General features: G+C 38.1%; 1 protein-coding gene across 1 annotated transcript; it reads right to left on the bottom strand.

Moving 5' to 3' along the window:
* Positions 1-15,389: 15,389 nt before the first annotated feature.
* IPO5 (importin 5) lies at positions 15,390-54,503 on the bottom strand. The gene is made up of 26 exons (XM_058548402.1): positions 54,355-54,503; positions 48,711-48,791; positions 45,988-46,180; positions 43,607-43,709; positions 42,410-42,506; positions 42,090-42,194; positions 39,619-39,741; positions 39,413-39,533; positions 37,535-37,622; positions 35,573-35,679; positions 32,048-32,172; positions 31,869-31,958; positions 31,609-31,782; positions 28,980-29,198; positions 27,810-27,893; positions 25,736-25,868; positions 25,525-25,646; positions 23,778-23,874; positions 22,410-22,582; positions 21,285-21,396; positions 21,142-21,197; positions 19,943-20,065; positions 18,825-19,044; positions 17,976-18,204; positions 16,160-16,301; positions 15,390-15,535 (listed from the first exon to the last, which is right to left on the bottom strand). The coding sequence occupies exons 1-26, from the start codon at positions 54,442-54,444 to the stop codon at positions 15,449-15,451; spliced, it is 3,294 nt and encodes a 1,097-aa protein (XP_058404385.1). The 5' UTR covers positions 54,445-54,503; the 3' UTR covers positions 15,390-15,448.
* Positions 54,504-72,089: the final 17,586 nt, after the last annotated feature.

Raw genomic sequence — 72,089 nt, 5'->3', positions numbered from 1 at the left:
AATTCTTTTGGGTACTTGGGAGTAGAATTCCTGAGTCATATGATAATTCTATGTTTATCTTTTGAGGAACAATCAAACTCTTTTCCACAGTGAGTGAATCTTTTTGCATTCCCAGCAGCAATATATGAGGATTCCAATAGGATTTTTTTAATTAAAAAAAAAAAAAAAAGACAGGCACTAGAGAGGTCATATATTCTTAGACATCATTAAGGGCAGTGTTTACAGGGCATACAGGAGTCAGTGGGAGGAAAATAACCTTTGGCCATGGGCCAATTCCTTATTTTCATGGAGCTTTGCTCTCTTCATGGGTGAAACACAGAAACTATGACATCACAGAACCCTTGAGTATTATATGAAAAAACATGAGAAAGCATACTCACTGGCACAATGTAGACAATCAACAATAGTTAGCTGAATCTCAATATTCTTTACTAACAGGGGCATTCAATGTAGTTGAAAATGTAGTGGAAACCATAATAGACGTACAGATGATGAATCCCCCTAGAGGAAAAAGGACCTCTAGGAAGTATAATTTCAACAAGATGAGGGCACCCATGCTGGAGGCAGTATGTCACATGGTGGTAAAAAGCACAGCCTTTGAAACCAGATAGTCCTGGGTCCACAAACTAGCTTTGCCCCAAAGTAGTCAGAATTTCTTCCACTGCAAGTGACAGGAAACCAACCCAAATAGCCTGTACAAAAAAAGTGTACTTGCTGGCTATGGCAGAGCTTCCCAAACACGTACAGTGCATAGGTTACAGGTGTGCTGGAATATTCCTCCCCTCAGTCCTGGGGAAGGGAGGGGTCAGCCGAGCTGGCACCTTGCTGTATGAACATGCAAGGCAGATCACTCTGCTTTCCTTGGCATGCTGGCTTCCTTTTTTTCCATTGCACACCTGCTGTCTCATATGGCAACTGACCCTCTCGGGCTCCTATCCTCACATCCCATGGTTAGAGAAGAAAGGGGGCTCACTTCCCCAGGCCATAAGTAGAAAAATCCCAGGGGTATCTGATTGGCCTGGCTTGTGTCAGGTGTTCTTGCTTCCCACCAATTCCCATGACCAGGAGACCAGGTATTTCAATTGGCCCAGGTTGGGTCTGATGTCCCATCTCTCGTGGCCACAGAGATGGGATCATTTAAGAAAATAGCAGGTCCCATACCTAGAAAGGGAGGGAGAAAGAATGGTTCTTCAAAAGAAGATGGACACAAAAATTTTGATGAGATCCAGTTTATTAAATTTTTCTTCTATGGTTTGTGCTTTTGGTGTCATGTCTAAGAGCTCTTTGCCTAGCCCTAGATCCTGAAGACTTTTTACTGTTTTCTTCTAAAAGTATTATAGTTTTACATTTAAATCCATGATCCATATCTGAAGTTTAGGTTGAAGTTCATTTTTGGTCTATGGATGTCCAATTTTCCAGCATCATTTGTTGAAAAGACTCTTTCTGCCATTGAATTGATTTGCACCTCCCCCAAAATTAATTGGATGTATTGCATTAATCTATTTCTGGGTTCTCTTTTCTCTTCCATTGATCTATGTGTCTAGTCGTCTTTCAGTACCATGCTGTCTTGATTATTGTAGCTATGTAGTAAGTTTTAACATCAGGCAGAATATTTCCTCCCACTTAATTCTTCTTTTTCAAAATTGTTTTGGCTATTCTAGTTCCTTTGCCACTCTACATAAATTTTAGAATCAGATTGTCTATACCTACAAAAAAAATCTTGCTGAGATTTTGATAGGAACTATGTTGAATCTATACATCAATTTGGGGAAAACCAACATCTTACTATTGAGCCTTCCAGTCCGTGAGTACAGAACCTCTCTCCATTTATTTAGATCTTCTTTGATTTATTTCATCAACATGTTGTGATTTTCAGCATGTAGACCCTGTCCTGTTTTATGCTGCAAAAGACTCTGTTAAAAGGATGAAAAGATAAGCTACCAATTGGGAAAAAATATTAGCAAATCACGTAACTGACAAAGATCTTGTATCTATAGTATATAAAGGATTCTCAAAACTTGACAGTAAAAAACCCAAACAGACTAACAATGCAACTGTAAAACAGGCAAAAGATATAAATGGATATTTCACCAAACAGGAGATATGGGTGGCAAATAAGCACATCAAAAGATGTCCAACATCTTTAGCCATGTCCTATTTTAGTACATACAAGGTTTGGTCATACACAGAAATTAATCAATTGTGTGTTCATGTTGACTGCTTAGTGTGGGAGAATGTACTCATATTGGCCACTAATGACAAAAGACATAATTTAACAAGTCCAATGTTATGTCAAAATTATGTGTTTTTATCATATATGAAGGCTATTGTTTTCTCCATAGGCATATGCCAAATTTATAACAATGTAAAAAGAGTTCACCATATGGTGCACATATTCCTTTTCAGAAAACAACACATTTCTGTTACATAGAGCTACACAGAGCTAGCTTAACCTGTATTTTAGGGTAACGTGTTATTTTTCATATTTTCTAATATTTATCCTCAATGATTCCCTTAATCCTACTACGTTATTAGTTTGATCATAAAACTCTCATGGTGTCTCCAAATTCTTCTTATTCATTTGCTTAACCATATTGTACCAGGCCATAATTCTGATGGGAATATGTAGATCCTGGGATCTAAACATTGCTTTAAAAAATAACTCTAGATATCAAATAGCAACAAATTCTTTGCCATACATTTATTGAACGTCAAATAATTAGTTGGCATTTATCAGGACTGAATGTACAGAAAGAGTTTTTTAAAAATCCTCAATTTGGAAAATTATCAAAATAATATTACATAAATAATAGCTCAGGCCTCAAGCCTTACCAAGTTTCGGTTGTTAATTGGGTTATTTGTCCCAACAATGCAGGAGGATCAGAAAAGATAATACAAATATACTAATAACTAACCCAGGAGAGCACCACCTGAGAATCATTTACTATCTTTTTTTGCCCCAAGGGCTCTAATGATTCATGATAACCTGCATTCTTGCCTATTTATGCTCTGCAAGTTGACCACGGAAGAATGGGATCCTGACCAGCAACAGGAGATGAGGCCACATTACACACCTGACGACTGAAGAGAAGGCCCCCGCGGTGAGGTATTTCTAATATAACTGGTATATTCTTTAGAAACAGCTTCAAAATAGGTTAGCATTTTTCCCCCAAAATGATGAAACTCAGTCATTGTTCTCTAACTTTTAAAGCCGTGACGCTCCTCTGCTGCCCCCTCAAGGTTCTCGCATTTTTCTCCAGAGAGACAAATTTTTAAATAACCGAAAATACCACCCAAAATAGAATATAAAAACCATACATAAGCTGCTCATAATGCAAACTATTGATCGTCTCAATTATTAAAAAACAGTGCTATTATCTTCCACATATGTATTTCATAGGGTGGCTATTTACTTTCCATTAACATAATTCAGGGATGATGAAGCTTTAAAATGTATAATTAAAAAATATATTTTGCATACATTTTAAGGTAAAAGAGCAAAATGGTTTTTTGGATATCTAATGTTCTTAGGTTTTAAGATAATCGTGGTATAAATATGTCACAATAAATTGCATTTTGATTATTATTTTAGTGTCCAACATCAACGTATCAACTAAATTTTTGTTCTGAAATGAAAGAATTTACTTTGATTTATTTTTACTTTACAAAAGAATTGACATTGTAAAATGTCAATTTTCAGGTATTATAAACTATAAATAGTATTGTAAACAGGCCCACTCTAGTTACGTACAGCTTGAAGATTGTCTGGGGGAGGGATGGAGAGACAGCCAACCTTGCTGCACGTCTCTTGTTGCCAGGAACTTCCGCATTCCTGGCCTCACTTAACTTTCACAGCAACCCTGCAAAGTAGGTATTTTCCCATTTCAGTGAGCAAACTGAACTAGAAAGGTTATGATGCCAAGGACATTTTCCAAATCCACACAATTAATGAAGAGTATAGGGGCAATTCAAACCCAGGTTGTTCTGAGGTCCAAGTTCATGCTTTTTCCAACACAGCCTGCTACCTTCCATACGATAAAACATGCATTCATTTATCCTTTCATTTAGTCTTCTGTTTCCCATTCATCCTTCCACACTGGCAATTCATGGAGAACCTGCTCCATGTGGGCCTGAAGGCAGAGTTAAAAACCTTCTAGTGTGGAAGGCAGATCTAACTCAAGCACCCCCAAGGCTTAGGTGGGGCCTGCAGCGGCCCACTTGAGGGGAAATTCATGTGCAGGTGACATGAAGCAGTGCTCCCAGGAGACACTGGAAGGGAGAGGGGGGACCAAGACAGGGACCAGAAAAAAGCCCAGCAAGGGTGGAATTCCCTCAGTGGATGGCACAATCTGACCCCGAGGGAGGCTCCGGAGAATAACTCACACCTCTGTGCTGTCCTGCCCTGGGGAAGCTGAACTTTCATTCTCTTGAGCCCTCAGTCGGGGCTACGCACCAGCAGGAGGGGCAGAGTACACACTCCCAAGTACTCAGGGCTCTCTGCTCTTTCGGGCAAAGTGGCTTCAGCAGCCCAAGAGCAGGGCTCTGACGAAGAGGTCCAGGCTCAGGCCCTCAGAAGCAAAGGCAAACTGAAACCGAGGGAGGAGGCACAGAAATGGTTTGGAAAAACAAACATGCACCCATGTTCACGCAGCAACATTCACAGTAGTCAAAAGGTGGAAACAATGCAGGTGTCCATTGACGGATGATGGATAAAGAAAACGCAGTATGTGCATACAATGGAATATCATCCAGCCTTAAAAAGGAAGGAAATTCTTACACATGGTACAACATGGATGAACCTTGAGGACTTAATGATAAGGGAAATAAGCCAGTCACAAAAGGACAAACATTGTATGATTCCACTTACTTGAGGTTCCTAGAGCAGTCAATTCATAGAGATAGAAAGACACTGGCAGTGGCCGGGGTGGAGGGGGGTGCGGGGAATGGGGAGTCATTGTTTAATGGGTAGAGTTTCAGTTTTGCAAGATGAAAAAGTTCTGGAGTTCGGTTGGACAACAATGTAAATGAACTTAACACTACTGAACTCCACACTTAAAAATGGTTAAGATGGCAGTTTTTATGTTGTGTGTATTTTACCATAATTTAAAAAATTCAATAAAAAAATGGGAATCAGAGCAAAAAAATATGGTTATATAGGTACTGGAAGGCTGAATGTGTAAAAAAAGGGATACTTAAATATTGGTAAATTCATGAAACAGCTATCATGCCTAGGGCTAAAGTAACTGAGATACTATTACTCTGGGAAGTGACTACCACCCTAGGGCTGTGGGGACAGAAAGAAGGAGCTGGGATGGCCAAAAGCAGAGCTCAGAGGAGGGGCCCCTGTATGGCTGGAAATTGGCGGGGGGTGCATCATGTGGCTAATGCTGGAAAGACCTAACGAAACAGGAGTTTGAAGTGGACCTTCCCTCTGCTACTAGTGACATGGTCGAAACCCTGTTTACCCTCTTTACACCTTGTTTTACAATTTCCAATTCTTTCCATGAGACTTCATTCAGTCTCGCATTAATCAATCGTCTCTGGCTAGGAGCAAAGAAATGTACCTTCAGGAGGTAATCAATGACTTTACTCTCCTGCCTATGTGTTCCTTGAGGCAAACTTTACCTTGGAATGCAAGGACACATCTCATTCATCCGCCCCCATGCCCTAATCTTTGAGGCTAACCAGACCACCTAATACTTTTTCCTTTGACATTTCTATAGAATACTAAAAATAGCTAAACTGGTATATAATGGCCCCACACAGGCACTTCCATGCAGCCGCTCTCTACTGCCCATGGGTCCCGTCCCCGTGCTGACACACTCCATGCAGCAGCTCTCTACTGCCCATGGGTCCCGTCCCCACGCTGAAACACTCCATGCAGCAGCTCTCTACTGCCCATGGGTCCCGTCCCCACGCTGAAACACTCCATGCAGCCGCTCTCTACTGCCATGGCTTCTGTCCCCATGTTGAACACAAAATAAATGTGCAGAAACAAACGAGCGGCTCGTGTCTGAAAATTCTTTTTCGACCTACAACTCAGTGTCCCCACATCACTAGAAGGGTGCTACCAGGATCTGGAAACAGAAGGACGTCCCTTCTCTTCTCCCCTTCACATCTCCCACCAATGCCTCCCATCGGTAGGATCCAAACAGACCGACTGGCAAGGGAGTCCTGAAAATGCACTTAGCAAAGTCCCAACCCGTGTCACTGAGCAGAGCAGAGAAAGGTAAGCCTGGCGCTGACAGATGATAAGTATAGCCAGCACAATTGGTGACGTTTCCATATGGACATTATATTAGGTAATGGTGTAGTGGTGTTAAATTTCCTGATAGCGATCATACTGTGGATATGTAAGGAAATGTCTTTATTCTTAGGAGATATATCCTGAAGTATTAAGGAATGAAAGGTTATGATTCTGCAACTTACTCCTGTTAAAGAAAAGATTATCCATGACACTTGCTATAGACAGTAAGGCAGAGAGATGGGCTCACCTCTGACTCCAACAAGGACAAGTGGGAATTTATAGCCAATGAGCAGGTTGGGGATCAGTGGATAGGAAATTACTAAGAGGAAACATTAGGAGTGAGTGCTGTTCTGGCTGAATTGCCCTAATAGGACTCTTGCTGAAGGCAGGCCAGGGTGCTCAGACCTCCCCTGGCGGATGGTGGGGAATGAGGAACCTGATCAGACATCCTGCTAAACTGACTTAGCAGGACTCTTGCTAAAATTGGACAGTGCAGAGACAAGCATGGAAGTCTGAAAGTTGAGGCCTGGGTGAGAAAGAGCTCAAGGGGCCTGGGTAGAGCTTGGTCAGGGAGAGAATCTTTGCCACTCTCAAGGGTTTCAGAAGGTAGAGTAAACGTTGCAATATGTTAAAGCTGATGAATCTCGATAAAGGATATATGGGAGTTCTTTGTATTATTTTTTATACTTTCCTATAAATTGGAAATTACTTTAAAATGAAAAGTAAAAAAACCCAAAGTTGTCGGGGCTGGCCTGGTGGTGCAATGGTTAAGTTCACGCACTCAGCTTTGCTGCCCGGGGTTTGCAGGTTCAGATCCCAGGCGCAGACTGACGCACCACTTATCAAGCCATGCTGTAGCAGCGTACCATATAAAGTGGAGGAAGATGGGCACAGATGTTAGTCCAGGGCCAGTCTTCCTCAGCAAAAAAAGAGGAGGGTTGGTATCAGATGTTAGCTCAGGGCTGATCTTCCTCACAAAAAAAGACAAACCCAAACTGGTGCAGAACTGGCTCATGCCTCCAAGTGTCTCGTTGGCTGAGCCATATTCTTGCTGCCTGAGTTTTGTTCATCTAACCTGATAGAATACTCATTGCATTGTATTTCTTGTAACTAAGTAGAACAAAACTTCGAACCTATGTGATCACATTGCAAACCTCGGCCAAGAGAAAGTATTTCCTAGCTTCAATCATGAGTACCATCTGCATGATTTTTGCTACACCTTCAAAGCAACTGTGCCTCTGCTTACATTATATTTTAAAAAATCAACTCACTGATTTTTATTTTTTTCTTTCTTTCTTTTTTGGTGAGGAAGATTCGCCCTGAGCTAACATCCGTTGCCAATCCTCCTCTTTTTTGTTGAGGAAGATTGGCTCTGGGCTAACATCTGTGCCCATCTTCCTCTACTTTATATGTGGGACGCCTGCTACCACATGGCTTGACAAGTGGTGTGTAGGTCTGTGCCTGGGATCCGAACCTGCAAACCTGGGGCCGCCAAAGCAGAGCATTCGAATTTAACCATTATGCCACCAGGCCGGCCCCGTGACTTTTATGTTTTTTTAAAGTGCTTTAAAAGAAAATTTTAAATCATTACAACAAATGAAAAACTGGTATCATTTGCTATAAATAGCAGGCAACCACAAAAATAAATACATCAATGGGGCTGGCCCAGTGGCACAAGCGGTTCGGTGCTCGTGCTCTGCTGCGGTGGCCCAGGGTTCGCCGGTTTGGATCCCGGCGCACACCAACACACTGCTTGGCAAGCCATGCTGTGGCGGCGTCCCATATAAAGTGGAGGAAGATGGGCACGGGTGTTAGCCAAGGGCCAGTCTTCCTCAGCAAAAAAAGAGGAGGATTGGCAGATGTTAGCACAGGGCTGATCTCCTCACCACCACCACCAACAACAAAAAAATCAAAACCGGAACAATGTTATAAAATTTTTAAAAATAAAATAAAATAAATGCTATTAAAGATATTTATTTTACGAAAATGCATACTTGAAAAATGTTCCCTAATGAGTGAAACTTTTTTTGCTGATTTAGTAATAAAAGGATACTTCACCGGATGCCACTTAGTCTAAGATGAAATGAGGTTCTAAATCAATAGGATGATCTAGTTTTAACATTTTGATGATAACCAGCACTGAGCATATCAATTTATATATTGTCATTTAAAGGGCAAAACATGTTTAACCTCCATCTTTAACAGAGTTAGATATTGAGAATTAATTCCTAGCCAAAATAATGTAACTTTTATTCCAAAAAACCATTTGAATATTTATAGCCCTGGAAGGATACATAAGAATAGATAATCTTTTCTTCTTGGGAGGATGTTTGAAAAAATCCATTTCAGACAATTTAGTTATGTTGGAATTTTATTATAAATTTACTGCAAGGCCAGAGACCTCAAAGCAGGCCAATTTCAAAGATTTCTTTCATAGCAGGGGCATTTAGAGGCAAAAAAAATTAAGGTAGATAATTATTGTTGACGTATTAAAAAAAAAAAAAAAGAATAACCCAAATGTCTGGTTAAAGAATTCAGGCTGGATTAACTAGGTAGGTGGGTAGTTTCTCAGAATAGTTTTTAACTCAACTTATATCCATCAGAAAGATACGCATGCATTTCATCAAGAATGCTAATTTCCTTCCAAAAGGACGTTATGAATTACATTGAGCAAAAGGGTTCTGTTGGGACCAAGTCCTGAATTTTTCTTTCACAAGGGGAGCTGGGTGGGGGTGCCTGAGGGACAAGAGCGGGAAGAAGCTTTTCACTGAATAATGTTTTATAAATCTTAAATTTTGAACCAGGTACAGGTGGCCCTTTATGAAAAAGTAAGATAAAAAAAAAATAAAGACTCTACAGAATTTGGGCCTCTTCTCAAAATACTCGCATATTTTGTAATGTATGAAAACTAAAGGAAGAGAGAATTTCTTATTTATCCACTTGCCCTTGCCATCTGATTTGAGAAAATATGTCAAGGATCTTTTCATAAATAATTAAAATATTTCCAGCAAAATGCTCACATGAGTTCAGAAGCAGGAAGCTCGGATTATCAGTAGGTTCTCAATCTCGGTTGGTGTTTGGAACGTTTGAATGATTGGGGGCTGGTCTCTGGGGCCTGGGTGTAGCTGTCACACTAATAGCCATTACCCATGTCCACCTGAGCACTTTGGTGACATTATTCCATTGAATTCTCACCAGCAGTCTCCACCACACACAAATTAGAGGAAGCCTTTGCAGCATCCAAAAGAAACTTGGAAATAGTGTAATCTATTCTAGATAGCTCAGACAAAGGCGAAGAGGGACATTTGCAGTGAAAACAGGTCCAGGCAAGAAGTGAATGCTCTCCTAGGACAATAAAGCGGAAGTGGGCATAAAGGGACAACATCCCTTCCCTGCAGGTCGAGGCAGCAGTTTTCAAAACAGAAAGCAGCCTGTGGGTCCAGGACTCCCTTATCGGGAGGGAAGGGAGTTGGGGCTGTTGGGACTTCGGGAGGCAAGGGTGTAAGGGACGGTGGCTGGAGTGGGATGCTGGGATGGAATCAGGCCGGCTGGCCGTCCCTCCAGCTCTGCGCGCCTTGAGGAATGACGGCTTGGAGCTGGCTGGGCTGCAGGGGAAGCAAGTAGCTTCAGGGCGAGTGGGATCCCTGAAGGCCAGCTTGGGCCCCTCACTCACCATCTCTGGTGACAGAGCGACCTCGAGGTCTCTATCTCAGCAATTGGGGGGACCAATTGTGAATCAGAAAGGCGCATTAATATCCTCAAATGCAACCTTCGTTCTGCCTCAGAATCCTTCGCTATTTTTATCCAGGACAGTCATTGCTGGATTATCATCAAAGAAATGATTACAGTTATTTTAATACATTATGTGTCCACATCTGTGTTGCTATTTTATATGTTGACTCTCTTCTTGAAACACCACCTATAAAGTGGGCTTCTGTCTTGTGGACTATTGATCATTTACGTTAGTGGTGGCCTGTTCCCATTAGACCCAAGTCAAGAACACTAAAAATATTGACGGGTTGTATTTTTCTTAAAATAGAACTATCTTTTCTGACCTTTTAATAATAAACTTTAAATTTTTTAAATCATAAAATGCATAGGGTCATCACCCTATAAATATTCTTTCACTATTTCCCGGTCACAGGGGGCCCTATTTTCATGGCTAAATGTTTAAAACTACACGGACGCCAAGAGAAGCGGGGTCTGAGGAAACCCAGGAACGTGAAAGTAAGTGCTAAGCAGCAGCCACACACAGCTGGGACACAACCAGAAACCACAAAAAGGCCACCTACCCCACGAGGTTTCCAGACATGGTGACAAGAGTGTAACTGCATTTGGGGGCTGGGGCCAAGTTTCTAAATGGGCTACAAGTAATTTCGTACATTCTTCCTCCACTGTCAGCTTGTGACTTAAAAGCAATACTCCCCCCAGGCAGGAGCAGGGGTCTGATGTGGGGAAAGGGCGTGGAGACCCAACCTTCCTGGCCCCCTGCCCGTCTGGCTCCTTCACCCTCCATGGCAGCACACAGCATGCGCTGGTCCCACGTGTGACACACCCTAGGACAATCCCAACTGTGCTGGCCAGGCTGGATGGAAAGCCTCATCCCACGGCGGGGTTTTCAATGCCCATCAGTGGGCATCCCTTTAGTCTCTGGTGCAGTTTGCTAGAATGCCTAAATTGAGGCCACTGGAGGCCCATCTTATTTACACTATTTACTACATGTTATTCCCCTAATTTCTTCCTATTAGACGCTCTGTGCACCCTCTACTTTTCCTCGCTATGTAATTACATGTGTCCCTACCTGAAGGAGACTGTGTGTTTTGCTGAGCACTTGCACTCAGGCCACCAGTTGTCACATGGCTTATTAATACAATTCTTGACTGGATTCTTCTTGGTTAAGTACTGCTCCCATTTTCCACGGAGTAAATATTATATGACATAGTTAACTAGTTGTAAAAACAGATGCTATCCAAATTCTCTCCTTTCAAACATGTGTACTCATAATAGCAAACCTGCACTGCTAGGCATTGTTCTAGGTGCTTATACATATATATAACCTCTCTATCTATATATAACCTCAAGCCTCACCACCACCCTGTGCGGTAGATACCATTGCGGAACTTACAAGAGTACAGAGGCACGGAGAGGTTAGGGAGCTCACCAAGGACCCAGACTAGCAGCAGGGGCTATAATGTGTGTACTATTATTATTTCCCTTTTACAGAGAAGGCAACGAAGGCACAGAGGTTAATTTGTCCAAGGTCTCAGTTCATGTAGAGTGACATTTTTGAACCCAGCAGTCAATGGTTTTAACCAGGCGTCAGCAACCCATGCCAGCCTGTTTTTGTAGTTGAATGGGACACAGCCACAGCCATTTTAGTATTGCCCGGCTGTTTTGCACTAGAATGGCAGCTAAGTAGTTGTGACAGAGAACCCAGAGCTGAAAAGCTGAAAATATTTACTATTTGGTCCTTTAGAGAAAAAGTTTGCTGAGCCCTGGTCTTACCCATTCAACACCACGATCTTTCCAGGTATACCTTCAGACCACAGGACGTTGTCAGGCTGCAAGTGAAGACTTACATTTTCTACCCATCTGTTACAAAACTTCCCAGAAAGTAGGGGAACTAATGTCTAATCCATAGTGAATGGTACTAGTTTTGATTTCTATTACAATCTGAATGCTAGTCAAGAGGACAGAAATGTATAGACCAATCAGGAGGAAACATACAATGAAAGATCCAGAATTAGCAGGGAACACATTGCAGAATTATACTCTGCTGCCTTAACAATTTGTGGTGTTTGACAAAAAAACCATATTGCACTGTTTTTGGATTCATTTTTTAGAAATGAACAATTGTGCTATAATTTATCTTCAAAGCGTTGTTGGTATTTGTACATTCAAATACATGACAATATAAATAATATGTAGAAATAATAAGCCCAAATATTGTCTAGCAAATGAGTGTTAGGATTACAGCTGAGATAAAAAGGGGGTCAGTCCAGGGTGGTTTCAGAGTTAATGAGCCACCCACACACCCCCTTCTGTTCAAAAGTCTAAGTGTTAGAAATAAAAAAACCAAGCCTACTGCTTGAAGGTAATTCACGTTCTTCTAAAACAGTGGTACTCACACTTTTAGGGCTGAGAAAATGACAGATGGTAGGTTTTGGCTATGACTCCTTTGAGGCAAAGAGGGATAAGAGTAGCAAAGTGATTTCTATGGAACGAGAGCCAGAAAATTGATGCCACAGTCGTAGGCAGGACGAAGCAGTACTCAGTACAACATTTAGCTAGCTCCTTAAACTTTCAAATTGCTTGTAACTCCAAACAGATCATTCAAGATTACCATAAAAATATAATGCTTACAGCACTGTAAGTATGTACCCTCCTTTATTTATTATGAGACCAGGTGCATCAAGAATGTTTATTTGCTTACGAACCTACCGATGGTTCTGTTAGTAAACTACCACTCCAGAGTTACGATCAAGCTGCCTCCCATTACAGAAGTGTCAAGTTAGCTTTAAAACAATCTTACTTTCAATTTACGGCATTAAAAAAGTACTTCAAATGAGTTATGCTAAAAATTTCTAACACTTGTGCATGTAATTTAATCCTTTGTTACAAAATACCCACGCACGTTTTCTTCCTCCAGAAATAGCTTGAATTCATAAATACATTATTACTGGCTGACATGCAAGGCCCTAGGCCGCTAAATTTGGTACAAAAGGGAAAAAAAGTGAATTTTCATCTCGTGTAGAAAAAATGTATTAAAAATGTTTCCCCAGATAATTCCAAAGAATTGTTAGTTCATGGAACATAATACAATTAGTTAGAAGTTCTGGATTTCAGGATCGTGTCACATTAACAGCCTTTAATACCAACCTTCTTTGATTAGCTTGATGCCACTCCAATTACTTGTTTTTCTACCTCTACGAGAAAGATGTAGTCAGTCCTCAATTGATTTGTGTCCATTTGCATATTTCTTTCAGGGATCTTAGACCCTTTTTACTGGACATCTTCTGCCCTTCCCGTTAGCGTTTAAACTGGAAGCTCGGAAGTTCTTGCCCACAAGCGCTTTGCAAAGACTAGATTCTCCAAAAAACATGTAGCCATCTTCTGACCATACTTCCTCCTCAACTTAGGCAGGTGTGCCACATTTTTAACATGTTTTCTTTAAGTGTTTTTTGTTAGTGCTATCGAGTCGATCCTCCTAGTGACCCTGTGTACAGCAGAGCAAAACCATGCCCGATCTTTTTATGCCATCCTCTCACTTTCCAACACTGTACCAGACAGTGCTCTGCTATTCATATGGTTTTCACGGCCAATTTTTTTGGAAGTGGGTGGTCAGGTCCTTCTTCCTAGTCTTACTCTGGAAGCTCCACTGAACCTGTCCACCATGGGTGACCCTGCTGGTAGCCGAAACACCAGTGGCATAGCTTTCAGCATTACAGCAACACACAGCCGCCACAGTATGACAACCGACAGACAGGTGGTGTGATTCCCTGACCAGGAAACTAACACAGGCCGCAGCGGTGAGCGCGCAGACTCTTAACCACTAAACGACCATGGCTGGCTTTAAGTGTAGTAATGATTTAAATTAAAAACAAAACCTAAATTGTTCCAGTTGATTGGCATCTGTACATGAATTGACTTTTCAAACTCAACTCTATGTGAGAAAACAGAAAGGGGTTATCTTGGCACGTTTTTACTCCAACAGGAATATAGGGTATAAAGCAGCTCCAAATATTACCCCACACACATTATAAAAGAGTCAAGTAGGTACCCACTGAAAGCAACGATTGTGCTGGTGGAGTCATTCCGGGCTAATGCTGTCGTGCTGAGAACTCAAAATATATTTGAAAGGTATTTGCTACCAAATGAACCATCTTAATATAATCCATTTTACTTTCTATTCCATTTCATACTTAGTTTTAATAAAGTAATGCAAATCATTTAAAGAAAAAACCTTTAATTTTAAATTCTGATCTATGCATAAAATTCATTTTTTATATCACGGTTAAATTTAGTACAAACTACAAAAATGTTAACACTGTTTCAACAGAAATCTATTAAGATCCCTTAGAAAAATTATTTAAAGAAACAACAGCAAGTCATTTACTGCTATGAGGTTAATACATAAAGAAAAAAAACATTCACACATTTTACTGAATTTATCAGTAGATAATTTTAGCCATAATATTTATCATAAAACTAAGTTTGCAAGTTGTGTGTGGCTCTATAGCAATTACAATTTGCAATGAAAACACTAAACCAAATCTTTTTGATCTAACCAGAACAATCCTAGTGTAAAAAACTATTGGTTGGACACCAATTGTGAACGGAGTAGGTGTATCATTACTTAGCTTAAACTAAAGTGGAAGACGGTAAAAACTATATGCTTTTAAGTTTGAATTGCACAAGGAAAATATTAGGGAAAAAACATTCAGAGCCAGAGTTATTACTTTAAAAAAATATTAGCTTATTCTTATATTAAAAACATTAAATGAATTAAAGCCAGACAGTACTGAATTTTTACACAAACGTCTTTTGTATTTCAATGTTGTTTATTGAGGAGTGAATGAGAGACTACTGCCAGACATGCCAACGACACTTCACATTCAAGGGCTGGAAGCTGAAAAGCTTTCCAAACTGAGTCACTGCGTAAGCCTTTGGGAAAAAACTGAACGTGACATCAAATATGACATCTTCATGCTTGTTGTTTTTGTCTTCAGCTTTTTTTCAATTTTTGGATCTACCAGTTTGCTGGGTAGAAGGCTTCTTTCTACCCTACAAAAAGACTCACACTCCAATTAATAGAATTAACACTAGGTGTATAGCAATTTGTTTTAACACACATCTGTGCTAACTGATCTTAAAGCTGTTTTGTCTTAAATTTCCTTATGTCTAATGAGAAAAATTAATTTTATTTCCCTTTCACCTTCAATGGGTGGGCTATACCAATAGAAAAATACTCTTCAGTGCTACTGTAGGGCTTACAGGGAACTTCTTCAGTGGTATAACAGAAATCCATTTAAACACCATTGTGAACCCCAGTGCTTCTCTTCCTGCTGTTGTGGCTTTGCAGAAGAATGGCCTACACACAACTCTACCATTCTCTTTTGCTCAAAAACAAAACAAGGAAACCTAAACAAAAGGGTAAACCTTTATTTGGAGTTAGTTTTCTGGTGGTGATATTAAGGCCCTTCAAGCAGAGTTCAGGAGCTCCTGTATGGCTGCCTGCTGCTCGGGACTGAGCTGTGCTATGCATTCAGTCCACAATCCTCCAGAAGTCTAGGGAAAAAACATTTTCACAGATTTAGATTTGGTGAAATGGTCCTTTTGAAGTATTTCAATAATTATCATTAGGTAGACTATAATAATTCCAAAATACTTTCTTTCCAGGTAGATCAATTTGATGAGCATCATTGTAAAAGCAAGAAGTCTGTTCATTTCTTTAAAGTTCACTTCACTTACAATAAGTTTTCTTCATTTATTTTTGCACTGATAAAGCTACACTAGGTAGATGACACATTCAAGTAACCAAAACACAGGAATTTAAGGACTAAAAATCATTTAAAAAACTTTAGTAGCTAACAGTTCATTTACTATTCAAATCTCATCTTTTTTTCTTTAGAGATATGCAGAAAAACTTTTACATGAGTATGTGCTAAGCACCAACTGGAGGGTTCAAAACGTCTCATATTTAAGACAAATGTTTTAGTTTTAATAAATAATGAGAACATATGGCTAGATTATATATTAACCATTTGAGGTTTGGAGACAACAGAATACAAAAATGAAATTTCCTTAGCTTATTGGATTTCTATTTCCTTCTTCTAATATGAAAGACTATGGGGGGGGGAACCCCCCAAAACATTTTATTTCCCCTTCCCCAGGTTAACCAAATCAGCTTACCTGTACTTGGCGAACTACATTAGCCAGACGTTTGGCACAAGGATCATCATGTTTAATTGCCTCATGCATTTCTCCTTCTGCAATTATACCAAATATTTTGGGCAGATTGGCATTGTTTGGGCCAAGAACTATTGGGTGATTACTGACAAAAGAAAGAGAAGAAAACCAGTATAAATGAAAATTATAAGGAGAAATCATGCAAGCACTCACATTTTCCCTCAACCCCTCCCCCAACACTGAATTTTGTCATAAGATCTTTATAAAATGATTATGCATTCACTAAAATCAACTGCCTTTTAAATTCAGTAGGAAGAAAATCTGCTAATTTTACTTATTAGCTCTTCAGTTTCTTCACACGTAAATTAGGAAAAATACTTGGCTCATCTCTCAGGGTTGTTTTAAGGGCCAAACAAAAGAATGCTCTAAGTGCTTTATACATAATTTATAACTTATTAAAAAAAAAGTAAGATATAACTAAGAATAACAGTTTCTCAACACAAATTTTATTTAGATACTATAAAATGGTTTCTAAAATAAATTCGAAGTTCAAAAAGATATATGGGCTTTTCGAGAAAAAGCTGGGACATAAACTCCAGGCAAGTTTAATGGAAAGAAACGCTAAGAGTGAATTTAATTAGAATTCCAGTCTTTGTTATTAAGAGAATTTCAGAGTAGTCATTTCCAAGAGAGATGATCAAACAGCACGATGGAGAACTGGTCACTTCAGAGGCAGGAGCAGGTAAGGAGAGTGTAGTCTCCACGATGGCCATCACATTCCTTAATGATGTTCTCAGTGGGAAGACTCACACACAGTATTCGTGTGAACTTAAACAGGCATGAAGGTAATATGCCCACTGGCCTATTTCTACAACTTCCAGGAGATAAGTGGTTGTAGCCCTTGGATTTATTCATCAATTTGGATTTATTCATAAAGTAGTAATTAATAGTGACAGAGCTCAGATCTAATATTTAGGGGAACTTGGACTTAGAAAAACAGGCACCAAAGAACATGCCTTTGATTTGATAGCTTCTATACCCTCCAGGTTGTTGCAATTCTTAGATACACTCATGGGCACAAAATAGCATTACTAACACCAGAGCCCAGGGCCAGATCTTGATTACCCGTCTGGTATACTTTCCTTACACCACTGATTCTTTTTTTTTTAATTTTTTTAAAATTTTATTTATTTATTTATTTTCCCCCCAAAGCCCCAGTAGATAGTTGTATGTCATAGCTGCACATCCTTCTAGTTGCTGTGTGTGGTACGCCGCCTCAGCATGACCGGAGAAGCGGTGCGTTGGTGCGCACCCGGGATCCGAACCCGGGCCGCCAGCATCGGAGTGCGAGCACTTAACCGCTAAGCCACAGGGCCGGCCCACACCACTGATTCTTGAGTCCAAAAGAATAAAAAAAACACACACACACCAGAATTTAGGAGGGTAAAAATATGGTACTAACAGTGTACTTCAATCTCATTCTACTAATAAACGATATATGTCAATTATACCTCAGTAAAGTTGAAAAAATAAAATAAAACTAAAGCCAAACAAATAAATAAATGGGGTGGGCGACAACATTAAAAGGGAATCTTCTTAAAACATCATGTTCTATGATGCCTCATCTGTTGAATTTAATTCCATAAAGAATAACTCAAAATTAAATCTGATTGTAAGGCCATCTTAACTGTGATATGGTTTCCTAGTACAATTTACAAAGACTGTATTACTATAAACCTATACGTCAGAGAGCTGTGCACAGCAAGCACTGGTTTATGTGAAGGGGAAGGAAATAAGGTCTATCTGTCCTCTTTCTTACCTTTCAATCAGGTCGCACAGATAACTGAAAGTCTGAACGGCTTCTTCTTTGTCTTCATGTAGCGGAAGCCAAGACAACCAGTGTGGGAGGACTTCTTCAACGTTCACACAGTCGGGCTTGAACTTCATAATTTTCCCTACTGCTGAGATACAGTTCTCTGTAGCATTGACATTTTCTTTGGTCTTAGAATCAGCAGACTGAATAACTCTTACCAGCAGTGGAAGTGCTTCTAAAATAAGCATTTAAAAAAAGGTCAGTTAAAATCTCACATTTTCATGCAAATGAACATAAATATTTCCTCCTTTCATCTTTGGACCAGTTATCGATTACAGTGAACAAATGTTCAAGTGTAAGGAACGTTTTGTCTTCTTGGCTATAGAATCACAGACACAGTCAGGAAAGGGAGACAGGCCCAGTACAGCCTGGAGCCCCAGCACTCTACTCACTTAGAGACCCCAAGAGGTCAGGAGCCTCCAGATTGACACTCCTGATCACCTCTGGGTACTCAAGCTTTTAAAAGCCACCTAGCTATATTCTCATGCTAAACTTAAAAAGACCCCAGTCTATTTTAAAAGTCCTATGTTAGGGCTGTGGTATACCCCCCAACCCCAAAATGAACTGTACTCTGGAGGATCGAGGTGGGGAGGCTCTGATTCCACTCAGATTTCATTTCTATTTCTATGAGAATAGAGGCTAAATTCATAAATGCTATAGATGAGGTGTTTGCAAAAGGGAAAGAGAATAAAGCAGAAGAAAGAATATAATGTTTGGGGGTGTGGAAAAGAGAACAAGGTAGGGATAAAAGGGATGTCTGGAATGAAATGCATGGAACCAAATAAACAAAAGTACCTGTACAAAAAGGACGATAGTTATCTCCGCCATACTGTGCCATGACTCCTAGGCCATACGCAGCTGCCTGCCTGACTTCTGGGCTGTTGTCACATACATATTGGAGCATTGGCCTTAAGAAATATTCTGCATATTTAAATGAGGCTGGACTACAGTGTTCTATGACATCATCGAAGATGCACAATCCCCACTGTCTGTCTGGCCATGGTCTATGTGGACACTATAGAGAGAGGTTTTTAAGCTTTGACTATTGGAGTACATAAAGAATGTAAAGAAATAAATATTCACGTACAGACTAACAGCTCACATGGATACTCCTGGTACAGGCAATGAAAAACTACACAGTAACAATCACTTGTTGTGAATAACAATCCTCAAACTACTACACAGATTTAATAAAGCATAGGTTTAAAAGACTTGCGTGATTTGTTACAGAATTCCACAACCTGACATTACCATATACCAGGAAGAACTTACATTACAGTAGCAGCAATGTATACACATTTACTTTATAGAAAAGATAATGTTAATGCTGTATTTAAAAAACAACAATAAAAACTGCAAGAATCTTAACTTTATAGTATTCATTCAACAGGCTAAGTCATACGTGCCTAAATCTTTTGAAAAATGTACTGCACTGCTAAATGTAATAAAACACAGAACTGAAAGCCAAAAAAGGGACAAACATCTGATGACTGGTTTTAATTTATAATATATTTTAAAAAATTGAACATATAAGGCCATCATCCAGCATCTATGATTGCTGGTTGTACATTCACTGAATTCTCTAGGGTGCAATAAAAAAAAGTAATCATTCTGTCTCCATTTATTAATTTAGCAGGGCATAGATAATCTGAAATAAAGAAAAATCACTTGTATCTTTAAAATGCATTATAATTTCATTGAACTATGGAAAACCTAATTAGCAAACTTCAAGCATATACTCAGTGAGAAAATATCCAGGGCAATGCAATAAACTTGATAAAATTAAAGGTGTATAGTAGAAACTCATGATTTCAAAGATCCATTTTAACCTGCAAGTGTTAAGTTTTCAAATGTTACAATAAAAGAATTCCAGGTCAACTATCTAAAATAACTGTCAGAGAGGTAACACTTACAATTAGGTTGACAATTAGTGGAAGCAGCTGTTCAAACCATGGTAACACCTTTTCCTTGTAGCTACTGAATATTGAGTGTAAAATGTCTGACACTTTGGTCAGAATATAAACATCATTATCATCCTAAAAAAAATAAAATAAGAAAAACACACCCATATGCATTAAAAAGTATCTCCACTATTATTAACGGAACATCTATTAAAAAATTCTAAGAAATGCAGCAAATTAATTTCTCATCACTGTCTTAAGAGCACAGCTAGAGACTGAGGTTACCTCAACGATTGTGCATCATGTCTCTTACCTGCCTACGGAAAGATAAAGCTGTGTGGCAAGTACTGCACTTACTGCACTTTTCTTGGAACATACTTAAAAAATATATGGTTGAAAAATTATCCCAAATTTCAAAGTTCTAAAACAGAAGTGTTTTTAACTTTAGTATTATTATTTTTTGTTTTCTGCAAGAATGTTTCTAATTTTGGAGTAGGATGGTGGGGAGATGTGGGGTCAGTTACTTAAAACATCCAACTCATCCCTGAGAGCAATTTGTGTATGTCAGCACGTGAGAACCCTGCAGAGAACTGAGATGACCTGCACATGTTAGCAGTGGTCTACCAGACGGCCACATGCCACATATCCTGGACCCTAAATACACAGTGGAAATACGTTTGATGGCATCAAGTGGTTTGATGAGGAGAGAATAGAGTAACAAGGTGAAGAATAATTCTATCAACCTCTGCATGTGTATTATTTATAAGGAAATTTGCATTATTCTGTGTCCAGTAGAAAGACAGCTCATGGTACAGAAAGATCTGGCCTTAAGCCCTAGACTGTCAACAGTGTGTGGCTTTAGGCAGTCACTTAACATCGGAGTTTGAGTTCACGCATCTTTAAAATGGTGAAAGCATCACCAAATACAAAGGGTTGTTTCGAGGAGTTATGCAAAAGAAAATACTGGGTGAACTCCAAAGTGCTTTTATGAGGGATTACAACAAAATGCACACACAGCATCCAAACACATCAGCTAATTTCAAATTACTTATTCTCTAAATTTATCAACGAAATACACACATCTGATTCTTCTGTACACATTATGGATAATCACATCAGAATGACAAGTCAGATGAATCAGAAACTTAAGCATTTACTAATCTTCCAGATGCAGATGCTCATGTAGATTAAATTCTGAAGGGACAGTTTACCTCATCTTGTAGTGACTCTTCCACCTGTTCATCATAGTCTTCATCTTGTCTTTTAACTAAAACACACCCAAATAAAGGTCTTTTTAAATGGTCGCCAAAATGGTCAAGGATTACATTCAGAAATAAAAGCGTGGAAAACTTACCTTGCCGCAATTCTTGATTTTTAAAATGTTCTTCGAGTTTAGCTTTCAATATACCTCCCAATTCTTCAAAGTGTTCATTATTAAGGCATCCATCTCCCATTACTTCAATGCACTAAAATGAGGTTGAGGAAAGAAAGCAACCTGTAAGATCTAAGGGTTTTCAGAGTCAAATGTTAAATTCCATTAAGAATCACAAGGAAGCATGAGAAAAATTAACATAACTCAGTACCCTGGAAGATTAATGATTAAATGAGTAGATATACTTGGTTTGTATTTGTTACCATGCCAGTAATTTAGAAGAATTTTTAAAATATTTTTCTTTTAAACATGTCCTGAGCATATCTTAAGTGCCAGGCATTATGCTAAGTGCTGAGGATTCAAAGATGAAACAGACCGACCAGCTTCTAAGGAGCTCAATTACTACAATACACACTCTGCACCAAGACAGCACTGGAGAAAGGGTATAAGTCTGCCCTGGAAGGGCATTACAGGTGCAGGGAATCATACAGGCAAAAGTATGGAAGCATGTGTTCTTTGGAAAAAAAGAAGAAATTCTGAACTACGGGAGTGTAAATGAGGACAAATAAAGATGCTGAAGAACTGTTAAAACAAACTCTGGAGCAAGCTATGGAGCTCTGAGCAATGGAGGTGAGCAGGAATATGGGAAGGGGAGTGACTCAAATAAAGAGAAAGTTAATGCTTGAGAAAAGGAGAATGAACTGGTAGGAAAAGAGCGCGAGATCTCCGGAGTAGACCAAGTGAGGCTATTGCAACAGCACAAAGAGGAGACAAGGCAATGGGGAAAAAAACAGCAATTTTGGAGAGAGAATAGGACAGAAACTAGACAAAAGTTGGAGATGATACCCAAGCTTCTGTAGTTGGATTATTAGGTAAATGACGGTGGAAACTAATCAAGACTGGAATACAAGAGTAGCTACTCTTAAAAAAAGAAAAACAAACAAAAAGAATGACAACACCAAAATATTAAAATAGAAAAGAACTGCACATTTTTGGTAAAAAAAATCATTTGTTATAGCACACACACAAAAAAAACCCCCAATTTATTTAGCAAGACTAACAAATAAACATACAACCTACATATTTTTAAGAGAAAAAAATATTTACCTTTGCAAAAGAATGCATTATTTCTGAGAGGACATCTGAATCTGGTTCTGTGCCAATGGCCTTGATCAGAGCATCACACATGAAATGCCACATCTGTGTGAGATACTCAGGACCACGAACTCTCGCACATTCCAGGAGAAGAGGCATGGATTCTGCTGCTGCCACTCGAACACGTTTTATTGTTAAGAAAATATAATCAACTGTTCTATCACTTTGCTTACTTAAACGTTCAAGTGCTCACTGAATTAAGTGAAGTGCCAGGTAAGTTCTGTTTATCTAAGACTGCTACCCAAGAGCCTGTGTTAAATATAACATGTGTATAAAAATAGATGTCTCCCTGCCCATAAGACATACCTCCTGTCTCTCCTATCACCGACAATATAGCAGGAATAAGCACTCAAATGTAACCCCAAAACATAAACGACTGTGGAAGGACCTGGGGCCCTTACAGCAGGTCTCAGGATGTACTCACCTCAAAACTTTCAGTAAAACATGCTTCTAACAAATGCAACTGAAGCTATGACTTGACTGAGAAAGCTATTGAGGGTCTCTTCCTGCACTAGCCTCTTCAGTTTTCAATAAAGTTTAATTGCCCCTCCCTATCTAATATCATTTGTAAAATAAGGTCTTGAGACTTCCTCTTAAAAACAATTCTGCTACGTCCTCTGGCATCATGGGAAGTCTCTGCTGGGCAAAAGCCGTCTTCTGTAAAGGATGCCACTACAGAACACTGCATGAGGAACTACAACAAAGAGGCTCTGGAGGCAGGCAGATCTGGCTTTGGGTCTGGGCTCTACCATTCCATTGGGCTGACTTTTTTTTTTACCCATCTATGAAACTGTGTGTGTATGTATAAAGGCATAACAATGTAGCTACACATATTAATCACTACTATCATTATGTTGAGGAGGAACACATTTAACATGTAGATTTACCAAGAGATGTTTCTCCCCAAAGGTGCTATCCACATTTGAAATGTAAGATTCTGTGCCACAGAAAGTTAAGTATCAGTGGGTCTCTCACCTATAAGAAAGGTCTCACTTTCTTAACATTACCAAAAGATATTGGGGAAAAGCAGCAATTATATACAATTGTAAACATCTGTTAATAAAATGCCAATGTTTAAAATCCTTCAGTGGTCCACAGAAAACTGTCAACTAGAGGCTAGGTAACAGTTTCTTTTTCATGTTTTTGGCACAGTGAAACAAAGGCACATGCAAAGAACCAAGTTTACAGTCTGAAACTATAGTCAGGGCAAACACAAACAATAATGGTGTTACACACTTCAGTTAATACAAAGGTAATATTTGAACAAGCTACAATTTAACTAAACCTAGACAAGTTTTGTGTTCAAAAATTGTAGGATATCATCGTGGAAATAAAATTTCAGTAAAGGGACCATCAGTTTGACAACCTGTTCAGTGTATTCCACAAAGCCTTCCTTTAACTCCTTAGCATAGCAAACCTGAAACCGAAGTATTGAAAAAGAAATCAAGATCCATGTTAGTTTATAAGTATTAATATTTATTAACAAAGAGCAAAATCATAAGGACCACAGAATGTTGTATCCTGACTAGAATTACATTTAGAGCAGCATGCAGGACTGTCAAATTAGTCCTCTAATTCTAAAAAGAATTGTAAAACGGGAAAGGGCTATGAAATGACTCTAGTATGTATTGTCATTCAAACCTGAAATACTCCATATTTTTATTTTTTGTGTGTGAGAATTTATCAAAAGTTTCAGCACTCCAAAAACACTTCAAACAAAATATACCACTTAATTAAGAAAAAATAATTTTAAAAGATATAAAAGAGGCCGGCCCTGTGGCTTAGCGGTTAAGTGCATGCACTCCACTACTGGCAGCCCGGGTTCGGATCCCGGGCGTGCACCGATGCGCCGCTTGTCCGGCCATGCTGAGGCGGCATCCCACATACAGCAACTAGAAGGATGTGCAACTAAGACATACAACTATCTACTGGGGCCTTGGGGAGAAAAAGGGAAAAAAAGGAGGAGGATTGGCATTGATGTTAGCTCAGAGCTGATCTTCCTCACCAAAAAAGATATAACAAACCTGAAAACTTAATTGTGGCATATCATTTACTTTGTCAATTTGCAGCAAACAGGCTTATGTTATTTTGTATTTTTAAAAAAATCATTTTCAATACTGAAACCGAAAAACACAGTGCTGTTTTTTTAAAATAATTGTTTCTTTATTCTTTCCCACTACATTAAAAGATTTGATAATTTTGTTTACAGATGTTACATTTGTATTTGCTCTCCAGCTGAGAGAGAAAGTCACCACAAAAATCCAAAATATTTATAAAATTATAGGCACTAAGTATTGATAAGAGTAAGTTCAAGAAATATACAGTTAATGAATTAGAGAACACAATAATGCTTTATTAATACAAAATAAAATTTGAGCCATTAACTTTTATTTAGGCTTAACTGCTAAATTTGTTAATATTCCATAATCTCTTAATTTTATCTTTTAAAAAATATATTATCCTTCACTGTCTATAAAACACGCTCATAAAGGGGGGAAAAAAAAGAAGACCTCAAAGAAAGAGAACTTAAACACAGACCCCATAAGACTATAAGAGATAATCATTGTAAACATTTTGATTTTCCTACCATGTTTATTTTTTTACACAACTGAAATCATACAGTTTTGTTTTTAACATTACGACACACTTTTGTTCATTTGTTCAAAATAATATTCCTTGGCCATCTATTATTCACTAAGCACGAAACAGACAAAAATCCTTGTCCTCATGTAGCTTTGTAACGGCTGCATAATACTCCAGGGTACAGTAATTATTCATCATCTTCCTAATAACAGGCAATCGGGCTTTTTCATTTTTTTTTTTTTTTTTTATTACAAAGAGCACTGATAATGAAAGGTTTTTATCCACATGATTTCTTGAGGATGGAAATCCAGGAACGGAAATGTTGGGTCAAAAGGTTTCTAGAACATTTTATTTTTTAAAGAATATATTACTAGCTCTTCAAAATAATTTCTTTAGCATCTATGAAAAACACTCCTGTGAAATGTATATAAATATATTATGAGAAGTTGTAAAACAAAGTTTAGTAAACATTATAATCACTTACCAGCATCTGACAAGCAGTTGACTTTTCTTCTAGTCCTGCAGTTTTAATACCAAAACTTTGCTGATCTCCAAGGTTCACAAATTCCCAACCATCATCATCACTCATATTCTCCATGTCTTGGGCTATTAACAGGGAAGAAAACAAATTCACATTAAAAATAACAACAAAGAGAGAAGTTTTACAATTGCTATGTCCTCATGAAGACACCTACTATCTAAAAGGGCTACTTCAGGCTTAATTGAAGCTGTCTTCATTAAAGGCCCCATAACCACTGGAAGGTATTGCTGGAATTCTTTTCCAAGGATTTTGCACATTCTGGCCCATGCTGAGATCATGTAAGAGATCTGGGGGGAAAAATTACAATTAAATTAAAATTGATTTAAAAACAAGGGGTAAATAAGACATCATAAAGCCATTTCCCTATTTCATAGAAACAATTTTTTATTTTACATTCACGGCTCTTTAAGCAACAAGTGCATTTTCTAAGGTCATATACTTAAAATGTTCAGAAACAATAACAAAATCACTGTGAACCTCTCCATTGGGATACAGACAGTGGGTGAGGAAAAGACAGAGAGCAGGACTGTGTCTATTGTCTTCCTCCTCTCAAGTAATATATAGTTTCCTCTAATAGCATCTGAATCATGTAAATAAAACCACTTAAACATGTTAACTCCTAGGCACTAATATTCTTGAAAGTAGGAACATATTTTACTTGACTTTGTATCCCTACTGCCTAGCATTCCATTCATTAAACATTTACTAACACCCAAGAAACAAAATATCCCTTTCTTTTAGCTGTTTTAATTTTCTGCATAAGCGGCTGGGTATATTTAAGACACCTCTTCTACTACTGTGCTTACATGGACTTAATAATCTGCAAATTACCTACAGAGAATCTGGTTCTAATTCATCATCTCTGTAACCCACAAAGTGATTTTTTACTCCCCAATATCTATTAATCTTGTGTGTGTGCACACACACATATACTACCCACTCCTAATTTAAAAAATAAAACCAAACAAACCAATTTTAAGTGTAAAAATGAAGTCCATTCATTCCACACATATGCCATGTTTTTTCCAGATGGCAGGCATTCTACTACATGCTGATACAAAGGTGAACAAGACAGCACGGTCCTTACAGGTCCCCTCCCAGCTCACAGTCCCTCGGGCTTCCTCCCAATAGCAGTTTGGTAAGTATCCTTCTAGCTATTTATTCATATACATACAAAGATACATGTACACTTGGGTACTATTTTGTATACTATTAAAACACATAAACACATACTCTTTATATTATACTCTATCCTGCTTATTTTCTTTTCCTATTTAACCTATGGGAAGTAATTAGTGTGGCTGGGTAAAATCAAAATTTAATTCAACAACTATTTATTGATGCCTATTATATGTTAGGCATTGTGAATACTATTAAGATTATGACAGACATCTAAGGTGTTATTACAACACCGTGTCATAAGTACCCACCATCAAGACTTATACAGGACGTGAAACATGAGCAGGAGTTAGCCAAGTTGAGCGAGGGAGGATTCTTTCTAAGCTAAAGGAATGTTTATTTGTTCACAGGCAGAGAGAGGAGAGCACAGCATGTTCTAAGATTGTTGGGCTTCTGTACAAAGTCGTCTTCTTTTGAGACGGGAAGGAAGTCATGTGGCATTCAAAGGGCCAGGAGACTTCTAAATGTAGATGTCTAGTAAGTGGTTAGATAAATGAATCTTGAATTCAGAGAAAGATCTGGAAGTCACAAGCATATAGAGGAAAACTTAAGCCATGATAATGGATGATATTGCTCAAGGGGAGTGAGGGGATACGAGAGCCTAGGACAGTAGAACTCTCAACAGCACCAAAAACTTGAGTCAGAGGAGAGGAGAAGCCTACAACAAACAGAAAATAACGGCATGAGAAGTATAAGGAAAACCAGTGAAGAATGTCTCTGAAACTAGGAGTTAAAACTATCTCAAGAAACCTATCACTCAATTTCCTTTTTTTTTTTTTTGTGCTGAGGAAGATTCGCCCTGAGCTGACATCTGTGCCAACCTTCCTCTATTTTTTTGTATGTGGGATACCACCACAGCATGGCTGGTGAGTGGAGTAGGTCTGCAACCAGGATCCGAACTTGCAAACTCGGGCCGCTGAAATGGAGCACACGGAACTTTAACCACTCGGCCACAGGGGCGGGGGCCCTCAATTTCTTTCAGTACATTTAACCTTGCGCTATCCGCAACTCCTAAATGGACCAACATGAATGTGTGGAGGCTGCTTTACCTGAGGATCATCATCTTCCATATCACTAAAGTCTGTCTGGGTCTTCAACAATAGCTGCATCACATCTGATGCATCTTGCATGAACTGGAAGAAAATATTTGAGAAAATCAACATCAATTTTGCTCAGATATATCAAATCGACGAGGCACTCATTGCTACCCAATTTTGTTTCTTGTGTAATAACAAAACTTTCCAAAAAAACCAGTTACATTTCCCACATGGATCATAACCCATCACATAAAAATATAACATGGAAAACTTTTCACCTATATTGCAATGGACTTAGAGCTCTTTCTAGGGAAATACATTTTCCAGTGAAGGTCAAAGGGAATTGCTGTATAAAGATACTTCTAATGGCATCAAGTTTCAGTCTATGGCTTATGTATTTCTAACAGCAAAAAGATAACCCAAATCTAGAAAGAAAATTTTGGATTGCTCCAGAGAATTATATGATTTTCATTTAACTCTCGGTGTAGTTCTGGCAATCTCCATTGTATAAACAGGCAGTGTTTCAAAGATAGGTGGAAAGCCAGATATATAGACTGTGGAACATAAAAAAGTTTTATTGGTTAGGTTCTCAGTGTCCCATAGAAAAAAATTTATAATATAATACTGATGCTGATTTTGGAGGAGACCAGAGAGGTTCTATGTTGACAGTTCTGAGAATCACAACATGAGGGGCTGAGACAGAGGAATTTCTTTTGGATTAGTTTTGAAAACTCTGACATGTTGGCTGGGAAGAAAAACACACAGGCAATGGTCCTTGCTAATTATTTTCTGAAGGGCTATATGTATATATATTTCTCTCTTAAGTCACTTGATGATTTTTGGATTAACAGGAAAGCAACTGGAATGTTTCAAAGCACATGTTTAAATGGGTGAAACTAAACATATGGATCTTGAACTCCACATGCCTCCCAAGAGGTAGACTGTACATGCAGTAGGGAAAGGGGGAGGTTTCAAGAGCATAACTGAGTTAAGAAGAAACCTTAATATTAACAATGAAAAAACGAAGGCAACAATTTATTTATATATAAAATAGGAGTACTGTAAGATGATAGAAAAAGACAAGCATCCAAAAAACCATTTATCAGAAGGAAAAAACTCTTAATGCCTCCCATCCATAGCCAAATTACACACAGTAAATTCAACGTACTACAAATCACTTACTTTTTCCTTCCCAACAGCCAGACCAATGAGGCTGATGCATTCAATAGTTTTTCCTCTGAGAAGTCTGAGTTCCTTTTGAACTGCATTCTCAACAATGTGCTTTAGTGATGGCATAAATAAGTCATAGTAGGGGACAAATTTTTCCTCTGCAGTATCTGCAACTGATGCGATAGATGTCACAACTTGTTCCAAAACTAACTTGGTGCCTTTTTGAATCAACTAGGAGAAGGAAGATGCACACAATAAATTATGTAAATGAAGAAATAGTGGAAAAATACTGCCTTCAAGTCCCTAAATGCTTTCCTGAAATAGCAGGTTAAGACCACCCGCCAGCAGTCAGAGTGGAGACTGTAGGTTTTGGAGTAAATTTAAGAAACCCTGTGGAACTATTTAGGTGGTATCTTCTCTCTCTTCTGTTAACACAGTGCTCCTTACTCATTTTCGCTTTATCTCAAAGCACAGCTAGTTCTCAAGCACAAATTCGACTCCTCTTAAAATTTTTGTATCCATCAAGCTTAATGCCTATCTTTCTCACTCATTTTTCCTCAGTTATTCTCACTACTTACTATATATTTTGTGCTGTCCTACTACGTTGTGGACAAAATTCCCTTTTTGGTCCATTCCTTTACCTTCTCATCCAAGTGTCCCCAGAAGATATCACTAATGATACCACCGGTACCCTCTCTTGTGCCCATTTCTCCAGCTTGGTGAAAGAGATGAGATCACCCTTTCTCCTGTACCAAAGATCTATAGTATTCTCTGACCTGGCTAGTAATACCCAGGTGGTATTTGCAGCTGGGCTCATGCTGTCCTCTGGCAATATTATTTTATAATTCCCTGTGGATTCATATGAATACTTGACCCAGTAACTACTCAAGATTTTCTTCATTCTGCTCATCAACTACAACCACACTCTCAGCAGAGCTCTTCACTTTGTATTACGAGTTCCACCACACCTTTAAAAGGTTAACTTACTCCTTTCTTCCTCTGTATCTCAGGATCTGCTTCATGTTTAATGTCTTGACCTGCCTCTGATCTCAAAGGAATGTCCTTCTTCCTCAGCTACCCTCTCTTCATACAACTCTTGCTCACATACTTTATCCTCCTCCCATCCCATCTCAGCAACTCCTTCCTTCAGTCTTTAAGCATCTCACACACTGGCCTTAGGGGAGAAGGGGCGGGCGATAACAGAGACTCTCCTTGCACTTTAGCCCTCTACCCAAACTTACTTGTCAAGTCAGATCTGATCCATCTACTCCTGATTTAACCAACTGACCTGCCTTAAAGAGGTCTACCTCTTTCTGTCTTCAGATACACGTATGTTCCTTTACCATATTCTTAGTCTGCTGTCATCTGACACTGAACACTCATCCTTTGTTCCAAATCCCTTTCTTTGCCTTCTGAGACACACTATCTCTTGTCTTCCTCCTTGTTCTCCTTTAGACCAGTGCCACGCAAAGTGTGGCTGATGAACTGTTAACAGTTAATAATGAGTTAAAAGTACAGGAACTGAGTGTTAGAAACTTCTATAACAATTTGACGGTTACTTTATGTCTGATGAATATAATAGTAAAAAAGGCTTTTATTTTGTATGTCCTTTCTATTCATATTATTTTTGTAGCAGTAATTCATTTTCACTGTTCATGACAACAAACTGGACCTCAATCTTTGCCTTTCTTACCTGCATCTTCTCTCTCACACACTGCTGTACTAACATCATTCAATTGTTTTTAGGGTGCCTCTCTTACTTAAGCTATAACTAGAAACCGTCTATTTGGATGGCCATGCCTTATTTTAAAAATTCAACATATTTAAAGCAAAAAAGGATATTCTTTTTCACATCTTCTCTCTTTCCGTCATCCAGTTTAGAAGATTGGTCAACAATTTTTACTTCCTTCTCTTTGATCTTTTTAAATTCAAACTGGCAGAAAGAACTGCTAATGCTTCCTTAGAAACATCTTTTAGAATCACCTTTTCCCCTTCATTTCCACTATTACCATCTACGCTCCCTGAACAATGATCATATGACGGTCTTGCCTTAAATCTTCTCCCTTTTTTGTTTATGCCTTACAATGCTACCATGCTAATTTCCTACAATCACATTACTATGATTTCTTGCAGCAGTTAAAAACATAAAATGGTTCTACCAAATTTATATAAATCAGAGTTCAAAAATAACTGCCTTGTTTTCAAGGCAATTCATATATAGTCACGCGCTGCTTAACGAGCGGGATATGTTCTGAGGAATGTGTTGTTAGGCGATGTCACTGTTGTGCAAGCATTATAGAGGGTACTCAGACAAACTGAGATGGTACAGCTTACCTAGGCTATACGGTACCCACCTTATGGGCCCACTGTTGCATATGTGGTCTGTCATTGATCGAAATGTCATATGCTGCCTGACAGTACTGACTTTACCTAACTTTTAGGCTATATCTTTCCCAATTCCAATGCTGGCCCATTCTCTGGTCAAGCCTGAATTACTATACTTACAACAGCCTGGATTGTGCTCCTCCTAACTTACCATTCTTTATGGCCATGCTGAAAAGTCCCTCTCTCTCCAGGTCCCACCCATCAAATTAACCTAAATTAATTACTAAATAGGGGGATTAAAGATCTTGAAACTTACTTCTTGAAGTTTAAGTACCATGATGGAATGCAGATGTTTCACTAAATTATCTAAATATGGAATAAGTAGCGATTTGGGACAGTCCTCAGTGAAGTTGATGAGAGCAGCAGCGGCATGGGCCTGCACTCGTTGATTGCCTTGGTCTTCCATGGTCTGCAGCAGAGCTGCGATAACCTGTAAAATGAAATCATATAAGCATACATTTTGAAATGCCACCCTTCTTACAGTTTGATTTGAGTGTTTGAGGACCTGTTACTTACCTTCTCATGGAATTTCTTTTGGAAACCAGGTGCAAAATCTGTAGCCATCTGTCCCACGGCATTACAGGCTGCGTACCTTACTCTTGGATGCTAGAATATGTTTCTTTGTATTAGTAAAGGCAATGGGTTCCCATGTGAAACTGGTAATAATTATGAATCAAATATTTACTGGTACTTACAGGATCCTGAAGAAAAAGCAAAACAAAATTTACTATCTCATTTAGAATCCCCTCCATTTGCTGGTGGCATCCTTCACCAATGGCGGATAAGGCCATTAAGCCTGCATGCCGGTATTTCCAGTCAGCTGCAGAAAGGATTACACACGAAAGAACAGCAATCAGACAGCACAAACATGCCATTCCTGTAGTCAGAACTATAAAAAGACCCTCCTCATTTGGAAAACAACAACAAAACATTTTTATACATTTATTAATTATAAAAAGGGACACAAAAAGTGCCTGACAGGATTATTTCATTGTAATATTGGTTATATCACCCATGTATTTCTATTCCAAAAGTTAAAAGGCAATACAAAAGCAAAGAGCTTATCAATACTTATATCAACTACTTAAAATAAGAGACATCCCCCCTAAAATTTACTATAAGCAATAAATATCTGGATTTCCTGTATCACACACTGCTGTTTATTGAATATAGATTCACTGTTTCCATGGTCACATTTCTTTAAAAAGAAAAAAGGTCAAGGAGAAAAGATGCTGCTTTTAAAGAATTTCTATATAATAATATGGTAAATGAATATGGATGAACCTTATTTGCATTCTAATAATAATAATGGCTATTTGCTTTTTGGTTAATAGAATATTAGCTAAGCAATTGTTTATTTTACTAGACTTCATATCCTGTTCTAACCTATAATTTCCCTCTCATTTCTAAATATTTATATTTACTATATTATTGCTCCCTTTAGGCTGCTTCAAATTCCTTGTGGAACAAAGCAAGACATACATAAATATATAAAGGTAGGATCTGTGTACAGCAATGCTTCTCAAAGTGGGACCCGAGAGCCCTGGAATTCCCTGAGATTCTTTCAGGGGGTCCACAAAGTCAAAATTATTCTCCTAATAATATTTTTCTTTCACTTTCATTTTGAGGGTACAGTCAAGTATTTCAGGGATTACAACATGTGTGAAATCCCAAGAGACTGAATGTAGAAACAAATATAAGAATTTAGGTATCTAAGATATTTGACAAAAATGCAAAATAAGACATTCCTCTAATATTTTTTTTGTTTTGGAAAAGAGTGACTCTTTATAAAAAATGTTATTTCTGTTAATGTGTAATGAGTTTATTATTATTTTAAATGAACATTTTAAATATCTGCTTTAATTTCTAATACAGTGAACACTGATAGAACCCACATAAACAAAAATGTTCTGGGATCCTCAGTAATTTTTAAGAGTGTAAAGGGGACTGAGAAGAGAAAGTTTGAGAACTTCTGGTATAAGGCTTAACCAAGTTATAGAAAAATCCTAAATTGTATCAGACTTAATTTTTCACTTTGGAGAGCCCAAAACCCATGTAAAGATTAACTCTGTTGTAACTAATTCTATGGTAAAAAATTTCTGAAAAATTGCTAATGTTACTGTTAAGTATTAAAACTTTATTATTTACAATAACATTATTATATACGTCTTACTTGTGTTTCAATTACTCAATATACCATTAAGCCAAAATTTCTCCACTGAGGAATAATAATCCTAGGAAACCAATATATCAATATCTTGTAGCAATCTTTGCATACTGGAGTTATTAAAGAAGAAATGCAATAAATACTTATTGATACAGAAAGAGGTCCATATTTGGTTCAGAGAAATAAAAAAAGATATATTCGCCTCATATATTCCCAATGTGCAGAGTTCCCAGGAGTGTGTTCAGCAAAATGTGACAGTATGTATGGAGATTTAGAAATGGTTTTCTTCCTCTGAATTTTAAGGTTTAAAAAATTTTTTATGTTTATTATTTAAAGCAAAAACAGTAAAACTATTTTTTAAAATAAAGTGAGGCATATGTTAAGTTACTAGGAAATATGTATCTTTTACCACTGTTGAAGCACTTTTTACATATATTACAAACATCTTTGGACCCTAACCCCAATCCTGGGTGTAGGGCAAGTATCATTTTCCTGTTTTACAGACAGGAAAACAAAGGTGCAGAAGACTTGCTCAAAATCATACATTTAGCAATAACCAATTTTTATTAAGAGTTCATTGCCATACCTGTAAAGCCTTCTGCATCCAGCTAGTAAGGAACTTAAAGTCAAATTCTTTAACTACAAATCACAACCACATCCACAACAAGCCTATTTGAAGAGTAATGTGAATCAAGGGAGGAACACTTAACAGCTAGTTGACCTTGTACAATCTTTTAATGTCTCTGGGCTTTACTTTCTTCACCTTAAAAATGGAAAAGCTAGATTCTTTCTAGCAGGCTCTTACAGGTTCAGCAATCCGTGATGCTGTCTCTATCCCTTTGGAAAAGAATCCTCAAAAATTTTACAGGGTAATAAAAGGGGAAAACTATTACTCAAGACCCAGATATAAAATCACATCATTAAAAAGTGATACTGGTTTTGGACCATGCCATTTCGGATAAATAAGAATTTTATAGGATAAGAAGTAGCTAGGTAAACAGTAAAATGGCTAGAGTTGCAAATAATTCACTTTCATTTGAAGCTGGTATTCTGTTACTTCGTTTTACTACTTTAAGATCCTGAATCAAGGGCTTGACCAAGTCTGTCTCTTGTAATGTACCCTATAGATATAAATATTACGAGTAAGCCAGGATTTTGGTAGAAGAGTGTATGCAGTAGCATTATTTGTAATCAACACAAATTATTAATATTTAATGAAGACTTGTCAAATGTTATGTGGCTATTAAACAAATGAGGGAGGCTATTATGTGGTGATATGATATACTGTGGAGCAAAAGCTTAAGTCAGTATGGCGTGTCTATATAGTGTATTCACATACAAAAAACTCTGCATATATGCATAAATAAAGTCAGAGAAAAGTCCAGAGAACTGTTAACAGTCGCCACCTTGGAATTTAAGTCAAGAAACTATTAGTTTATATATTTCTATACTTCATTTTTTAAAAAGAAAATCAAGCCCATTAACTTTATAATTAAAAAGACAAAAATAAAACACATATATAACAACAATTTTTGGTATGGATATAAATTACAGGTACAAAGGCTAACAAACGACCAAATATTTGTTAGGAAAATAACAGAAATATGGAAGTAGCTTCTCTTGTGATTATACTGGACATTTTTTGAAATAAAAGATATTGGATGAAGGAAGATTATATGAATCAAATATGCTAATATTTCATAAACATCCAAATAATGATGTCTTATTTAAATTCAAATACAGGTATTTCTCGCTAGGGAGAAAATCTAAACTTTCCTTAGAACTTATAATTTTTTCCTATACACTGAAGCCAATTCTGGGAAGGATTGAATAATATTGGCAGTAGTAAGGAAAAACATTCTTTAGTTTTAGGATTGAATGGTTCCAAAGATGACCAAATAGAATCTTATCAGTATCATATAAAAATCAGGTTAAGCACAGAATCTAAAAAGGCAAAGATTTATTTTTAGACACAGTCTAAGCATTTGTTAGAATTTAAGACTTTAGAAAGCCATATTCCACTATTCTAGCATTTAAAAGAGATATAGCTTACGATTTTGAAGCATTTGCATTATGTGTTCCTTGATCATCGGCAGAACAAGCTTTCCGCCAAGTCCACAAGCCATTCGGTCCAAAGCACTCTCACCAGCAACCGCATTGCTACAAACAAACAAAAGAATGTATCCAACACATTCAAAATACACAAGAATAGTACACTGGACAGACATATTTCTAAACATGTCATTAAACTAGGATTGAAAAAGAATAATTCAAGCAGTCTTTCAAATGTACGTAGTGAAGTTGTGAGTCGAAAACCCTAGAGTTAAAAGGATGGGGTACAAATAAAATCTTTTCATGATTCACCATAGTTTAACTAGTTCTATGTCTGAATCTTATTTTTCAAGACTTTTCCCTCTTTCTCTCTCTCTCTCTCTTCCCCCACACATACTCCTCACTGGCTAAAACTTAGCTTCTGATACTTTCAAGACTCAGAGGTCTGAGCAGAGTGTTTAGGAGCCTTCGGTATCTCACTGCCTGGACACATATCCTTCAAACTTATCAATGGACAAAACTCAGACGACTGAAAGCGGTGCTGAGACTGTATGTGATTTTCCCCTCACTGTGAGCTTCTTTATCTAGAAAGTAGAACAAACTGCTGCCGAAAATTACACAGAGGTGAAACTCAATGCTAGTGTTTTCACTGAATACTGAAGAAATTTGGGCATAAAAGCCATTGTGCTGTCTTAGAACTGCAAGATTAGCAGTGAGTTTGTCATGTGCATAATCTTTAATTGTTCTATAAGACTATAAAGATGAAGCTATAAATGATCTTTAGAACAGGTTAAGACAAACTTACCTTGAAAATATATTTATGGCTTATTTACTTACAGATAAGAAAATCTTATTCATCTAGTCCAGAAAAAACAGCTTCATAAACCATATAAATTTAAGTGCTGTTTACAGGGCAAATTAAAGGCCCAGCAGCAGCATATTACAGTAACTGAACCAGGGAAAGGAAACCCGATCTGAGCCCTGACTTCTCTTCAGCCCTATTAGGTGATTTCCAGTAAAGGATTACTTTCCTATATTCCAAAACAGTAGTAAAGCCAAAAGTCAGTTAGTTTTAATAACAGAATTAAGCCTCAAAAATGCACCATATATTCTGTAAGTCAAATGTCTTTATTTTTAATCTAATATCTGTTACAATAGCTTATACTGACTACCACTCTTTCAGGGGATTAATTTCAGTTCTGGGAGGTAGTACAATGCACTGGGAAGAAGAACAGAAATGCTATTAAACCCCAGTCTACTAACTGGCTATGTAACCTTGGACAAATCGCTCAACTTTCCCTCTCCATTTCTCCACCTGTAATATGATAATATACCCTTAGGACTACTGAAAGACTCAAAATAACAGAGCTCTAAAGTGCTATGTTTCATATACATGTAAGGGGCCATCATCACTACTGGACAGCAAACATAGATTTTGGTTGACTTTTCCATAGGAATCTGCATTCATGGGGGCCTCCTAAGTCAAAACGAGTACAACAGTAATGCCAGGGTTTGTCCAAATCTTGCCACCACTGTTTCCTCTCTAGCCTAATGTTAAATTACATTATATTGGGAAAATATGGTTATTTCATAGGGAACTGTGCTGAAACAACTATTCTAAGTGAGGTCTATTCACATAAAGGCATTTAGCACAACAAAACTTCTTTATAAATTAAAAGATAATTTTTTTCAAACTAAAAAAATCCTCAAGAAAATTTAGAGTAATATGGGGTAGAAAAGATAGCTACTTTAATAAAAATAAATAAAATATAATTTATAAAATTTGATATAGAAATGCATACAACAGAAAGCCTAAGTGTCCCATATTTGAAACTTAAAAGTTAAGTTTCAGATTACAGAATGCAGCAGGGAAGAGATGGGCCTTATAACCCTCAAGTTCTTGCCACCTGACTTTATTCTATTCTGTCAAGAAACCTCACAGAAATTTGGTGTCTGCGGTTACCTATCAAAATCATCATCTTCTAGTTCATCCGCATTTGCCCAATCTTCATCCTCTTCAAGATCAACCATCATTGCCAACATCTGAGGAACTAAAGTAAATAATTATTTCATACGTGAAGACTGTGGCTTTTTTATGTTGTCGATATCACCATTTACAAACAAGAATTTTTAAGTAAAAAGTAAAAAACGAAGGATTTACTTTGCCCCCGAGAGAAAGACAAAAAAATTATTTGCCTGTGCTCCCAACATCTAGTTTATTAAATTTTAACCTTTCGGCCTCATTTGATTTAGATCTTGCTCTTTTTAAGAAGTAACATTAAGGATAAAAGTCAAACTTCCCAAATCCTACTACATTCTCTCCCTCCCTCACTAGACATGAGCCCCATAACAAAATCAGTATTTCTCATTTCCAATCTGTTTTTACACTTGAAGTACAGATCTTTGTATCTATAAACAAAATATAGTACTATTTCAAGATTTTTAAATATAATCAATGGTATCATACTATAACTATTCTTTGGCAATTTGCTTTTTTCTCAACACGTGTGTATTTCATTTTAATCACTTCATAGTATTCCATTACATAAACACACTATCCTGTTGATGAACATTTTGGTTGTTTCTAATTTTTTTCCTATTACAAAATTTGCTTTGATGAGATTTTTATACATATCTTTTGAAGTGTAAGCTCAGAGCATGAAACTGTTACAAGTATCTTCAATATTACTAAAAAGCCACTAAACTGCTCTCCACAAGTGGTTGTATAAACTTGCATTCCTTAGGGAGGCCTGTCTTATTTCACAACAATGTGTGAAGTGCCCTGGAGCCGTAAGAGTCCTCTCCGATCTACACCCTTCATCAACACTTGATACTGGCAAACTTTCTGACAACTTGTATTCCACAATTACACTTATTTTTATTGAGACTGAGCAGTATTTGTTAGCTATTTCAGATTCCCCTTTGTGAATTTTCTGTTTCTAGACTTTGTCCACTTTCTAGATACCCAAACTTTGTTGACTGTGTGCACTGTAACTATTTTCTCAGTCTGTGGCTCATCTTTTAATTTCACTGATGGTGTATTTGGTAAAAAAAATTGTTTACTATTTGCAAATTTAGCAATGTTTGCATCTATGGTTTGTGATTCAGTCTTGAAAAAAATCCTTCTCTAACTATCAAACTTCACTTATAAAATGTATCTGTATTATATAGGTGTTTAATCAACCCCAAATTGGTTTTTATAGGATATTTGAGGTTGGGATACATTTTTTTCCACAGAAATAACCAGTTGCCTCAACAACCTTTGATGAATTATCGTTTTAAGTCTGCTTTGTTTCATGTGAGTGCATCTGTTCCCAGAGCCTTTTGTTCCATCTGATCCATTTTTCTACACCTGCACCATCAACAAATTCTAAATCTTCATAGCTGATAAGGCAAGATCTCTACTTTGTCAAAATTGTCTTGGCTACTCCAGGCCCTACGTTCTTCCACATGAATTTTAGAATCAATCTTATCATGACCAACTCTATCAGTATTTTGACTGAAATTACATTGAATTTACAGACTAATTTGAGAGAACTGATGTTTAGTTCTTCTACTGGTTTCTCAATATATTATCCAAATTTCTCCATATACATCTTTTAATTTACTTCCAGGTATTACAAGTTATGCCTGCTATTATGAGGTTTCAGGGTGTCCACAGCACAGCCACCATATTGGGTCCATGCATATAAGTATGTCTAGAGATACCTTTCCTCAGATTCATCTGACTTTGAAAGAACCTTTATTCTATCAACAAATCTATGAATTTACATAATTCTCAGCAAATTTATCCAACAATTTTTCCACATTAACACAAACTATTTAAAGACCTTTGACTTACTTGTCTGTGCAACAATATTGGTATGTTTTCTTAACATAGCAGCTGCAGTCTCAGAGAGGGTCACGATTACTTCAAGGGCAAGCTGGCGTTGCATATTATTGAGGCTAGTGTCTCCACACAACTACAAAGACGACATATTTGTACACATTTAGTAGTTCATTTACCGAAAATAATAAACAGGACATTTATTGAAGTATTTAATTTACCTTTAGACTTAGCTGTAAAGTAGCTTCCAAGTGAGGACGCAAATACTTCGGAACAGTATCTGCAATCTCAACAAGGGATTTTAGGACTGAATCGTCATTCTGATAGCATGAGTCATTTACAGCCTAGAAAAGAAAGACAAAACAGAAAAAAAGGTCTGTGTTTAAGAGTTACTTTATGATGCCTCATTAGCCAAAACATTAAGAGGCAGACAACAGAGAAATAATATTAGAGTATTTTTTTACTAAATGATAACTTAGCAATCCGCATCATGCAAATATAGTTCTACCTATAGCCACATATACCCCTTCCTTTTGAATTAGAAACATACAAAATAAAGATTTAAATCTAAGTCACAATTAAAACCAATGAAACTATAATAACAAACACAACGAAACTTAAAGCTGTCAAGGAATTCTTTTCATAGCCAGAAGGAATCCCTTTCTTCCGTCCTTCCAATAACCATATCCTACTCTTTTTCATCATACAGTAAATACTAGATCCTATGATACATTTAAAGTGTCCAGTATCACCCAATTTATTTTTCTGACATAAATTTCTTTGGTCACTGTGGTATTTAAGTGTGCATTTTGTATCTACCATTGCCTGTTTCACAGTGACAACTCTGAGAAGTTCTGGCTAACATTTTAACTTTACTCTAAATTCAGAGGAAGAAAAATCTAAAATTAGACTTAGTGAGTACCTCAAGATTTTAGTAACTGAAGATTTAATACTCTACTAAAATAATAGAATGGAATGGATAATGTTTTGTCATTGACCTAAATTATCTTTTCAGTTTGATAGCTTGGGGAGAAGAGTTTCTATTAATTCCTGCTATAACCCTCTATCACATAGGAACCTTCAGTTTTAGCTCCTCTAATCCTCTCTAACCCACTGGTTCTCAATAGCGGCTATTTCTCCTAGGAGGCGTCTCTTGATTGTCACACGACTGAGAATGGCAAAGGCCAGGGGTCCTAGATGTCCTGCATCTGACACAAATGCTTACAAGGAACTCACTCTTCCTATCATGTACCTCACGTGATCATAAATGTCAGACACTTATAAAAATGAAAAACTTGTTTATAATGATCTGAACCTAGAATCTAACTCACAAATTATTTTTTGCCTGATTTTAATTAATTCATTTAATGTAATGAATTCCTCCCACAAAATATAAATATTGCATAAATCAAGAATGAATTCATACTTTGTTTTGTCCAAAACTTTACCTTTTCTGGAAATCAAATCATCAACAGTAACAGCCATCACTGTGTTTGACTTGTCAGTGGTGCTTCTGTACCGGTTCACATTTTTCGCTATTGCACTGGGACAGATCACTTAGAAATCACCTAGTCTCCTACGTCTTTCATTGTAGTCATGCCCTAGCCTTTACATATGGAAAAGCACGCCATACATGATATGCATTATTTTCTTTTTCTATGTTACTTTCTTTTTATTTCCTCTTTCTATTCACTTAGGGCCACGTACTGATATTTTTAAAACTTTTGCATGTTGTATTATCCATGCATTTCATTTTAAGACAGAATATGAGAAATTACAAAATATTTGTTATAAAAAGGGGTTTGGAGTTTGACAAGGTTGAGAATCACTACTCTAACTTACCCCATCTTATTTTACTTTCTTTCTTTTTTTTTCCTGAGGAAGATTCACCCTGAGCTAACATCTGTTGACAATCTTCTTCATTTTTTGCTTGAGGAAGATCAGCCCTGAGCTAACATCTGTACCAATCTTCCTCTACTTTATATGTGAATAGCCACCACAGCATGGATGACAAGTGGTGTAAGTCTGCACCTGGGATCCAAATCCATGAACCCGGGCCACCGAAGCGCAGCGTGCCAAACCTAACCACAGGGGCAGCCCCTTATTTTACTTTCTGATTGAGGCAGAAGGTGTCCTTAAAATAATATCCTTGGGATCCAATAATATGATTTACCTATAAACTATTTACTTTATAATACAAACTATTACAAGCCCCATGGTTAAGGGTAAGAACTCTAGTCCAATCTGGGTTTGAATTGTGCACAATTCCACCACTTACCAACACTGTGACCTTGGGCAAGTTTCTTATCCTGTCCTCCTTAGTTTCTCCTTATGTAAAGTGGGCATTAAATCGCACAAGTTATTTGGTTGAGTCAATGGAAATAACCTATGTGATTATATATTTAATAATAAGCATAAATTGCTTATATCATTTTCATTATAGAAAAATGTTGAAACTCTAACCTAAACATTTTAAGAGACTAAGAGTCTACCCAAGGCAATAGATGTAAGCTCAATGGGGACAGATGTGCATGTTTGGTTCACTGCTGTATCCCCAGCGCCCAGTGCCAGCACACAGTAGGCAATAAAGATTTACTGAATAAATGAATGCACCAGAGAATTCTGATGAGAATTTAAACTAAAGAAAACCAATAAAGACATAATTATCACCTATTTTATACTGTCTTCTTACCTGTAAGAATCCGGGTAACAAGTCTGCGAAATGTTTAAACAGAGCAACATTATGCTCGTTTGCAAGTATAAATGCAGCTGTAGCTCTAGCAGATAATGTTCTGATCTAAAATGAAGGAAGTGAAAAATGTCAAACATGAGACATTTTTAATGGACGCAAGTTCAAGTTTTCTTACTCAAGATGAAATTTTATCTATCAGTAAAACTAGTATTTATATTTTAAAGCATAGAAGTAAAGACAATCTCCAAATACATAAATTTCTTTCACAAGTTAGACATATTAAATTAGGTGTTAACATTAATGGACTTGAAATTATTTACCGATGGATGTTCCTGATCTTGCATACACTGAACTAGCATCCGTTTGATGACATCTAAATAGTGCTGCTGCTGGTTCCCAAAAATTCCCGGAAAGTTCCTAAAAAAAAGATCCAAAGCACTATTTAAAAACTACATTATATCTTAGTAAGTGTCAGCTAGAACATCTAATGCTACAGTCTTAAATGTCAACCTGACTCAAAGTGTGCATTAATCCTTAAGGTTGAACATCATCCATCCTCCAAGCAATCCTCTTTCGCGGTTGGGTGAATGGAAACAAGCGTAGTGGAGAGGATTAGGCTGGGAGCAGATGCAACCCAGGTGCACATTACTCAGCAACCCATCCCAGCCCTTTGCTTTATACTCTGTCTCAGTGGGAAGCTGACCTGGGCTGCAGGATGGGGTTTCAGATGGCAACTACAGTAACCATGCTTTCTGACAATCTGCTCCTAGCCTTGGTGATCCAGGTAGTCCAAGTTCTGCTCTATCTTAAATCTGGCAAATAATTAAACTTAATACTTTTACTTAATTCTCTACTTTGGACTATTGATATAAATAAGATACATGTGACAATTGAAGTAGAAAATAGCGTAATATCTACCTTTATTCTCTTCTGATGCTCAGGTATATCTTATTTTAAAAAGTGTCTATGATCTCGAAAAGTTATAAATCTAATCATATTACATTTTAGTAGAACTGTATGATAACACAGTAGGGCAAAATTTTCAGAAATAATCGTTTAACTACAAACTTAGACCATTTGCTTATAAATATATGAATTTATTAAAATATCATATTTTTAAAAGCTTGCTCATAGAAGACCAGAAAACAATGGGGATTCACCAGCATTTTTCTTTCTCTTCCTCAAGATGCTATTATTAAAGCGGCTTTCTAAAAGCTACATTTAGTACTGTGTCAATCTCCAAATAAAGAAGAAATCGTCCCAGAAATTTCTTCAGAATCATAAAAGACAAAGGAAAGAAATAAAATTGCAGAGAACCTTTGTATACAAAAAAGAATCATAATACGAAATAAAAAGCTTTGTGTTTCTTCAATTTTACTTCCAAAGCAAATACAAAGCTTATCTAAAGGCACTATCTTAAGTCTAAAAAGTTAAGTTGGACTAAAACAATTAATTAAAATGTGCTTTGTGCATTCATGACATTACATTTTTCAAAAAAATGAGATTAATGTATATACCAGAAAATGTGAAGGGCAGCTTCCTGCAGTCCCATGTTTTGAGAGCTGACTGAATCAAAAAGGAACTTCAAACCTTCAGGCCATTGGTTGTTGCCATCCTCATCTGTAAGTAAAGAAATCCAGGCATAAAATGTGTAAGTCAAAACTTCACAACATTTAAGGGGGAAATCCTTTCATAAGCCTTATTCAAAATACACAGTAGTAGAAAACGTTATGTGCTCTATAATTTTTTTTAAATTAGGTCCTTTAACCATAAAAATGGCATTATAATCTTGTAAAAAGCAATTGTGTGTATTTGGATTACATAAGCACAGATATTAGCATGGTTATTTCTAAGGAGTGGGATTTGGAGAAAAGGCAACACTTTTGACTATCTTATTGGTTGAATCTTTTATATATACTATTGTTATTAAAGATTTTAAAAAGTAGGCAAAGCTTATATTTGGTAACCAGGTCTTAAAACCAAAATAATTATTATTTTCAAACTGGAGAAGACACAGGACGGGGAATCCCAGGACCCAGAGCAGTGTTCATGTTATCAATGGGTTTACTCTTAAACAAGATTTTAAATATACAATTTCTGTGATACTCTGTAATAAAAATGAGTGACCATGGGGGCCAGCCCAGTTGCCCAGTGGTTAAGCTGGCTCGCTCCGCTCCGCTTTGGCGGCATGGGGTTTCCAGGTCCAGATCCTGAGCACGGACCTACGCACTGCTCATCAAGGCGTGCTGGGGCAGGTGTCCCACATATAAAGTAGAGGAAGATGGGCACAGATGGTAGCCCAAGGCCAGTCTTCCTCAGCAAAAGGAGAAGGATTGGCAATGGATGTTAGCTCAGGGCTAATCTTCCTTAGCAAAAAAAATTAAAAAAAGATAAAAAAAGAGTAACCACAAAAATCTATCGTACCAGTTAAGAAACTCACTGGTTATATTGTCACAAAGGACTAAAGAGTTGTAGAAATTACAGGTGAGTTATGCACTTTTTCTTTTTCTTTTTTGGTGAGGAAGATCGGCCCTGAACTAACATCTGCCAATCCTCCTCTTTTTGCTGAGGAAGACTGGCCCTGGGCTAACATCTGTGCCTATCTTCCTCTACTTTATATGGGACGCTGCCACAGCATGGCTTGACAAGTGGTGTGTCGGTGCGCACCCAGGATCTGAACCGGCGAACCCCGGGCCGCTGCAGCGGAGTGCATGCACTTAACCACGTGCGCCACCCGGTTGGCCCCTGTACTTTTGCTTTTTAAAAATTTCCCCTATATTTGCTGAACTTTTCTGAAATGACAAGTGTGCTACTTAGCTGACATTAAAAAGATAACATTAATCCACCCCTTCAACATAAAGATGATGCTCTGAGGGGGAATAAAATAGCTGCTTAAAAAAAAATCTATGGAGAGAGCACTTTGAAACATTTTGGAAATATTTCCATAATTAAGTGATTTTGAGTTAGAAATGATGTCACCTATAAAAATTCATATCTGCACACTTAAAAAACTCGAAAATAGAATTTTCTAAGCTGTTTAAAAAATTCAACATTAAGAGTTTCAATGGTTTCGAACTTATTTAAAATATAAAAATTTAACATATTTCCTATTAGTTTTTAAGAACTGGTTGATACCAGTAAGCTGAATTGAACGAGAACTTCTATATTATTGGTAGCTGAGGTTCAAAAATTAGTATCATGATTTACTAAGCACAACCAACAATTCTCCCACTTAGCCCTTATTTTAGTGAGGTATCCTTTTCAACCTCTAAAAATACGACCTAAATGAACTGAGTTTAAAATCACATCTATTAATCTGTCAAAAAAAATAACGAAACATATTCCATTGCATTATTAATATTCTCAGTGGCCAAAAAGTTTTGACTGTTGGTAAAACGCATTTTCAGATGTTTTCCTTTTATCTCATCCTTTAAAAGCATTTTTGGGTATTTTATAATATACACGGTATAGCAGTATAACAGCACATACGCACAATTTATAAATACACAAATATAACAGCAAAAGCACCTGAAGTCCACTGATTTCTACTTCTATTGACAAGCTTAATCCACGAAGTAGGTTATAAGTTAGAATGTGCTTTCAAACCTTTACAGATTAAGGGGGAAATAAAACTGACAATTTTCAAGTAAACTGCAAAATATTTCTCCACACGATGTTTCAAAGACCAGTAGGTAAGTATAATGACTGCATTTCACAAACATCTGTAATTTTTGACTCTAAATGCAGAATCCATAATCACTCTCATTTTGAACAGAATAAACAGTGCTCAGGTACTTGTGAATCTTCCTCTAAAAGGATTCCACTTGGGGGAAAAAAAAAAGGAAGGACATACTCATTTTCTTCTACAACATAATAATAAATGCATTTGCATACACACCTATTAAATTCCTGGCCAGCTCTGCAGCAATATCACAAATTTTTTTCCTCATGCTAGACTGTGTTTCCATTTGAATAATCATCAGTAGTTCACTCTTGATGGCAGTCTGAACATCAGAAGGAAGAGTTGGATAGACTTCATCAAATGCAGAGGACAAAAGACGTCTTAGGAGAACGGCAGCCATTTGTCTAGCCTATAAATAGATAACACTGTTAATAACTTGGTGTCCTACCAGAGAAAAAATTTCTAACAAACTAGATTCACTCTGCCATTGATGTATTTTACTATTCTCTTTTTACAATTCCTTTCAAAGGCACTGTTAGATTAAAAAAACAGGTAAAATACATAAAACTCCTTTCTAATCACATTAATCTACTACACAGAAAATGACACCCAAAAGCTATTTTTGTTTATAGCTTTTGAAAGCCCTAAACACATTAGATCTCAAATAGGAACACATATCTTAGCAATGATAAACCTGTCTTTAATTCCTATTTTTAATATATTCTTTGAAGAAAAACAAATCTTAATATAAACTGCAAACCCTATAATGTTCTTTTCCTACTTCTGCACCTGGCTCTCCTTCTAGTATATGAAGTGCCTTTCCTACCTAATTTTATGCTCTCAGCCTGGCATATCTTGCTATATCTCCGCACTTTCATTAACCTCTTAGATAAAATGCTATCAAATCCATTTATCTTTATGCTTCATTCACGCAAATACACGCTGCAAGTTCTTGATATCTGAAAAGTGCTAACAATCTCAATGTGCATATTCTTATTCTATTGTAAAACCTATAGAAAATACTTAAGTTTGGCATTTTCTGCATAATATTCTTTCAGATTAGCAAAAGAAGTCAAGACAATTGCCATTCTAAAATTTTATCATATTAAATCAATAAGCCATTAAAAATATTAAAAACAATTTTTCATATTCTTTTTTTTCTGGGCTGCAGCTATTCATTATCACTATAACTACTGTGGGACTGTGACCAACAAAAAAGAGTTAAGTTATACAAATAAAATTTGACAGGGGCCGGCCCCGTGGCTTAGTGGTGAAGTGCGTGCTCCGCTACTGGTGGCCCGGGTTTGGACCCCGGGCGCGCACCGACACACGGCTTCTCCGGCCATGCTGAGGCCACGTCCCACATACAGCAACTAGAAGGATGTGCAACTATGACATACAACTATCTACTGGGGCTTTGGGGGGGAAAAAAAAGGAGGAGGATTGGCAATAAATGTTAGCTCAGAGCCGGTCTTCCTCAGCACAAAGGGGAGGATTAGCACAGATGTTAGCTCAGGGCTGATCTTCCTCACAAAAAATAAATAAATAAATAAAATTTGCCAATTTTTTTCTCCATATACTTTTCACCGAGAAATCTTTTTACCTAAATTTCTTTTGGCAGGTAGCAAACTTTTTAAAAAGAATTTATGCTCTAGAAAGCATTCAAAGTGGTTAAAATTCCCGTAAAAGTGGTTAAAATTGTGCAATTCTTCTCACGCATACACTGAAAACTATGAAGCCACAATTCAGATGTCGAGGCTAGTTCACAATCCTCCTCTAATTTCTAAATCAAATCAAATCATTTAAATATGGTTCAATATAGGTTTTTAAAAATAAAATTCAATAATTTTCATATTATTCTTGGCTTTAAAATGTTTTGTAGCTAACTTGCATCATTCTTCAAGAATTAAAATAGCCAAGTGTTTTTAGAGATTTAAGCTACCTTATGCATGTCTGCTCTTCATATTTGACATTCATTTTGAATTAAAGAAAGAGAATATGTTACAAAGGTAAAGAAGCACCTTTCGTTTTCTACTTTAAAAAACTGAGGCACTTTTATAATGTTTTCGAAGTGTTATCAGAGAACATGAAATTGCCAATTTAAACTGATTGACTAGAAGTCAGGTGTAATATGATGTACAAGTTTCAGCGTGACTTCATTTCCCTCATGTGTTAACATAAGCATGTTACATACAGCGTGACTGTTAGCAAAGAAATCTCCCTTTACAAATACTAAATGAAATGTTTCCTAGTGGGGTAAGTTTCCTAGACTTCAGTATTTTGACTCCTTTTCCAAAATAAACAGAGAATATACACTTAACATTCAGTATACACAAGGATATCACTTTTGGGGAAGCAAAAAAAAATTAGCTGCTAAATGAATAGAAAAGCAGTAAGAAATTATAAATTTGAATTTGGTAAAGTAACTAGGTAATTTGCTAAAAACTATCATTTTTAAAGGACTCTACAAAGTGTCTCTTTGTTCCTAAACATCTTTAGCACATGATTCTTCACCAATGAGAGATGGCTATAAGCATAAAATTTTTAAGGATAGACAAAAAATATTTTTTCAGAAATAGCTGGCAACACAATAAAACGCTAAATGAATGAAATTTCCTCCTTTAGAATGAACTGTTTCACGGAAGAAAAATTTTTATAGTTACAGAAATCACTTAAACTTAATAATTTTTATTTAAGAACCATTAACTTGTAAATAGTCTGGACACATCATCTTACATGGAAAAAAAGAAACTGGCATTCTTAATACAGGGTACTTCAAAAAAAAATTATAACTCCAAAGTAGCTTTTAGCAAATAATAAGTTCAAAGTTCTGATAACGTCTAGGCAGTAAACAATAGTTCTTATTATCCACTCTGACTACTATCTAATACCCAAGTTGTTTTGTAAAAATGTCATATTCTCAAATACTCAAGTAGTACCTCCTCAGCAGCTGTTGTATTTCTGATGGCTTGTAAGAGGAATGTGATCTTTGACTGGCCTGGGATATTCTCATAGGTTTCCTATATGAAAAAGAAAGACATCAGAGGTTAGAATATGTTAGAAAACTTCTTGAGTACACCAGGGAAAAGAAATGAAATGAACAGTGGGAAAGATCCATGCATGAGGACTCATATAATCTAGGTCTGGTGTTAAAATTTTCTCCTGTGACATAAAATATACTTCAGATAGGTTAGGAAAGAGGATGTCCAAGGAGTTACTTATCAAGTTCCATTCTATCTTTATCTCATAAATAGATTTTTATGGTGTATGTGCACATTTTCTCAACTTCTGCTCCCCTGATTAACAAAACTCAAGGGCTAAGAGAGCCAAAACATTGTTAAATGTGACTCGAGCTACCATGCTGCAAAGTAAGTGCTCATTCAATATCCCCTTACATCCTGGAAAACTGCTTATCTCATCAACATTTTTTAGGCCAGATTATGTGGAATTGGTTCCAAGTACCACTACTTACAACCACCAGAGACATACCTCAGATGAAGCAAGTCAGAAAAAGGGAAAGTATTCAAATTCTTCATGCTACCTTTTCTTTCAAGCAAGGATTATACTAAAACCATATTATACACATAAATAAATTAATACGGTCAGGAGAAACTTGGCCAGGAGACTTTAATATCATTTTAACAGATCCACAAATCTAGGTTCTGTGACGCAGGACACCTCCTTCCTTCTCCATTAATAACATAAAATGAGAGCAAATTGGTTAACAATAAAAAGTTGACACCAATTAAAAGACTGAGTGTCAGAGGGGATCAAAAAAAACAAGACCTAAGGATATGATGTCTACAAAAGTAAGTTGAAGAGAAGTATAGATTTACGTGTGTGTATAAAAATTCTAATAGTAGTCTTTTACTGTGGAAAAGAAATCATTATTTTAAGTACACTTGGAATTGTTTTCTCCAAGAAGCCTCTCAGTAGATATAGTCTACTCTCATCTATCCACTTTAAGGGTATAATGTAGATAATATGTTAATTTCTTAAGCAGTCTAAATTCACAGAGCTTGTCAGCTCTCTAACAGCTACCACTCCCTATAAATCTACCTGGTTTCTCTGGACAGAAGTGACAAGCACAAGGGAGGGAAAACATGGCTTCCCTGAATCCACATTTACCTTACACCTTTTATTAAGTGCTCCATGGCATCTCTGAGATATTGACAGATAAGAAAATAAAGGCTCAGAAGTTAAATGACTTGCCTAAGGTCACAGACAATAAACAGCAGAAAGAACTCTGGTCTTTTGAGGTCAACTGGACTCAGTATCTCCCTGGCACTGAATGCTCTTCTCTGGATTTTACCCCTGGGGGCTGACTCCACCAAACCACCAGTCCTATTTATGTAGTGCCACACAGTTTTCAAACTACTCAAATACATCTCCCTTTGGGGAAGAACAAATTTTGGGAAAAGGAGAATTCAAAATCTTCTGACAACCTCAAGTTCCTCTAAGACATAAGCACAAAGGGATGTAACAATGCTGAAGACTGTGACAAAAAGTATTCACAGCCAAAGAGAGAAGATGGTCTGAGTTTATTTACCCAGAAATGAGACAGATTATGTAAAGATATTCACAAGATGACTGCCTTTAGGTTTTTCACTTGTCTTTATCAAAACAACTCAAAAACCGGTACAACTTTTTCATTTAAATAGTCTCTCACAGAACAATAAAAATGTCTTTTTATTCCTTGTACCTAGTTTAGCCCCCGATGCACCGTAGATGCTATAAAGTTTAACACAAATGTCCAGTGGTCTAAATCAAGTTCTGGAAAAAAAATTCTTTACTAGGGTATCACTCTGAGAAAACCTGTTATAAATTTTGAGGATCTCTACCCTTACCCAGCTAGGACTATTAGTATGACAGTTATACAATGCAAATTCTAGTAAGGACTTAAAAACATTAAGTCAAATATTAAACTCTATTCCACAATGAATTAGCAGTCAGTGGAGGGAGAGTTTAGTACGAGTGACATCTGACTCCTGAGAGAGGGTTCTCCCCGTTGATATGTTCTATTGTGGCAATCCAGATCTAGTATTACACCTATACCAAAATACAGGTCAAGGATAATAGTTTGGCAAAAAGAACACAGCCTTAAAATCAAAATCAAAAGTAACTTTTTCCTAGCCTAAATAGACTGAGTTCCACAAAGACAGGGTTGCTATCTTTTCCTCTCTGTATTCCCAGCACCTAGCACGTTAGAGTACAGCAAATATAGAGACTATTTCTAAGAATATTCCTAGCACTAGCCCAGGCAGGTTCAATGAATGTTACAATCAAAATTTCAATTCCATTTGATTCTACCATACACAATCGCACAATGTAAAGCAGATTTCACCTCCCCTCTTTCCTGCCCACAATGGAGAAATGCTACTATGTACTCATCTCACTTATTCCATAAATATTTATGATGAGCCTACTTCGTATAGGGAAACGTAAAAGAGGGGACAAATAACTTTTACCTAGTAAATACCCTGGTTCCTCAAAAATCAGATATATTTTTCAACACGTTACCCTCTTTCAATTCAAACCTCATCAACGAAGTCCTATATTAGAATCAATGAGGAACAGTCACTGGGAAAAATTAATAAGAATACAAAATCCATGCATGACTAACAAAATACTTAAGCTTATGTCATATAAAAATGTTTAGTCACGAATGTTATGGACATTCTATTTTGGATTACTTGTTATTTATTCAATTGTATATTCATGTTAATTACTATATTTTGAGACTTAAAGGCATTTAAATCATTTCTTCAAATATCAGAAACATCTTTTGTAAACTTAAAGAGGAAAATCCTTGAAAAAATTTTAATAGAAATAAAATATAAAGCCTACCAAGTGGTTTATACAATGGAAAAAGTTTTAAAACTTTTTCAAGTTTTGAAGCCTGTCAATGATTTCAACAATATATTACAATAAAACAAAGTCATTACTGTACTTGATTCCATATTTGAATACAAAACTAGTCACCTTAGTCAACAGTTTGGCATTTATGTGTCAACTAAGTATTTTTACTTTGAGTAAATTACAGATACTTACTGAGCCCTTGCCAATTCTTTAGTTCATAAAAATTTCTGTACTTGGTATATCAGACTGTAATACTCAATTTTATTTAGTTATATTACTTAGGCTCATTTCAAAAGGTAAAAAAAAGAGTATTAAAGTATCGTTATGTGCAGCTATTTCTTTTTTCAAATATTTTGCTTTCTTAAGAAGCCCTATTTACAAACCAGCTTAGTGCTTATTATATGATGCCAGGGAGCTTTTCCTCAAACATTTACCTTTTTTGTGTCAAATTAACAAAATTCTATATTATAACTTACTTTACATGTTAATATATTCCAAGGATATACAAAGAAAGTAAAAATGTAGTATCCGAATGTTTTCACTAGGAGTAAAGAGACTAAGAGAATAACAGTACTTATTTTCAATTGTTCTTTATGCAAAAATGTGCTGAATGCTGCTAACTATCCCCAAAGTGATGGAAGTGATAAAAGATTTACAACAGGCACCAACTGGAATTCAAGCTGAACCAGACACTGGTATTTAGTTCAATAGAAGAGAGATTCCCCACTAGGCTTGACAAGAGACTTAAGCAACTGGAGGGAAGAGGGAGAGTTAAACTAGCTTACTAATTACAATGCTGTTCTGCTTTGTAACACATGGAAAGTTCTATTACGGGTTGGGGTTAAGAATTTATTTTGGTGAAAAATCACCTCGAGTTAGCAGAAAGCATTAAAATATTTTTACAGGCATTCACATCCCACTGATAGGAGTGCAAACCGATGCAACTAATAAATGCACATTACTTCTAAGTACAAATGCTACTTCTAAGGATTCTACAAATGTATGAAAAGACAGGTATAACAAGTACTCCTATATATAGGCAATTTTTAAGAGCAGGACACTGGAAACCTCAATGTCCATTCATGAGGGTTGACTGAATAAATAATACTTCCATATGATGGAATACTACATAGCTGCTTTAACAAAATCTCTTATGTGGCAATGTGAAACATATTGAGTGAAAAATCCAAGTTGCACAATAGTACGTATATTATAAGCCCATTCACGTAAAAATGAATGTATACATATACGCCTGTAAAGGTATTTTCAGGAAAGATTCAAGAGACACTTAAAAGTGGTTACCTTTGGGGAATGGGATAAAAAAGTATTTGCACTGTTTGAATTTTTACCCTGATCATGTAGTACATGTATAATAAATTAATCAAAAGTCATTAGGAACAAGTTAATAGTTGTTTCAAGTGCTTTTTGACACAGATGTGAACTTCCAGTGTATTTACTTTGCATCTTATAAAACCATTAAGTGTACCCAACACCTCCTAAATCTATTCAAAGTAAAAATTAACAACATTGTGATTTTAAAGACAACTATAAAATTTCTGAGTGCAGAAGGAGGACTTGTCCCTCAATTTCATTAGTCATAAGCAAAATAAATTTTTGCCCTGTAAAAATAACTGGCTGAACATCCTTAACTGAATCTTATAAAAATCTTCAATCACATGATGGCAAAAACCTCCACATATAATTAAGTTTGAAGATAGTTCTGACAATGAACTTAGGAGAAACTGGAAAGTTTCTGCCCTTCCCTTTAAGTGTCTCAACACTGACAGTACTAACATCAGTCTTCTATTGAACCAACTGTGTCTTACTGCTACTTGGTAAAATGAACTTGCAGATGCATTTGAAATACTCTCTTGAAACTATACCCACATTTCAGAGGCCAGGAGCCAGAGGTGGTTACAATAAAGAGAGAGAGATTCAGGTTAGGTTTAATGAAATTAAAAGACTGAACCATGTGGCATTGGCCCAGTTAAACAACGGAAGTCCCAGGCCATCCCATTTATGTTCTGAGACCACACATCCCTAGAGTTCAAAGAAAATTTGTCTGAAGAGCAAAGTAAGGTGCAAGCTGCTTAGAAAGAAACCCTAAAAGCAACTTCACAAGACTGGGGGGAGGAGGAAAATCCAGCTTCTGATGTTAGCAACTAGACAGGAGAAAGAGAACTAAATGGAAATAAGTGGAAAGAAGGCAACAGGGCAAGACACACATTTCAAAACGAGAGAATGGGGAAGGGAGGGACAGACGGCAGCGCAGAGTGAGGAGCAGGAGAGAAGCAGGGCGATGGGTCAGATAGCGGCCAGGGCTGGGGGACCAAGAGGGCTGGGTGGAGACCGCGGCTGGAAGGGCGGGGGAGGCTCCCACTGGGAGAAAGCGGGAAAGGGGCGAGGGGAGCCCCGGGGCCCGCCCCACACCCCACATCCCCGCCGCCCGGCTTCCCCATCTGGGCGGGGGCAGCGTGTCAGGAGCGGCCGCACGTGTGCGCGAGGGGCGGCGGGGAGGGAACTGGCGCCGGGCGCCGCGGCCCCAAGGGCCGGAAGGGCCCGGGGGCACGGCCGGGAGCCGCGGGCCGCCTCACACGTGGGCTGCGCGGCCGCCGCCCGCCCGGCCCGGCCCGGCCTGCGCGGCCGAGGCCCGGCGGGGCGGCGTCGGCGGAAGGGTCGGCGGGCCGGCCGGGGCGCGGAGTCGGGGATGGCGAGCTCGCTTACCTCTGCCTGTTTCCGGACCACATTGTCGGGACTGAGCAGGTTTCCCAGGAGCAGGTAGAACTGTTGCTGCTCCGCCGCGGCCGCCGCCATTGCGCTAGGCGTGAGAGAGAAGGAGGGAGGGGAGACAGGAGCCGTGAAGCGCGCTGGCGGGCCGGCGGGAGGCGCGGGGGCGGGCCCAGCGCGGGGACCGGCACCAGCGGCGGCGCGGGGCTGGGGGGGCCGGGCGGGAAAGGGCGGGGCAAAGGGGAAAGGGGAGGACGGGGCGGGGCCTCGCGACCCTTCACCCCGCCGCGGCCGCGGCGCCGGCGCCTCATTGGCTCTTGGTGTGGGGGGCGGGGCCGAGCCCTCCTCCTCGGGGGCCACGCCGATTGGCCACGCACCCTGCAGTGCCGTCACTGGCGGCGCGCGGCGGGCCGGGGAGTGGGTCGCCTGGATGAGGCCGGGGCTGCGTCGCGGGGGCGGCAGGAGGAGCCGGCTGGCGGGCCCGCGGGGGCGAGGGGCGTGCGGCCGGGCTGGGGAGGAGGGGCTAGCTTCAAAGCGCGGGAGATTTCGGCGCCGCGGGCTGGCTGGCCTCCTCTCCTGCCCGCCAGCCTCTCCTCGCGGCCCGAGGAGCGCCCCCAGCTTCAGGCCCCTCAGCCCCTGCGACCCCAAACCCCCACCCCCCACAGGGAGGGAGCGCCCTTGAAAGCCGCTTCCCACTTAAATTCCACCCCCAGCCCCCACAGACCCTTCCGTCTGTCTGACCCTCCGACCTCCCCCAGAGCTATGACTGAGGCCGCCCCTTCCTCCCGCTGCGCTCACCGGTGACTCACGGCCTGGGCTTGCCCGGATGAGGGGTTACTCAGCCCTGGGCTATCCTTACAGGCCTCCCCTCCCCAGCTCGCGGTCATCTTGAGATGTCCAAGTAGCACACATGCCTCCACCCCCTCCCCACCCTAGGGTCCGTGACTGTTCCCTTGAATTCCTTGTTTTTGGGTCTCGTTCTTTCAATGGTCAGGAAAGTTGAAAGAGATTCCCCCCCCCTCACTCCCTAAAGCAACGCTCGGTTGTAGGGCTGATGTCTCAGTAAGTGTTTATTGATTCCCGTCAGCACTGAGGGGCCCAGAAACCTTGTAGTGCAGCACACTAATGCATAAGATAATGCACCTAATCTTCCTTTACTAATGGAGCTGCCAAAGGCTGAGAGAGGGCAGTGTTCAAATCAAAGGGCATTTCCCTCGAGCCCCTTCTCTGTCCAATGCATTGGGCGAAGGGTGACGGTGGAGAAAAGAACACAATTCATTTTTGCCGTAAAAGGACAACGACTTTCCTAGTGAGGTTCCACATTGGGTGAGATGGAGAGTACTACACTTCTGGCAGCCCGCTGTATTTAATTTAGGGAATTTAATTTCCTGTTGACTATTCTGCTGAAGTTCTGCTCTTTGGAGGTCTATCTAAAATGTTCGCTTTTGCGTGAATGATTTTAAACCTTGGTTGTACCTTAGAATCCGTGCACTGCTCCCAGAATCTCTGAACTTAGGCCCTGGGATCCCCATGCAATTGGGATTGCCAGCCAAGATATTTTAAAGGATTGTAATTTCTTCGTGGAGAAAACTCCCTTAGAAAGTTTTAGCTGTGACAGTAATGGGGTTCTTTACAAGAGGTCTGCAGACTTATCTTTGTAGAATTGATGTTTCTTAGATGTTCTTATGACACATTATTTCTTCAAAGACAGACTGTTATGTATATAATTTGGGGTAGTTTTTTCGCTTGATTTAGATTTTTTTTTTTTTGGTCAGCAGTGGGCATGTCTGGATTCTGAAGAGGATGTTTCCTCACCCAAAGTTATTAAGATTTTGGGAATTACATCCTAAAACAACAGTTTTTAATGACTAGGTTAGCAGTGAAATAAGATGAATTGCCTAGAGGCTTGCTCAGATATGGCCTGATCTCCAACTACTTTTTAACACCTGCTGTGGTACGTGTTTTTATTGGCAATTAGTCTGTAGATTACATATATTTGTTTACTAATTATTAAATAATAGAAAGTCCAACGTAAGTCTACCGATTTGTCAAAATAGGGAGCTTGTTTTTTGATGAGGCAAAGCATAAACTTATTATTTCAGGGTAGAAACACAACAAGTTAGTATTAGTGGTGACATCAACTGCTAGAACGGGGAATGACAGCCCAGCCTTATTTTAACATTGTAAATATCCAATCAAAAAAAGGAGGAGAAGTCTCTTAAGGGTAATGAATAAAGAGATCCCCAAGGGGAGAAAGTCCTGTAAACCTGGGGTGGATAACAGACAACCTGACAATGGAGACCAGTTGTAGTATCCAGGAAACGTCCTAGGTGGGAACTGTATTTTCAGCAGCAGGCTTGCTATTTTGGAGAGTTGGTAATGCTCAGCCTTCTGGGAGTTTATTGCCCTGAGAAACCCATTTCCCGTGGAGAGAATCCTGTTTGTTTTATGAGTATTATCTCCCCGATAGAAAATAGCTCAGATAGTGTATAAAGACAGCCTGCAAGAATGTAGATTTATGTTTCAAGAGATCAGGTGGTAGAAAGTAAAGAACCTTCAACTTGAGTTGAGTGAATTTGGGTCTTTGATCTCTTACTAGTTACATGAACTTGAGGGAGTACTTTATGTCTCTAAGCCTCAATTTCTCATCTGTAAAATGGAGTAATAATGGCTGTTAAGATATGATATTATTAATCACAAAAGTTCTAACATTAAATTATAATTGGAAATGGAATGGAAGGGTAGAAAACTGAGTCTTGCTCACTCCCGGTTAGCTGCCATTGCTTTGGGTTGAATAACTGAATGGTCAGCTCCTGATGCCTTTCCCTTGGGCTTATTAGACCTGACACTACCTCTGTTAAACTCTGGAGGCGTATTTACTCAGAGCCTTTACAACCCCTTGTGAAAAAGGATGAGGTTGGGAAAATGGAAGACTGGAAGTTTCTCTCAACTGGACATGAAATCTAGGTAATTTAGGATTTTTGATGTTTGTCAGAAGTCACTGCACAGTCTGGTCATGACCTATTTATAATACTACAGGAGGCGAGACTCCTTGACAAGAGAGCATCAGAATCCTCTCCGGCTACTGCTCTTGATTTTATGGGCTTCCGTGTTGATGGGCGTATTCTAGAAATGGGAAGTGGCTGGAAAAGTTAGGCTTATAAAACCTCTATGAAAGCTTCTCTCAGCTGCGGTAGAATTTAGTCTTATCTGTCATTTCTGATTTATTGAGTGCTGAAAGTAAATAAAATAAGATTTTCCCAGATGAACAATCTGTAATTTTTTTTTTTTGAGGAAGATCAGCCCTGAGCTAACATCCATGCCAATCTTCTTCTTTTTGCTGAAGAAGACAGGCCCTGAGCTAACATCTGTGCCCATCTTTCTCCACTTTATGTGGGACGCTGCCACAGCATGGCCTGATAAGCGGTGCATTAGTGCGCACCTGGGATCCGAACCCAGGCCGCCAGCAGTGGAGCGCGTGCACTTAACCACTACGCTCCGGGGCTGGCCCCTGTAATTTTTTTTTAAGTTGCCCCAGGACTCCAAAAGAATCACAACTACTTGTCCTGGTAGTTATAAGCACTTGTGTTCTCTATATCACAACTTATTATGAGAGTCAGTTTAGATAATATAAATGAAAGTATTATAATCTCTAACTTTACACAGATATGTGGTGATGGTATTAGTTATAGGTATTTTAATAGTTAACATGGTAGAATGAAAAAAACCTTTGGCATTGTTTCCTCATCTGTAAAATGGGAATAATATTTCTTCATAGGGGTGTTGTAAAGTTAGGATAATATTCACAAATGCATGTAGCGTGGTGTCTGCGTAGTTGTTATTCAATAAATGTCAGCTATTAACCCATCAGTTAGATGGGTTTTGGGGTTAAAAAACAAATATACCTTAAACAAGTAATTACTCTTAAAACTACACGTGTTATAGATGTGTGCATCACGTTTGTGTGTCTATAAAATATATTTGTATATTTTCTATCAGGCTCCCAATTATGCAGAATAAAATAGTGGGGGGAATGGATTAAGGATAATTAATAGACACTTGGCTGATAAATAAGATTTCTAACTCTTTTTAATATTGATGTTATTTGTTGCCTAGCTAAGAGCCAGCAAAAAAGATGAGAACTGTTGAAAAGTTGTTTACTGAAAATGAAAATACTGAACTGTTCACATTTCTTCAGCTGCTTTTTATCAAAACTTTCAAGCCCCTGCTCTGAAGCAGTCTGCTGCAGTCAGAGCCTCCCAGCCAGGGGCAAGTGAAACCTTCACATTCCCAAAGGGCATTGCACACAGTAGGCCCTCAGCAAATTGCCAAATTGAACACAGGCAAGGGAAATTTGGACTCAGTTTCTTTTGCTCTCCCTCTCTCTCTCTCTCATAGTTTTACATAAGAAGTTCACTGAGTGTCTTCAGGTGATAGGATTCATTTTAGGGTGGCCATAGAGTTTGGAGGCCAGGAGCGCAGGCTCTAGAGCCAGCCAGAGTGAGAGTTCCAATAATGGCTTCACAACTTTCATGCTGTGTGATCTTTCCCAAGTTAATTAACCTTTCTCAGCCCCAGTTTCCCCTTCTATGAAATGGAGATAACAGAAGTAACTTTCACATGTGTTAAAATACTTGGCATAGTGCCTGGCACAGAGTAAATGATTAATAAATGTTAGCTATCATTACTAATGCAGACTGAAACCTCCAAAATTTGTAAATTTAATTCTGATTGCACATCTACCTGCTAGATTATTACATTTTTATAATCCTAATATATAAGTAATCGTGTTACAGCAATGCATGATAATTGTGGTTCAGAACAAATTTTTAGGTTTGATATCATCATTAAATAGCATTTTAAGACCATTTTCAGCTTTAAATGCTACAGTTGCACTGTCCAATGTGGTAGCCACTAGCCATTATGGTTATTGATCACTTGAAATGTGGCTAGTTTGAATTAAGCTGTGTTTTAAGTGTAAAATACACACTCAATTTCAAAGGCTTAGTAGGACATCAAGAATAACTAACAATTTTATATTGATCACATGTAGAAATGATAATATATTGGGTTAAATAAAATATGTTAATTATATTTATTAATAAATTGTAATTATTAACTTATTAACAATTCTGCCTGTTTTTACTTTTTAAATATGGCTACTAGAAACTTGAAAATTACTTGTGATTTGCATTGGTGGGTCACATTATATTTCTATATCATATATATTATATTAACTATGTACAATATTTCTATTGGCTAGTACTTTGCTAGAGAATAAAATAACCAACTAGCTGCACAAAGGTGCCCTACATACTTTGTTCATTTAGATTTAGGAAGTGACTTGTCACCAAGTGAAAATCAGTTACCTTATAGTGCTTTCCGTTGCTTCCAGTTTTCTGACTTGATTCTCACGGATTTGGAGACATGGTACAGTACTTTCTGAGCAGTGTTCCTTGCTTAGGAATTTCCTTTCCCTGCTGGTTTGACATTAAACAGATTTGTGAACCTTTAGAATGTAAGTAAGACTCCATAATTGATCCTGCAGAATAAATCCTTATAAATTAAATCAAGGACTGGTTAAGAGCTGGGGGGGAAAGAAGAGTACCTTTTATTTTATTTTTCTTCTTATTTTTTGGTGAGGAAGATTAGCCCTGGGCTAACGTCTGTTGCCAACCCTCCTCTTTTTGCTGAGGAAGATTGGCCCTGGGCTAACATCTGTGCCCATCTTCCTCTACTTTATACGTGGGACGCCTGCCACAGCATGTGTGTAGATGTGTACGCGGTGTGTAGATCTATAGCCGGGATCTGAACCTGCGAACCCTGGGCAGCTGGGCTAGTCACTACCTTTTATTTTTTTTGTGTTGATTTTTTTCATTTAAATGTGGTAAGTGGATTTAAAAACCAACATTTCCTGCATTTTAACATCTTAAATAAAAATATACTTAGCAGAAAAATTTAGGTTGGTTTTTTTTTTTGCTGAGGAGGATTTTCCCTGAGCTAACATCTGTTGCCAATCTTCCTCTCTTTTGTATGTGGGCTGCTGCCGCAGTATGGCCTCTGACAAGTGGTATAGGTCCGCACCTGGTAACTGAACCCGAGCTGCTGAAGCAGAAAGCACCGAACTTAACCACTAGGCCACCAGGGCTGGCCCAGAATTTAGTTTTTAAGTTAAATGTTTTTCCGTAGAACACAAATAGGTTGAAGGTAAAAGGATGGGAAAAGATATACCATGCAAACAGTATCCAACAGAGAGCTGAATTGCCTATAGTGATATCAGACAAAATAGATTTTAAGACAAAGTTGTTATCAGAGACAAAGGAGGACACTTTATTATGATAAAAAGGTCAATCAATCAGAAAGACATAACAATTATAAACGCATGTACCTATCAACAGAGCCCCAAAATACATGAAGCAAAACTTGACATAATTGAAGGGAGAAATTCAGCAAAATAGTTGAAGACTTCAATCTCCACTTTCAATAATGGATAGGACCATTAGGCAGAAGATCAACAATAAATAGAAGACATGAAGAACACTATACACCAACTAGACCTCACATATCTGTAGGACACTCCATCCAACAACAGCAGAATACACATTCTTCTCAAGTGCATAGGGAACATTTTCCAGAACAGACCATATGTTAGGCCATAAATTAAGCTTCAGTAAGTGTAAAAGGATTGAAATCATACAAAGTATGTTCCTTGTTCACAGTAAAATGAAATTAGAAATTAAGAACAAAAAGAAATTTGGGGAATTGACCAATAAATGGAAATTAATCAGCACATGCCTAAGTAACAAATGGGTTGAAGAAGAAAACACAAGACAAATTAGGAAATAATACTTTGAGATGAATGAAAACAAAAAAACATGGCATGCAGTGAAAGCAGTGCTCATAGGGAAATGTAGAGTGTAAACATCTACATTAAAAAGAAGAGAGATCTCAAATCAATAATCTAACCTGGTTTCTTAGAAACTAGAAAAAGGGCAAACTAAACCCAAAGCAAACAGAAGAAATAATAAAGACAAGAATGAAAATAAATGAAAGAGAATGGAAAAACAATAGAGAAAAAAAGTTGTTTCTTAGAAAAGATCAACAAAAATGACAGACTTTTGGCTACACTGACCAAGAAAAAGAGAATATTCAACTTACTAAAATCAAGAATAATAGGACATCACCAGCAAGCTTTCAGAAATAAAAAGAATTATAAAGGCATACCATGAGCAATTGTGTGCTAACAAATTAGATAACCCAGATAAAATAGACAAATTCCTAGAAAGACACAACTGCCAAAATGAATTCAAGAAGAAATAGAAGATCTGAATAGACCTGTAACAAGTAAAGAGATTAAATTAGTAATCTAAAAACTTCCCGCAAATAAACTTTCAGGACTAGATGGCCTCACTGGTGAATACCAAACATTTAAAGAAGAATTAACACCAATGCTTCTCAAACTCTTCCAAAGAATAGAAGCAGAGTGAACACTTAATCATTCTATGAGACCCTGATACCAAAACCAAACAAAGACATCCCAAGAAAACTACATGCCAATATGAATATTGATGAAAAAATTCTGAACAAAATCCTATCAAACTGTATCAAGTAATATATAAAAAGGATTGTATATCACGACCAAGTAGAATTTATCCCAGGAATGCGAGGTTAGTATAACATAAGAAGACCAATCAATGTAATACACCATATTAATAAAGTATAAATACCACATGATCCTTTCAATTGATGCAGAAAAAGCCTTAAACAGAATCTAAAACCCTTTCATGGTAAAAACACTCAACAAACTAGAAATAGAACGAAACTTCCTCAACCTGATAGAGGCCATCTATGAACAACCCACAGCTGATAAGATACTTACTGGGGAAAAACTGAATGCTTTCTCCCTGAGATCAAGAACAAGACAAGAATGTCCATTCTCACCATTTCTATTCAACATTGTATTGGAGATTCACAGATGGCATGATCTTGTATGGAGAAAAATCTGGTTGATCCACAAAAATGCTATTAGAACAAATAAATGAATTCAGCAAGGTTGCAGGATACAAGATCAATATACAATAATCACCTATATTTTTATACACTAGCAATGAACAATCAAAAAATGAAATTAAGAAAATAATCCCATTTACAATTGCATCAAAAATAATAAAATAGGAACAAATTTAACAAAAGAAGTGTAAGACTGGTACACTGAAAATTATAAAACAGCTAAAAGAAATTTAGAAAGTCTAAATAAATGGAAAGATATTCCATGTGCATGGATTTGAAGACTTAATATTAAGATGGCAATACTCCCCAAACTGATCTACAGATTTAAGGCAATGGCTGTCAAAATTTCGACTTTTTTTTTTTTTCCAGAAATGGACAAGCTGATCCAAAATTCAAATTAATTGCAAGGGACTACAAACAACCAAAATAATCTTGAAAAAAACAAAAGTTGGAAGACCCACACCTTGATTTTAAAGCTTACTATAAAGCTACAATAACCAAGACACTGTGGTACTGGCATAAGGATTGACATATAGATTAATGGAATTGAATTAATGGAATTGAATGGAGAATCCAGAAATAAACCTTATATTTGTGGTCAGTTGATTTTTGACAAGGGTACTGTGATGGTTAATTATAGTGCCCAGTTGTTTGGTCAAACACTATTCTAGATGTTGCTGTGAAGGTATTTGTGGATGTGATTAACATTTACAATGAGTTGACTTTAAGTAAAGCCGATTAACCTCCATAAGGTGGGTGGGTCTCATCCAACCAGTGGAAGGCCTTGATAGCAAAGACGGAGGTTTCCAGAGGAAGAAGCAATTCTGCTTCAAGACTGTAACGTAGAAACACCTGCTGGCTTGCTCTGCAAATTTCAGACTCAAGACTGCAACATCAAGGCTTCCCTGAATTTCCACTTGCTGGCCTGTCCTGTGGATTTCAGACATGCCAGCCCCCACAATCATGTGAGCTAATTCCTTAAAATAAATCTCTCTATATATATCCAGTTCATTCTGTTTCTCTGGAGAACCATGACGAATACTGGTGCCAAGACCATTCAATGTGAAAGAATAGTCTTTTCAACAAATGTTGCTGGTACAACTGGATATCCACATGCAAAAGAATGAAGCTACCTCACACCATATAGAAACCTCAAAATGGAGCATAGACCTAAATGTAGGAGCTAAACCTATAAAATTCTTAGAAGAAAACACAAGACTAAATCTTCATGGCCTTGGATTAGGCAATAGTTTCTTGGATATAACACCGAAATCACAAAAGACAAAATGAAAAAACAGATAAATTGGACTTCATCAAAATTAAAAAGTTTTGTGCTTCAAAGGAAACCATCAAGAAAGTGAAAAGATAACCCATAAAATGGGAGAAAATATTTTAAAATCATATATCTGATAAGGAACTTGTAACCAGAATGTATAAAGAACTGTCTCACTGAATAACAAAAAGACAACCCAATTAAAAAATGGGCAAAACATTTGAATAGACATTTCTCCAAAGAAGATATAAGAATACAAATGGATAATAAGTACATTAAAAGAGTTCAACATCATTAGTCATTAGAGAAATGCAAATCAAAACCACAATGAGATACCATTTCATACCCACCAGAATGGGTATCATTAAAAAAACAATAGAGGGCCCAGCCCTGTGGCCTAGCAGTTAAGTTCAATGTGCTGTGCTGTGGCGGCCCACGTTTAGTTCCCAGACATGGACCTACACCACTCGTCGGTTGCCATGCTGTTGCGGTAACCCATATACAAAATAGAGGAAGATTGGCAACAGATGTTAGCTCAGGGTGACTCTTCCTTGGCAAAAAAAAAAAAAAGAAAAAAAGACAGTAGCAAGTGTTGATGAGGATGTGGAGAAATTGGAACCCTCGTACATTGCTGATGGGAATGTAAAATGGTGTAGTGAATTTGGGAAACAGTTCGGCAGTTTTTCAAAAGTTACATATAGAGTTACCATGTGACTCAGCAATTCTACTCTGAAGTATACGCTCAAGAGAAATGGAGGGCCGGCCCCATGGTGTAGTGGTTAAGTGAGCGTACTCCGCTGCTGGCGGCCTGGGTTCAGATCCTGGGCATGCACCCATGCACTGCTTGTCAGGCCATGCTGTGGCGGCATCCCATATAAAGTAGAGGAAATGGGCACAGATGTTAGCCCAGGGCCAGTCTTCCTCAGCAAAAAAAGAGGAGGATTGGCATGGATGTTAGCTCAGGGCTGATCTTCCTCACAAAAAAAAAAAAAAAAGAGAGAGAAATGGAAATATATGTCTACACAAAAACTTGTACATGAATGTTCATAGCAACATTATTCATAAATAGCTAAAAATGGAAACAATCCAAATGTACATCAACTGATAATTAGATAAACAAAATGTGATATATCCATACAATGGCATATTATTTGGCAATAAAAAAATGAAGTATTGGTACATAGTCCAACGTGGATGAACCTAAAAACATGCTAAGTGAAAGATGCCAGATATAAAAAGTCACATAGTTTTTGGTTTCATTTATATGAAATGTCCAGAATCAGCGAATCCATAGAGACAGAAAGTAGATTGGTGGTTGTCAGGGGTCTGGGGTGGGGGCGTGCAGGAGAGGAGGGGAGGTAATGTGGAATGACTGCTAATGTGTATGGAGTTTCTTTTTGGGGTAATGAACATGTTCTGGAATATGATAGTGGTGATGGATGCACAACTCTGAATATACTAAACACTCAGTTGTACACTTTAAAAGGGTGAACTTTATGGTATGTAAATTATATCTCAGTAAAGCTGGGATTTACTGAGCATTTAAAAAATGCTTTTCCTTAGAGATCTGAAGGAAATTGATCCAGATCTCAATTACTGATTTTTTTTTCTATTTTCACAAAATTTTTAACTCAGTTCAGAATACATGGATGATAACATTCAGAACCCTCAAACCTTCTGAACATTCCTAAACTATTATTTGAGATCTGAAGGAAATTGATCCAGATCTCAATTACTGATTTTTTTTCTATTTTCACAAAATTTTTAACTCAGTTCAGAATACATGGATGATAACATTCACAACCCTCAAACCTTCTGAACATTCCTAAACTATTATTTGGGGTGGGGGAATGGGGAGATTGAGTCTATATATTTTCCTCTCTGTCTATTTGCTCTTTATAGCAAATATCTTACAGCTTGGACACAATGAAATACACATTTTACCTCATGCATTATGATGACGTACATAGTGGAATATTAATTGTGACATAAATCCACATCTCAAATTTGCATCCACTGGCAGGATAGATTTTTAATGGTCTATAGTTAATGAGGTGGAAACAAAAGGAACTTTATAATAGTTCATATTCTTCAATTCCACCCACTCTATGTATAGTTCTCGTTTATGCCACATTTTACTGTATTAGTATTTATTTAGCAAACATTTCATTTATTCACTTATGTAGCAGGTATTTATTGGGCATCTTCTCTGCAGTGGGCACTGCTAGGCTGTGGGGATTCAGTGGTGAGCAAGCGGACTGTGTTCCCACCTCCATGGAGCTTATACTCTTGTGAAAGAAGTCAGACAATAAAAAAGTAAACTAGGCAGATAAGATAATTTCATATGGTGACCATTGAAAAGAGGAGGATAGTGGGATCAAGAATGACTGGGGGGGAGTTGGGTGCTACTTTAGGGACACAGTCTTTTGAGGGAGGTGATGTTTGAGCTGAGACTTGAAAGATGAGGAGACAAGTGATGAAATGGGAGAAATTCCGCCACGCAGAGGAAACAGGAGTACAAAAGCCCCAAAGCCAAACTGAGTCGATGTATTCCCCTGAGGAAAGAAGAGTATAGCTAGAGGGGGGTAAGCTGTGAGGGAAGGGGCTGAGGGTAAGCAGGGGCCAGATCACCCAGGGCGTTGTGTTATTTCAGTAGTGTGACTTATTCTTTTTTCTATTTTTCTTTCTTCCTTTTCTCCCCAAAGCCCCAGTAGATAGTTGTACGTCATACTTGCACATCCCTCTAGTTGCTGTATGTGGGACACAGCCTCAGCATGGCCGGAGAAGCTGTGCGTGGGTGCGCGCCGGGGATCCGAACCCCGGGTTGCCAGCAGCGGAGCTCGCACACTTAACTGCTAAGCCATGGGGCCAGCCCGAGTGTGACTTATTCTAAGTGGATGGGAAGCGTAGGGGGATAAGTAAGGGATCTGACCAGTTTAACAGCTCATTTAACATTTAAACAGTCTTAAAAGGTCATTCTGGGGGCGGGCCCGGGTGGCGGCGCAAGCGCTTAAATGCGTGTGCTTCGCTGCGGTGGGCCGGAGTTCGTAGGTTCGGGATCCCGGTCGCGCACCGAGGCACTGCTTGGTAAGCCATGCTGTGGCGGCGCCCCATATAAGTAGAGGAAGATGGGCACGGATGTTAGCTCAGGGCCAGTCTTCCTCAAGAAAAAAGGGGAGGATTGGCATCAGATGTTACCTCAGGGCTAGTCCTCCTCCCAAAAAAAAAAAAAAAAATTTAGAAAAAAAAAAAAGGTCATTCTGGCTGCTAATTAGGAAATAGACTGTAGGAGGGAAGTGAGGAAGCTGGGGGAGCTTTAGGAGGTCACAATAGTATTCCAAGTCAGAGAAGATGGTGGCGTGGCCTACAACAATTGACAGTGTCTGAAGTGATCTGATTTAGATATTTTTCTTTTGGAAATAGAGCAGGATGTAAGCTGCAGAGGCAGATCCAAGTTTTGCGGAACATGAAACTTATGCCATTTGAAGGCCCTCTATAAGAAAAATAAAAAACTGAACACAAAATGAGGTGCCTCAGAAGGGTTCTGTGCAAGTGAAGGGCCCGGAAGCTTAAGCTTCGTGAGCTTCATGGTGGGTCCTCCTCTGATGGGGGCGAGATGAGAAATGAAGGATGCCTAGGTTTTGAGTTTGAACAACGGTGAGACCATTAAGGTGAGGATGTGTTTGGAGTAAGGTTTAGAGAGAAGAAAACAAGAGTTGGGTTTCCTTCATGGTTAAGTTTGAGATGCCGAGTAGACATCCAAGTGGTGATGTCCAGCAAGCAGTTGGACAGAGGGCCAGGAGCTCAGGAAGAGGGCAGGGCTGGGAATATCAATTTAAGTCATCACATTCATGGCATTTAAAGCTGTGGAAGTGGATGACATTGCCTGGGGAAGAGAGAAGAGGATGCCTCTCAGTTCTTGGACATCCCAACACTTATTGGTCAGAGGCAGAGGCGGTTTCTAATTCATGCATAATACAAATATAATCAGAAGAGGGAATTGTGATAGTACATTGAACATTAGTCACCTTAAGTTCTAATTCTTTTTTGATCTCTGGTTGCAAGGATTTCTTTAACACCTAGGAATTCACCAATGAAGGTAGAGTTAGTTGGAAGAACAAGTAGGCACAAATATTAAAGAAAAGGTCAGTTATACAACACTTTATCTGAGGCAATTATTTTTATTTTCTATGCTCAGGAGAAGCAGTATTTACATGGTACTAAGAAGATTCTGTTTTCTCTAGTCTGCTTCAGCCATTCTCCTACAATCTAATGTACTTCACCTCTCACTTAGAAAGGATGCTGTAACAATATGGAATTAAAATAATCATTTAAAGAAATTAGATCGGGGCCGGCCTGGTGGCACAAGTGGTTAAGTGTGTGCACTCTGCTGCGGCAGCCCGGGGTTCGCCACTTCAGATCCCGGGCACATACCGATGCACCGCTTGGCAAGCCATGCTGTGGCGGCGTCTCATATAAAGTGGAGGAAGATGGGCACGGATGTTAGCTCAGGGCCAGTCTTCCTCAGCAAAAAAAGAGGAGGATTGGCAGATGTTAGCACAGGGTTGATCTCCCCACAAAAAAAAAAAAAGAAATTAGATCAAAGTAATACTAAGATGTCAAATGCTATGCTGTCCTCCCTTCTCAATCCAAGTATTTATCTAATTAGTTTTGTTTGTGCTTAAGTTTTTGCTTGATTATCGCAGATAATATAACCTGCCATTTTAAAGAATGTGGAGAGGGAATGGGAAAAGCAGGAATGTGTTTTAAGTTCTATCTGCTGTGTGAAATAAGAATGATATTGGAACCATGTTAAAAAAAAAATGCTTATGTTACATGGACTCAGTTGTACCACAGGCCAAATATTTTCTCTTAAAACATAACTACATATACGAAATTTTGATAGAACTCAGCTTAAAATGCGCATGTTGGTACTTGTATCTAAACACCATCATTATAAAGGGATCCCATTATGTTATTATTCAGCCTGGTTAGACTCAGCTTACAGACACTCCTGTTCTTCCAGGGGCTCTGCTCAAATGAATTGACTGTTTAGTGATCGAGAGGAAGGGCTAAATCTCTTCTGAGGTAAGAAGAGGACTATTCTATTTAAAAGCTAGAAGAAAATCATAATATTTAAGCTGTTAACTTTCGGAGAAGCTTTGGAGGTGATAGGTTATAAAGCATATTAAATCAAAGTAAGGAGATAGAAAGTCAAAAAGGTTCTATTTTTAATAAGGTGGTTGGGAGAGACCTTTCTGAAGAGATGACATTTTAGCATCCAAGAATGGATTGCTTCATGGAAATTAATCTTCTGAAAGAGCAAATTTATTTAAAAGATTAATATTAAAAATGCTCAACCATTTTTTATATCAGATTTTTTTTTTTTTTGTGAGGAAGATCAGCCCTAAGCTGACATCCGTGCCAACCCTCCTCTTTTTGCTGAGGAAGACTGGCCCTGGGCTAACATCTGTGCCCATCGTCCTCCACTTTATATGGGATGCCGCCACAGCATGGCCTGACAAGCGGGGCATCGGTGCGTGCCCGGATTCCGAATCCGGGCTGGCCGCCAGCAGGAGCAAATGCACTTAACCGCTATGCCACAGGGCTGGCCCCTATATCCAATTTTTAACTCATAATAATAGTAACTAACGAGATTTTCATCTCTTTCTGTGTTTGACTGCTAACCTTCTATATTTTATCTCATTTATCCTCATATTTAACCAATGAGGCTTCAACCATTTTGTCATGAGAAAATTTATTGGGGTCAGGTGATCCCGGCTCCATTTGCTGCTCCACCACTGCCCACGTGCCGTGATCCTGAACTGGGCTCTCAGTGCTTCCTTAGGCCTCCGTTTCCTCATCCGTAAATTGGGACAGTTGGACTAGACCCCTAGGGTATCTTTCCTGCTCCAACACTGGAGGATCGTTAAGTCAATTATGACACTGTGTGGCAATAGAGTGATGCCTCCAGAGGCCACTTAGGGTTGCTCATCCTGAAGTGAAATTGCTCTGGATTTCTGGGATTTGAGGTCTTATATCTCTGCCCACTTTTTAGAAGTAAGATTTTTCCCCCACATTTTCCCTGTCAGTCAGTGGCCACTTACCGTAGCTGCCAACATAAAAGGACAACTGTGTCTACTCGTCAGCTGCTCTCATCATCTGCTTTGGTGTGCACTTTGGAAACCTGATAACCAGCTACATTAGATGGTGCATGAAATAGGCTCAAGGTAGAGAGCTGAGTGTAGTTCCCGTAGAGTACCATACATGAACTTGACAATTATTTGGCCACTCAGGTATTTTTCATTTGGGGGTTCATAACTGTGTTCCAGAGGTTTAACTCTACTAGGATGCTAACGATGCCCCAGCACAAAGCTGTCTCTCACTACTAGTGTTATGGAAGTTCCAACATATAGAGGCATAAACACTCAAGTGACAGAACAATAGAGCAAAACTGTTGAGGAATGTCTGTATTAAACTTTGTATAATAAAGGCATTGCCGTTGACAAGTCCCCTGTATCTAATAATTTTCTTTGTAAGATGACATTTTGGCTTTTTTATACCTAGCTAGGGGATTAAGTTCTAGGAGAGGCAGTAAACAAGGTAGTCCATGAAGTAAGTGGTCTTTTGACTGCTTCGTGATGGATTTAATTTTCCCACAATGAAAATGAATTATACTTTCCCTCATTTACTTGACTAGTGGTCTCTGAAAACTAAAATAAAATATACTCAGCCTCTGAGAGGACATAACCGTAATGTATAGAGGCCTGAGATGGGAACCCTAAACATTTTAAACAGAACTTACTTTGAGACATTTGAGAAATTAAAGCCCCTAAGAGTCAGACTGCTTTTAAGACTTTTTTTCTATAGGAAAGTCAGGTAGCAAATCCTGGTGGATTGGATGTTGATTAATTGGTGAATAGAAGGTGAAATGATCAAGAAATGAGTATCACAATTGTAGGAGAAAATAGTAGGAGCTTTCTGTTATAAAAGAGATAACACAATTAGCAGTGGTCAGAGACAGATAAAATATATCTGATAATTATATTCTTACTCGGGTGCTGCAAGGATCCTGATCAGCGAAAACAACTGTGTCCAAACATGGGTCCTGGAAAGGTTTCTCCCCGGAACCACCTAAGTGAAAGAAAAACTCGTTTTGACTGTTTCAGGATGGCTACATGGAAAATTGGACAATAGTGTACATTCTTTTGAGCAACTCTAATCAGTGATGCTTTCTTAAGTACCTGGAGGCAGTCACCAGCTAATTTAAGACACAATATCAGGGAACAATGAGCAATCATGGAATTCTCATTCTTTCATTCTTGGTTTCTGTCTGGTAAATTCTCAGAATCAGTTTTTTCTGGCCTTTCCTTCCTCTTAGGTACAACTATGGGGACTCCGGAAGGTGAGAGAGCTAAAAGGGCCTCCTGGGTCTCACACGGGGACTTTCCTTCGAGTATCACCTTCATTTGTCCTTCAGTAGGGATTAAGTTCTTAAATTTTTTCCCATAAATTTGAGGTTTGAGGATTACTTACACTAGTCAAAGCTGTTCTCAGCACTATGGTCGCTCCACTCGTGGGATGTCATTAATCCCACAGTTCCAACTTCATGGCTCAGAGGCGTCACCATGGAAACATCTGACTGCAATTATGACCCGCTGCAGGTAAGCAGTGCCATACTGTTGGTACATTTCAATTTGCCTACCATACAAGCTTTACAGGCCATTCAGGCATTCACATATTATAGGCGAACCCAACTGTACCCAAAGCCATAGAAGGGGAAGGGAGCTCTGGCCTTTGATCCCTCAAAACTTAAAACCCATGCTGTTGAGGCTACTAAGATTGGGTACAAATGTATCATCAACTTCAGTTTTGAAACTGTATGAGTAGTTTCTTTGCCTATGGATTTCAATTCTATTCTACTGTTCAATACTGAAAAGAGAAACTGATCCCTTAAATAAAGATACATTTATATGGAAGCAAAAGGAAGCCAAATTCCCTATTAAATAAGTTTATGGAATTTGCTTTGTAGTTTAAGTTCTCATATGATATATTAATTTATCAAGTTTGGCCTAGATTGTCCTGGTCCCTGATGACCTAGTTGTGCTACATTTGGTATTTCATCATTCTGTGTATTAATTCTCATAGATAATTAATTAAAATAAAACTTTTTGGTTTTTTAAATTGTTTCATAAGACATGGCCAGACCCCCTTGGATGGGTCACATTTTTTCTTGGTAAAATGTGAGGTCTGAGCACTTTCAAGGTCTCTCTGCAAATCCTGAAAGTTCTTCAGCACCATTCTTCGCTTCTTTGTTCTCACTATCATCGTGTGTTGTTTGTTCTGACGTTTTGGCTCATGAACAGAGGTGATGGCAGTGAGGTGTCCTCGTGGCTCTTTGCTCAAAGATCTGACCAAGAGTCCAAAAACAGAAATTATGCAGGTTAAG

This window comes from Diceros bicornis, chromosome 9 (genome assembly GCF_020826845.1).
Source record: "Diceros bicornis minor isolate mBicDic1 chromosome 9, mDicBic1.mat.cur, whole genome shotgun sequence".
Lineage (NCBI taxonomy): Eukaryota > Metazoa > Chordata > Mammalia > Perissodactyla > Rhinocerotidae > Diceros > Diceros bicornis.
This window is presented reverse-complemented; position numbering and strand designations above follow the sequence as displayed.

Excerpts from the sequence above, each read along its gene's own strand:
- IPO5 (XM_058548402.1), bottom strand. The coding sequence starts at position 54,444 with ATGGCGGCGGCCGCGGCGGAGCAGCAACAGTTCTACCTGCTCCTGGGA. Across the intron at positions 27,894-28,979 it reads TGGCTGTTGGGAAGGAAAAA|TTCATGCAAGATGCATCAGA; the intron begins GTAAGTGATTTG and ends ATTTTCTTCCAG. Across the intron at positions 15,536-16,159 it reads ATGTAGTTCGCCAAGTACAG|ACTTCTGGAGGATTGTGGAC; the intron begins GTAAGCTGATTT and ends TTTTTTCCCTAG.